The sequence below is a fragment of the Rhamphochromis sp. 'chilingali' genome (assembly GCF_963969265.1).
Source record: "Rhamphochromis sp. 'chilingali' genome assembly, chromosome: 1".
NCBI lineage: Eukaryota > Metazoa > Chordata > Actinopteri > Cichliformes > Cichlidae > Rhamphochromis > Rhamphochromis sp. 'chilingali'.
Window position 1 is genome coordinate 70,490,083 of NC_137929.1, and position 71,366 is coordinate 70,561,448.

Below are 71,366 nucleotides of genomic sequence, written 5' to 3' on the forward strand. Positions count from 1 at the left end.
CTTTTTTTTTTTAATAATTAATTTCACACATTGGATAATACTACTAATAAATTATGGATCATGCCGCCACTGGAGCTACCAGCAACTCTTTCACCAATCAGACGTAGCCATGCAGTCACATGACCAGATATAAAATGGCGGGCCGAGTAGCCCAAGCCTTTGCTGGGAGAAAGAAAGGAGGGAAACGAAGAGCTTTGGATGGATTGTGGGAAGACAACCAGCATAATTTAAATCAGTTAAACATTAGTCACAGAGTGCCGTTACCAGCAACACCTCCATGGATACTTCCTGATGCTAAAGTAGACTTAACATTGTTGGACAAGAAGAATAAGGATGAGGCATTTATTTGAAACTCTCATACAGTTCAGGCTTACATTGTCCAATATTATAGTTATGTTCAAATATATACAGACGCCTCAAAGAACACAGCCGGTCAAACCGGTGTAGCAGTTGTGGTCCCAGTTTTCGGGGGAAATAGGTAAAAGGATTAGTGATGGACTTTCTGTATACACTGGGGAAATGCTCGCAATATTATTAGCTGTTCAGTGGGTAGAAGACATGAGGCCGTTACATGCAGTCATTTGTTCAGATTCAAGTTCATCATCGGTCAGTCTACAGCACAGTCATTCAGAAGGTAGAGCAGATGTTTTAGCAGAAATTCAGCAGACACTTTTCCAAATACACCTGATGGGACTTGAGATTGACAGACCACGTGACTTTCGCGCATTGCTTTGTGGGTACCCGTGGCAACAAAATCAAAACACTGCATCAAGCGCTAGCATTTCCAGCACCAGTAATCATTAATTCTGTGGTTTTAATCCCTACTTACATTTTATTTGCCCCAAAAACAGTTCTGTACAAAACGACGGAGAACACGGCAGCTCCGTACAAAGACAGACGTGACAAAAAGGCAAAAAAAAAGTAGGAGGAAAAACTCAAAGGAGTGAAAGTGTCAGAGCACACAGAGTGGAGTAAGGACGTTAGCCTGCTGCACAACTTTCATCACGTACATATTTATTATTATATGGTCCTAAGTGTGAGTTCATACACTCACAAGATGTTTTGTAACTTCAGATCCTGCAACAAGCCCAGGTCCAGTTTACTTTGGTGATTTGGACTATTCCATCTCACAGCTGTTGCTAATTTTTTTTCCTTTATCTCCTGTACAGGCCAACGCATCTATTTGTTGTTAGGTTGTAGTGTTACACATTTTCAGATCTAATAGAAATAAAATGAGTGTTTTTCATTCAATTATTGTCTTTATTTATAACTGGCATCATTGTTTCATTCTATTATAGAATCTTACAAGAAAGAGGCAAAATTGTATTCCATCAGCTTTATTAGCTGCTTCGTGAAAAACAAATCAACAATGCAACAAAAAAAAGAAAAAGGTTGCAAAACAACATACTGGAAAACAGTTATTCATGACTTGATTGCTTCAGTACAACCCTTGGGCACATATATGCAAACGTTTAGTGGCTGTTTTGGTCTCGCTCTCTCTCTTAACCGATCAAATCTCTCTGTGGTAGCAGCTTTGAACTCGGTATGACCCAGGCTGATAGAGGGGCCCAGTCTGGATCACATTCCTGCATTTTGTTTCTGGTTTTCCTACAAAACACAACAAACATTAGCCCGCAAAGCCACAGTGAACAAAGCAGCATAGCAACGAATTCAATTCAAATCAATATAAGACTTATTTGTAACCTACATCAACAATTATGTTGTGATAAATTACGTAACAACTACAACAGAAGACGTACGTTTGTGGAAATGCTTGGAGCAGACTAACATGTGAGCTGGAGTGTTCTGGGACGTTATATTTGGTCTTCCAATGGCTGCAATCCAGGCCATCCGTCGGCTTGAGACTGCCATGAACACTCAGAATAAGACCTCTGAGTGGAAATCAGATCACATCATGGCGAAGCTCACGGCTCTCCAACGGGAGATTGAAAGACCAGTGTCAGACTGTAGAACTGCTTTGAAATTCATATGAGCTGTTCGCACTAAAGTAAAAAGCACCATCACTTCATGCGGATACCCCTTTGGCACCAGCTGCGGTCGCAAGGCTGGAGCCGAACAAAAACACCCTGATAACGACTGTGTTGAGTCTCTTCCTTCCCATTCCATGCAAGGCCACCTGGGTTGGCTGGAAGACTGTTTACTTAGCCTGGCAGGGCGAAGGACACTGTCTCAGCTGAACTCTGGACACACACACACACACAGAGACATATATACACATGCAGATATACACTCATCCCCCCTCCAAACGCCTTCGACGTTTATTCCCCTCCGATGCTGACGGTGGATCAAGGAGACCAGCGCACAGGCTGCAGGCCTAGATGTACTGTCTAATTCGGCTGTCTCTCACCCTTTACCCACCCCTGTTACTTGTCATGTGTTTCTTTCGTGTATTAAGATTTTTTCATGTGCAGAGGTGTTTTTTTCTGTTCTCAAACTGATCTCCCTGTTGGAGCTCAGTCTGGGGGGAGTTGTTTTTTTCTCCTAATCTTTCCTCATGTGGTGCATTTTACATTGTTATACCTCTCTGACCTGTCTTCCCCATGTGATGTTTGTGTCATGTATGTATGGTCGGAGGGTAAGATGGCGCCGCCATTGCGTGCAATAGGTCGGCAGCCTTATGAAATTTCCCACTCGTGGGACTAATAAAGGTATCTTATCTTATCTTCAGCATCGTCTTCATGCTGTGACTGCAGCCGTTCAACTCTGTTTGTCTTTAACCCAAATCATCACAACATGCAAATATAATCATCAAAATGATGTGACTGGAAGGATGCAGCAGTCTGTGCTCCACCTTTCTCCTCCACACCTGCAGGTGGAGAACATGGATGCATGAATCTCTACAGAGTTCTTTGAATATTATCCGTCTCATCAGTTTTCAGTGAACAAAACTCCTCACAGAGCCAAAATAAGCAGTTTGTATCCAACATAACTCAGCTGGACTCTGATGCTCCGTATAACAGCCACACATGAGTCTGGATTCACTCAAAGCATTGAACAAACTTTATTGGAAATGAAGCTTTTGGACATTTGTTCTCTGATATTTGCTCTTCAGCTCGAGTCTCCATCAGTGGGAACATTTCCTGATTCAACTTTTCTTCTGTTCAAATCAAACTCCATGAGAATCAAAGTGTGAATCAGAGTCCTGATGATCAGATTCTATAGAAACATGGAGACTGTAGAGGATTTACACTCAATATGTTCATTTGTTCCCTTCAAGAAAAATCAATCATTCATCCAATAAAATCAGTCGTTGATCAGTTTGACAGGACAGATGATCAGAGGTGCAGAGTTTTTACCTCCATCATTAGGACAGGGACTGAAGTATGGGTGGAGTTTGTGAGTGAAGGAGCAGCCAGTAAAGGAGTAGATCAGAGCTGCAGCACCTACATCATAAAAGGAGACCAGACCCTCCTCATAATCCACAAACACCCCCACCTTCTCAGGACCAGGATGAAGACAGAGGGGGACTGAAGGACCAGCAAGAGCTTGGTACTCATTTCCATTTCTCAGCCACACAGTCCAGAAACCATTTTGAGGACTCGCTGTGATTCGTCCCTTCCTGTTGATCGACTCTGTGGCCACTCCTAAATCCCAGTCAGTCTTTCCTTTAACCTGAACCTCAAAGTAAAATCTGCCTGAAGAGAAACTCTGCTCTCCTAAAACATTAGCACACAGAGAAAATCTCTCTGGGTTGTCTGGAAGTTTCTTCCTCACATCACTATGATAAACTTGTTTTCCATCATCAGACAGGATGAGTTTAGGATGAGCTGTATCAGGATCCAGAGTCACATCCACCTCATGCTGCTGCACCCTCTGCAGCTCAGCCTCTAACAGCTTCTTCTTCATGGGTTTCCAGACTGTCTCCTCCAGCTGAGCCACAGCTCTCCCCACAGTCCCCTCATATGATGGTGGATGAACTCTGACCTCTGTCCAGTCCTTGCTGGGTGGAGCAGCTTTCAGGGAGGAGAAGCTTTGGAGGAGGTGGAGGTGGTCTTCAGAGCGTGAGAGCTGCTCCACCTCAGAGCTTCTCTCCATCAGCTCAGAGATTTCCTGTTCCAGATCTTTGATGAGACCTTCAGCCTGTTTCTCTGTAGCTTCCTGTTTGTCTTCGATCTCCTTCATGAGCTCCTTCAGGCGTCTCTCAACAGACTCCATCAGAGCCGTGAGGACCTGAACACCTTCTGCTTTCTGTCTGTCTGCAGCATCTTTACTCATCTTCACCGACTCTGTGATCTCCTGAATCTTCAGTCGTCTCTTCTGGATCATCTGCTGAATCTCAGCCTCTGTCTTCTCCAGCTCTGCCTTCTTTCCTTCATATTCTTCTCTCAGAGGAACAAACTCGTGGTTCTTGTGGTCTAAAACAGGGCAGAGCACGCAGACACATGTCTGGTCGGTCTTACAGAACAGCTCCAGGAGTTTATCGTGCTTCGTGCACATCCTGCCTTCCAGGTTCTCCACAGCATCAACCAGCTGATGTCTATTCAGACGTTTCACTGTCAGATGAGGCTCCAGGTGAGTCTGACAGTAGGAGGTCTGACACACCAGGCAGGACTTCAGGGCCTTCAGTCTGGTTCCAGTGCAGACGTCACAGGGAACTTCTCCTGGTTTGGCAGCTTGTTGCTCTGAGCTGCTGCTGCTGGCTTTCTGCTGAGCTTCACGTCTGAACTGAGCAACCATCTCAGAGATGAAGGTGTTGACCCTCAGCTGAGGTCGAGTGTAGAAAGTCTCTTTACACATGGGACACTGACAGCTCTGATTCATGTCCCAGTGCTGACTGATGCAGGTTTTGCAGAAGTTGTGTCCACATGGTGTAGAGACTGGATCAGTGAACACATCCAGACAGATGGAGCACAGAAACTGATCTTCAGATCGCAGATTGCTGGCAGCAGACATGTCTGCACTCTGAGGGAGAAAGAAGAGAAACATTTGATTCAAAATTCACTTTAAATTTCATTTTACAAAGAGAGAAACAAGCGTCAGTAGTCTGAGGAGCTTGGAGAGAAAAGTGTCTGGACTTCTTTGAGTTTCTTGAAGACGTTTCATCAGAGAAGCTTCTTCAGTTCTCAGAGTAACTGGTGGAGACCCAGCAACACACTCAGACACAAACTGGTTCATCCAAACACAAACCTAACATCGTAGTGTCTGCTGTACAGTGCAGCGTCCAGATGGACAGGATCAACGTTTGGGGATGAAGATAAATACAGTCGTTACAAAGATGTGAAATTGTTTCTCTGTTTTACAGAAGGTCCAAGATTCATCCAGATCATTTGTATACTTGAATAAATCAGTTTGTTGGATATTTTCCATCAATCACTGTGAAGTAAACTTCGACCTTGTTGGTGACTGAATACTTCTTATTGTACGTCCAGATCAACGAGCCATTAATATTAAACAGTGACTGTTCCAGTAGAGCTGACAGTGAGGAGGACGATGAATCACAAACCTCAGAAATGTGTTATTAACTGTTGATCCAGTATTTTAATGGCATTGATGAGAACATGTTTATTCAGAGGTGTCTGTATATTTGGTCCATTTGTGCGTCAGTAAAAACTGTCCTGTTTTCTCTCACAGATACTGGAACATCCTCACAAACTCAGGATGTGGAAGAAGATGAACTTTTCCAGTCACTCGCTGGGATACATCATTCATGTTATTCTGGATCCTCAGAAAACATTGATTTATTTTTGTGTTTCACATATTTGTTTGTCCAAATCAAAGACTGATGTTAGTAGAGAAGAAGCCACCATGATAAAGCCTGTGTGTGAAAACGAGATCAGTGGATTTGATCAAAATCCCATTTAAGGAGGAATTCTGTCCTCCAGTTTGTTTAAATAAGCTTTGGGATTAAACAGCATCATCTATGTTTGTGTCTGATGACATGTTTGATCCAGGTCAGCTTGAATATCACAGCTGATGTGTGGAACTCTGACATGTTTAAAGCCTGATTATCAGGATGATTCAAACACATCTGTCTAAATAATGAGATTCATGTTTCCACACAAAGTTATAAAGTGCAGCATCGACTGTTTTCTGAATGATTGAGGATCATCTGTGACTCTTACAGGATACACTAAGTCAGATAATCTTTGTAAAATGTGTGAATGACTTTTTGAAGTACTGACCAAAATCTACTGGTTTACAGTATCAAAGGCTTTATATCAATAAAGAATAAATAGGTGTTTTCACGTCTGTAATCCTTATGATCAATCAGATCCAGAATCAATCTAAGAGGAACAGGAAGTGATGAATAACCAGGAAGTGTGGAGTCAGTCTGAAGTCCAGAGCACAGCCTGAGTCCACAGTCCTGAGCAGAACCACAGTGAGACTGAAGCAGCAGCTCGATGCTCCTACAGTGGATCTGTGGTTACATGAGCAGATTTCTATGGATCCAGTGTGACTGTGATGAGTCCTGATGAAGTGAACAGAGTGAAGATTTGTGTAGAAGCAGGAAGTGTGATCAGCTGCACTCACCACTGTTGCTGAGAGGAACCTGATGGACTCCAGTGAATCTTCTTTTAGAGACAAACAGGACTCGACTGCAGCTCTGCTGCTGCTCTCTCACACTTTCACTTCTGCAAAATGACGTTGGGCTTCTTGTTTTTCAGCTGTTGCTCCGCCTCTTCCTGCCTCTCCCTTTACAGGAATCAGCCGGTCTGTACTCAGTGACTGTGTGCAGCGGGTGGGAGGAGTGAGGAGTGGTGTGTGGGTTCACACAGTAATGACGGCCTCAGGTGATCAGGAGAAACTCACCTGGATTTCCTTTTTCCACAGCAGACTGAGAGCTTCAGGTGGACCCTGAAGGAGGTCTCAGACACAGGTGGTAAAAGTACACACAGTGTGTACTGAAGTAGAAGTACTACTGTTAAAAATACTCCAAGTACTAATTCAACTTCTTTACTCAAGTAAAAGTAAAAAGTACTGGCTGTGAAATGAGAGTAAAAAGAGCTGATTGAAGAACATTTCTAACACGTGTTTATACAAAGCTAACTGACTAACTGCTGTGGTTTGGAGTAGAGATTCCTGAGTTTACCAGGTGCACCTGAAGGCAGCACAATTTAAACCGTAAATAATGATGTAGGTGCGCAAATCCTTTTCAAGCGTCACAGCATCAGATGAGCAGGCTTACCTTTGTTGCACTTCTACACCAAGTTTTACGCTCGCGTTTCTTCGTTGCTGATTTTTGTTCCACAAACCAAAAGAACAAAGATTCAACCTTTAATATATTTTCATGTGTGTTTCAAGCACTGTGACATATCACACACACACATGCTGAGTGTGTCACTGATAAAGCTGTGACACAGCAGCTCACTCAGTCCAGTCCAGGTAACAGACTCACCTGTTAGCAGCAGCTCTGCCCTCACAGAGCTCAGCTGCTTATTTCAGTCAGCAGGAAACATTAATATTATGGACTACAGCCGTCTGTCAGGGCCGTTCAAGGACACAACGTCACACACAGGTTTAAACTGTTAGACTCATGAATACCCACAACGTTCGATGCACATTTCTCTTTAACAGGAGCAAACGGCCTGATCAGATAATATAAGAACTCATAAAAGCTCATTTATGTAAATCTCTGCTTGGACCAGTGAAACAGTCTCACACTGATTAAACACCATCACTACTTCAGTAATGACAGAGGGGCGTAGGCGTGCTCGTGGGACAGCTTCCTCCAGCTGTGGAAACCAGATGTGGAAGCAGACTCCCTGATGTTGCAGTCCAACACCAGCAGAGAGGACTCAGCTGCTGGGCGGAGCTTATCTTCCTGTCCTGTTCAGCATGAAACTCTTCTTATGTTCCCTCTTCAGTCTGATCCTGTCTAACAAACATCACTGTTCAGCTTTTACTTGCTAGCAAGGGAGGACCGCTCGGTGTGTCAGGAAAGCACTGAATCCACCCACAGACGACCTTTTACTGAACACAGTTACAGTACACACAAGCACCACCCATTGTAACCCCCCTATGGTCAACAAACATAAGGCCCTATGTGTGTGTGTGTGTTTGGGGTGCGTTTGTGTGACCTCCTGCCCACAAAGGATGATGAAGCAGGAAGCTTACTAAGCAGCAAACAGAGCCCTCACATAGATGTGCCTATAACAAAACACTGCAGCCTCCCCACCAACAAACTGGCTGGAGAGGTGGTCAGAGACAAAGGAACGTCTTTGATCAGGCTGCTTGAACCAAGACTTACAAACTTAAGTAACACAATGACAACATTTAACAATTTGACTCCCACACAGAGCACTATCCCCACATGCTTCAAGACCACAACCATCATGCCCCTCCCCAAGAAAAGCCCAGCCACTAAACGCCTGCAGACCAGTCGCACTGACTCCCATCATTGCAAAGTGCTTTGAGAGAGCGGTGCTGGCCTACATCCAGAGCAACATCCCAGACACTCTGGACCCCCTGCAGTCTGCCTACCGGCCCAATAGGTCCACGTCAGACGCCATCGCTGCTGCCCCTCACTACTCCCTCTCCCACCTGGAAAACAAAGACCTCAGGGTGCTTTTTGTTGATTATAGCTCCGCCTTCAATACAGTCATCCCTCACAAACTCATTCCCAAGATCCTCAGCAGCTTCTACAGCTGCACTGTGGAGAGCACACTGACCAGCTGCATCACTGCATGGTACGGCAGCACTACTGCTATGGACCAAACGCCTGCAGAGAAGATGATCAGGACCCCGCTGCCCTCTGCATCCACCATCGCAGAGTCCAGAGGAGAGCTGCCTCCATCCTCAAAGACCCCACATCCCCCCAACACGGCTGTTCACACTTCTACCCTCAGAACGAAGGTTCAGAAGTTCAAAATCCAGAACATCCAGACTCAACAACTCCTTCTTCCCACTGCTGTCAGACTCTTGGACAGCTGACCTGTTTTAACAGTAATGTTTGCACATCAGGTCATCTTTCATATCAAGCTCACAGCTCCTTTGCACATACATCTACCTCACACTTACATTTAGTCTCCACTCATTTATTCATAGTATTTGTATCTTATCTTGTTCTATTTGTATTTATTAGCCTGCATCTGTGTGTGGACAGCACAGAGATCCACATCTGAAACCATCAACAGTCACATGTAGATCTGCTTCATCTTCAGCTCTGTGTTTCGTTTTTGTCTGATCTTCTCTGAAGCTTCCTGACAGTCAGCAGCTTTGACCTTTGACCCACATGAAGCTAACATGTGACACAGAGTCAGGACGCTCCGTGGAGATCCATCAGCACAGCAGAAACACGCTCGGGGTCATCATCTTTAGAAACTTCCTGTGGATCCTACAGTCTAAGATCCAGAGCTGTCACTAGGATGGTTCAGTCATTTCACATCAGCTACAATTAGAACTCAGAGCTGAGCAAATATAATCAATCACATGCTGTAGAAACATAGAAGTTTCTATCCTTCAGAAAACATCTGACAAAAAGATCTAAAAGTGTGTGAAGAGCAACACTTGTTGTTCTCTAAATGTTTGGCCACAGCTGTAGAAAACACTGTGAGTGTTGGTCAGTAATGACATTTAATTTAATTCCTCTTTGTGCAGTTACAGGTGAACACTGTCCAATCTTCTATCTAAATGACTGCTTTGTCTTTAAAAAGGTGAAGAGCCTGAGGCCGGTGACCTTTCCCCGAGTACATCCTCACAGCGGCTCACAGGACCAGGCCTCACTCCTGTCCTGCCAGAGGAGACGCTTCAGAGTGTCTGTGCAGTTCAACCACAGCTGTCATATTCAGTACGGTGTTCATGCAGTTTGCTACCCAACAGTTACAGCATGTAGTAATACAGTCCCACTGCCTGTTCAGCATATGCAAACATATTCATGTTCAAGCATGTGATGACAAAGGCCTCCCACTGTGGGCATTTCATCATGTTTAGGAGCCTCATCCAGCCACACATCTGATCAGTGGAGTATTAGTAACACAGAAAACTAAAGAGGACGTGTTACTTTTATCTTTATTTATTTTATACATCTGTCATTGTTAGACATGAGGTTCACTGAAATCATTAGTTTTGTCAGATTTCTCTCCCTCTTCCATGTGACTGTGTCAGCTCATCAGCATCTGTTTGGGACGAGAATGCACCAGGAAGTAATGAAAAGTACCATTAAAAGCAGGAGAGGTTCTTATATTACAGAAGAAGAGATTATTTAAAAAACTATCTCAGTGCCATCAATGATTTAGGAACCTGAGATAGTCCCGTTCTACCTTTAAATACTCGAGAAACAACAAGTAGGCCTGCAGTGCGAGAGCGAAGAGACCTGAACACTGAACAGAATCAGAATACTTTATTAATCCCTTGACTACGTCATGATCCACCTGATCGCTCCGTACAGACAGAGGCTGAAGCTCTCCAAACCTGTCATGAGGACTAAAAAGCTGTGGAGCAACAAGTTGCTGGAGGACCTTGGCACATGTTTACAGATGAGGATGAGTTCATGGACGCTGTCACCTCCTATATCCACTTCTGCGAGGACAGCATCGTGCCATCACGCACCAGGGTGAGTTATAACAGTGACAAACCCTGGTTTACTCTTAAACTCAAACAGCTGTGACTGGAAAAGAGACAGGGACAGAGAGGCCAAGTACAGGTTCAGTAAAGAAGTGGACATTGCTAAACACCAGCACTCTGACAAGATGCAGCAGCAGATCTCAGAGAACGACTCTGCCGACAACTTCTTCTTGGCCAACACCGTCAACGACTTTTACTGCCCTTTTTATGAGCCATCAAGCAGCCTTCATACCTCCACCAGCCCCAACAATAGAGACACCTCTGACACTAATTTTTGATTAAAGTGTTGTCTTGCAGTATGTTTCGCACTAAGTACCACAGCAATTCCCTAATGTTGTAAATCTGCTCAATGTTTGGCAATAAAACCCTTTTCTGATTCTGATCTCGAAGGAAATTATGTAACAGCTGTTGACAGAGGAAGATCAAAGCTTCTTTAAACTGTGTGAACCTCAAAAAGCTAGCAGAGGGTCTGCTCTTCATCCACCAGCTCCTCTTCACCATGTTTTACCACCAGAGGAATTTGGGTTTTTATTTTTTCCTTTCTGTGGAACTCGTCAGACGTCCTGTAGGAGCAGACAGAGGAGCATCAGATGTATCCAGTCTGGTCTCATATTGACACACATGTAACATCACATGGTCCAGTTTCACAAAGAGAAGTGAAAAATCAGCTGCATGGGAGATGTTTGGTAAATTTCATGTTTTTTAGGGTGCTGAATCCAAAAGTTATGTCAATTTCTCTCCATCATGTACAGTGTTTTTGCAAAACATGAGGAGTTTCCATCAAAAACAGCAACGATAAAATAAAGGACGCATATTTTATTACAATTAACTATGTATCATTGTTCTGCGATTCCTCAACTCCTGCTATGAACAAAATAAACCTGTTGAGACATGATCATTGCTCATCTGATCATCCTTACACTTTCTATTTTTATGTCTCTTGAGTCTCTATCTTAGAAATACTTGAATTAATGTAAGAAATCATTATTGGATATGGTTTTCTGACTCAAATATAGAACAGCAGATTTCAGCTTGAAAAAACTTTATTACACTAAAAACATGAGTTTTGCCAGACAACCTGATGAGATGGCATTTTTAAATACTTTTTCCCAGTTTCAGTGAGAAAAAATCTATAAGAAACAGTAAATCAGTCCAGCAGTACTGGAGGAGGTCCAGAGGTGCACAAGGAGGCCACCTTAAAGATCTGACACATTTAAATCAGGTCTGGTTTTATTTCCATCATCCTTTAAGGAAGGTTTGGATTTGTTATGTCACTGTGATATTCACATCATGTCAGTCACCTCCACACTGAACACTTCACACCAGCTTTAACAACAGACAAAGAACAAGAGGAACAGAGAGAAGGAGGGAGGAAGAGGACATGATTCAGAGGAAGGACAAAGGAGAAGGGAAGGGACGAAATGCATAGAATTAAGGCCGCAGTTAGCCTGCGACTTTTGCATCCCCCAATTTTGGGGCAGGAATTGGCCGGGGTTTAGTAGTCTGTTGGGGCATTACGTGGGGATGCGTGTACTGCCCCAGGGGTGGAGAGTGGGTCATGCCATTCAAGGCAGCATTTTTGCAGAAGAAAGCTCTCTGTGGGGAGCCATTGCTCCCCACTCCTAACTTTTCACTCCCATTTGTCCTGCAGACTTCGAGGGCTAGGGGCCGTTTCGTCCCAGCCAGTGCTCTATATTAGCCTTTCTCTCACATATGTAGCATGAGAGAAGGTATAACACTGTAGAAAAGGAGTGCCTGGCTATTCAGTGGGTGGTGCCGGGGAGACAGGTAAGGCCACAGGTGGAGGCATTTAGACTTCTCACAGTCTCTTCTTTTTATAGTGAAGCAAGAGAATATACAGTGGGGCAAAAAAGGTTCTGTGTTATTGTTTGCCATCAGTCTGACTGTGGCATATTCAGTGTTGTGTTATCAGAGGTTCTTCCAAAAGTGCAGTATTCATTCCTTGGTTCTGTCCGTGTTGAGGATGAGGTGAAGAAGCTTCTGTGATGAAAAGAAACTCAAAGAAGTCCAGACGCTTTTCTCTCCAAGCTCCTCAGACTACTGACGCTTGTTTCTCTCTTTGTAAAATGAAATTTAAAGTGAATTTTGAATCAAATGTTTCTCTTCTTTCTCCCTCAGAGTGCAGACATGTCTGCTGCCAGCAATCTGCGATCTGAAGATCAGTTTCTGTGCTCCATCTGTCTGGATGTGTTCACTGATCCAGTCTCTATACCATGTGGACACAACTTCTGCAAAACCTGCATCAGTCAGCACTGGGACATGAGTCAGAGCTGTCAGTGTCCCATGTGTAAAGAGACTTTCTACACTCGACCTCAGCTGAGGGTCAACACCTTCATCTCTGAGATGGTTGCTCAGTTCAGACGTGAAGCTCAGCAGAAAGCCAGCAGCAGCAGCTCAGAGCAACAAGCTGCCAAACCAGGAGAAGTTCCCTGTGGACTTTTTGGTCGACTCCTTTGCTGTCTTTTACTTACTTACTTAATTAATTAAGAACTAATTTGTGCTGTATGTGTGTGTGTGTGTGTGTGTGTGTGTGTGTGTGTGTGTGTGTGTGTGTGTGTGTGTGTGTGTGTGTGTGTGTGTGTGTGTGCGTGCTGTCATTCACTTGCAGGTGTTTGTACCATTAAGCTGTAATAACAAGAACAATAAATAAGAGATTAGGAACAATATTGAATCTATATATATATAATATAATAAATAATATATATAATTATATATATTATATATAACAATAAAAAATGCTATGATTCACATAAATAAAAATAAAATGTATGATGGATGAAACCTTATCAAGGCTCTCAGCGCCTCCTTTGTTCTTGTTGTAGTCCTGGATCATCAGAGGCTTCCTGTCCTCTGTGGTGCTGACAGCGGCGTCTTTGTGTAGGACGACAAGATGTCAGGATGACATTTCTATTCTTCTTGGGAACTTATGACACAAGAGTGTGTGTGTCAGTGAAAGCACATTTGGATGAGAGTCCTTCCTCTGGTTGATACCAGCTGAGGGGGAAGTTCAGGCTTGTTCTTCCTTACTGTCCCTACCATGGTGAGCTTTCTTTTCAGCAGCTCCTGACCACCTGTCTCCTGAAGCACCGTGCACTTGTGGATTACCAGCTTCTGCAGTCTTTTCCTCAACACTAACCCTCATATAGTGTGAATGATGTTGTGAAGCTGGTTAGGGTTTAGAATGTACGTGGTTAATGATGTGCTTTTGAACACACCATGTGTGAAATAGTCCCATGTGACCCCGTGGGGAGCTGTTTATCTTGTGCCTTGTTTCTCTCCTGTTCCCACCTGTGTTTTTCCCTCTGAAGAACTGGTAACCAGTGTGAAACGTCAGGGATGCTCGATCAGACCAGTGAGAGCAAACAAACCCAGCCCTCCCAGCTTATGGTTTAATCTTTATTGGGGGAGAAAACTTTTTAAGCCCTAATTTTGACAGGGAGTAGTCTTTGAAGCCTTTTCTGGATCCTCAGAGGGGATGAAGGAGGCAGAGGAGGAAGCAGAGATCGGTCTGTGTTTCATTGTAAGATAGAGACCTGGACCATTCTGGGAATGACAGCCGACTTTGGCCCATCGGTGGAGGATCTCATGAAGAGAGAGGGCAGGGAGAAGGACAGTGTTTCATCGATAACAGCTCCAACACCTACAGTGTATATAATATATACATCAAAGTATATTTGCTATACTTAATGTATATAACATCATGTTCTTCTGTCCCCTTCACAGTGCAGGAGCGTGTCAGGATAGATTTCACTGCGTGTTGTATTTGTATAACTGTGCATGTGACAAATAAAGAAACTTGACTCTAATCAGCACAAACGAGGCTCTGACACATGGATTGTTTTTATAGTTTATTTAAAAGGATTAACCCCAAAATGTGAAAACAAGACCATCAACAGGCAAGACAGAGCTGACAATGTTACTGATGTCTGTCTGTAAATAAAGGGTGAGTGGAAACTAAAACTGGGGTTGGGAAACTTGCTGTGATCACTAACAGCTGCACGAGTTCTGGAGTCACCAATAAAACAAAAAGTATAAAAAGGTTTAGCAAGCTCAGCATTACATGGATAAGGGATTAGGTGGGGATACTTTCAATGCAAACCCAGGATGAGAGCACGAGGTGAGGCAGAGGAGGAGCAGGGAAGTGATGAAGGAGGACCAAAAGGATTCTTCTGTATCTTTGGGTTTGCAGCAATAAGCAGGTGGATTTTTAATGTTTCTAACTGTTTGCACAGTTTCCGTGCTGTTATTCTTTAGCTTTGGGGCCGTTTTATAATAGTTTTGTCTGAGGTATTTAAGCTTCTATTTGTTCATCCACAATATTGTTTAGCTGATTCTATACGAGCTCGTTCCAGTTCTTTCAGTCAGTCTGTTGCTTCTCTCCCGATCATTTTCCCTGTTCCTCATAAATCCCAAGGGTGGGGCCCGTGGGTCCATGTTAGAGTCTGGACACATTTCCACCCTGAAAAGAAGAAATGACATTCAGTTACCTTTGTGTGCAGCAGAAATGCCTCCTGGGTGCACTGGAGATAGAAAAGCACATTCCTCACTTATTTTAAAGCTAAGCTCGGGTAATTTTATATGTGACTTTTTCTATCAGGTGAACAAACTGTGCATGCATATTCACGCTAAAGTTAAATGCAGAGAAAGCGCAGAGTCTCTGCTTTCAGAAACAATTGGATTAGTTTCAATTGAGCGAACGGTTCAAAAGTTACAGTGATTTAAAAACACGTTGCAGAAACCTGTTGGATTGTGAGTTTCAGGCATTAAATGCAATTCTACATCCGGACACTAGAGGGCGCAGAGCGCGATGGTGGTACCGAGCAGTGTTTTGGGGCGCAGAAGAAGAATTTCACAGAAAGAACTTCCTGTTGTGAAGCTAACCCCAGCACAGCATGTGTGTCGTTTGTGTTCACGGTTTACAGAAGATTATTGTGTTTTCGTCTACTTGTTACCCAGGCTGACAGCAGCTTCACTGCCTCAGGTTAGTAAACATTACAATGAATGTGCACGGCGCACCTCACAGTACAGGCTGTTGTTCGGTCATTCGCACATCTCGGTAAAGGATGCGGGTCATTGTGTATACACTGTGGCTTTAGGCTGCAGGTTGATGGATGCTAATGCTAGCGACTTGGCTAATGCAGAATACAGTGGAGCCCCGACTTACGAAAAGTTCAAGTTACGAAGGCACTGAACGGCAATACTTCTGCCCGTGTTACGGCAAAATGCCCGCGTAACGAAATCCGCTGGCTCTGATTGGCTGAGCCTTCAATGCCCACAATGCCTTCCGAATCATGTGACAACCCCTTGGCTTCCGTACTTGCGCTTCGCTGTTCCACTTGAACCACGCAGCTAGCAAAATGAAGCGTAAAGTAGGGCTGGGTATCGTCACTGATTTCTAGAATCGATTCAATTCCGATTCACAAGGTCCCGAATCGATTCGATCCACGATTCGATTTAATTCGATTTGATTTAAATCTGGGAAATTTTGACAGTCAGAAATATTATAATTCAGATCAGTACATTTACATATTTTTGTATCAATAAAAAGGAAGCTGACACACGCAAGACTTTATCACAGGTGTGAGCGTCACAGCAGATGCCTTTGTGTCAAAGTAGCTGAGGATAAAACACAGAAAAACATGAAGGTGATTTTCCTGGCCTGGGATTTTATAAAAATATTCTGCAGTACATCAAAAACGAAAGAAAACCATTAATCAACATATGAACATTACCTCTGACGTTACAGCGGTTTTATTAGAGACATGGCTAAGCATTTTGCATTTTGAATAATTTTAAAAAGTTTAAATTTGTTCAGTATTGAACGGCAGAAATGAGGTTTTCATTTCGGAAGAATGTAAAAGAGAAAAAAACAGCGGCCGACAGCGCTGTAAGCAACAGTAGACTTGTGCGTAACAAGCAAGCGAATAATGAAGAAAGGGAAACTGTTCTTGAAGTACAGAGAGAGAGAGAGAGAGAGCTGCGCATCGCGATGGAAGCAAAACAGTAAAAGTGAATTCATGACGATGTTTATGTGAAGCGTTTGGATCTTCTTTTGCTGCTGGTTCGGTCAATATTGTTTGGAGAGAGATCAAACTAACAGCTTTAGAATCAGCGCATAAAGGGCGTGAACACAAAGCGCCGACCCGCCGACAGATCAGAATCAGCGAGCTGTCGGCTTTCATCCCCGACCGTGAGAAAGGCGCCATCTAACTGATTCTGATCCGCGGGTCGCGCTGTGTGTTTAAGTCTATGTGCAGAATCCCTGTACCTGCTCTCATTTACTGTTTGGTGGTTCTTGAAATTTTGTGAGATGTCACCTGAGATTCTGGCATTTCGGGCAAAATAAATTTATATTAAAAAATCGATTCAGGATTTTAATGAATCGATTTTACGTTATCCAAGCCAGAATCGATTTTAATCGATGAATCGATTATAAAAACCCAGCCCTAGCGTAAAGTACTGTCGATGAAAACAAAGAGAGAAATTATTGATAAATATGAGCGAGGTGTGAAACTTTGTGCTATTGCACGCGAGTATGGCCAAAATCCTTCGACCATAGGAACAATTCTAAAACAAAAAGAAGTCATCAAAGCAGGTAAACCTTCAAAGGGCACCACCATCATGTCCAAAAGGAGGACCCCCATACACGACGAGATGGAAAGGCTTCTCCTTGTTTGGATTAAAGACAAGGGAGAGACTGGCAATACCCCCACAGAGACTGTCATTTGCGAGAAGACGTCCTCAATTTATAATGATTTAGTAAGTAAGGCAGCTTCCGATGAGCAGCCAACGGCATCGACGTCCTCGCAGGAGGCACCCCTAACCTCCCCAGAGTTCAGGGCATCGCATGGGTGGTTTTATCGGTTCAAGAAGAGGACTGGCAACCACTCCGTTGTGCGTCACGGCGAGGCAGCAAGTTCCAATCACAAGGCTGCCGAAGAATTTGTTAAAAAATTTGAGGAACTTATAAATCAAGAAGGCTACATCCCCCAGCAGGTATTCAACTGTGACGAGACTGGCCTCTTCTGAAAAAAGATGCCGCGGCGTACGTACATCACCGCGGAGGAAATAAAGATGCCAGGCCACAAGCCCATGAAGGACCGTCTCACCCTCGCCCTGTGTGCTAATGCCAGTGGGACTGTAAGGTCAAGCCACTCCTAGTGTACCACTCAGAAAATCTGCGTGCCTTCAAGAAACACAAAATTTTAAAGGAGAGGCTCGAGGTTATGTGGAGGTCCAACCCCAAGGCCTGGGTGACCCGACAGTTCTTTGTCGAATGGGTCAACTTGGTCTTTGGCCCTGCTGTCAAGAAGTTCCTTGAGGAGAACGAGCTCCCCATGAAGTGCCTGCTGATCATCGATAATGCCCCCGCCCACCCCTCTGGCCTCGAGGACGATATCCTGGAGGAGTTCTCGTTCATCAAGGTTCTCTTCCTCCCTCCCAACACGACCCCTCTCCTCCAGCCCATGGACCAGCAAGTGACCTCTAATTTAAAGAGACTGTACACGAAACACATGTTCAAACGGTGTTCGGACATAACAGAGAGTACGCAGCTCAGCCTCAGGGAGTTTTGGAAATATCATTTCGACATCGTTGCATGCCTCAAGTTGATTTCTTTGGCATGGCGGGAGGTGAGTCGTCGAACGCTAAATTCTGCTTGGAGGAAGCTGTGGCCTGATGCTGTTGCCCCTCGAGATTTTGAAGGCTTTGAGGGGGAACCTCAACCTGAAGTCAAGGTTGAGGAGATCGTAAATCTCGGCACCGCCCTGGGACTGCAGGTTGACGAGGAGGATATAAACGACCTTGTGCATGAACATCGAGAGGAGCTGTCAACGGCAGAGCTGCAAGAGTTGGAGGCGATGCTGCACTCATCAGTACAGCAACAATTCAGCGAGGAGGAGGCCGTCATACCATCGGCCGATATCAAGGACAATCACCCTGAAAAGAACTTTACCGCTCATGCTATAGAGCATTTTGGTGACATCTCCCACTTCAGATCCATTTTGAAAAGTAGACAGAGACAGACGTCGTTGGATAGATTTTTCACAAAGAGGCCAGCAACAAGTCAACCTTCAGGTGAAAGTGTGCCTTAGAGGGCGAAAAGCGATGAAAGTAGCAGTAGTGATTAGTTCAAAAACATAAAAATGCACAAAAAATGTAAAAATAAATGATAAAATAGATTTTTTTTTTAATTATCTAAGTTTAAAAAAGTTTTAGTTTTAATGTTTAGAACGTCATGTACATGCAGCATATGTATGCATGCATACAGCTGACACATATATACACTTATTCCTCTAATTTTTGTTATTGGTAATGTTTTTACCCAAATGCGATACTTCTTAAAATACAAGCAGACATTACAAAGAAAGCTGAAGTGTTACTAATTGTGTAAAAATGTCTGAATTGTTTTTTGTTGCCTTTCTTTTTTACTTGTAGTGTTTTAGATGTCAGGGCTGTTGGTGGATTAAAACTTTTTGTTAATAAAAATAATGTTCTCTCTGGTCTTTAATGTGCACTTCAGTGTCTGTTGCACTACCTCCTGATGTTTAAAGCCTGATTAATCTTTGAATTAAAAAATCAACAACTTTACACCTTAATGTTATGCCAGTTTCCCCCGTGGTGGTGCTGTATGTATGTATGTATGCATGCATACGTATGCTTTCTTCAGCCTCCACCACCTCCGCCACCAAGAACTCCGTCTCCAGCCAGCATCTAAGCACTCAAAAGGCGCGATGGCTGCTTCGATTTACAAAAAACCGTCGGGAACAGATTAATTTCGTAAGTCGGGGTTCCACTGCAGTGTGTTGCTGTGACATTTGTGAGGTTCCCTCCGACACACTCCGCCAGTCTTGTTGCTGTTAACAACAAAATATAAAAAAATCCACCATCTGTTCCACCGTCACCAGTTAATCTGGAACACCGGGTGATTTAACGCTACTCTGTGTTCATACTTGGAAGTATTAGCATGTTATTGACTTGGATACTATATTGTTTTAAGCCTTTGTGAATGTTTGTTCATTTTAAAGTGAAAACGCCATCTGCTTTTGGCACAAAACTATCGAATTTGCAGCTTCGGTTAAGTGGGATGGTTTGTCAGACATCACTGTAACATCATCCTACAGTAGGACCGTTTGTCAAACAGTGGTTACATGATGTCTGGAGACTTTCTGGTTCAGTTTTGTTTGTTTAGCAACTTTTGCTCATTTACGTAACTGCTGTTTTAGTCATGGCTTGTTTTCTTTGCGTTTGCTGGTTGTAGAAATGGTTTCTATGAAGCGTTTCTTTTAGCTGAACGAACTGCTCGTGTGCGTGCATGTTTTATACATGTGCTAAATGTCTTTGTGCAGAACATTGTGTGCTTTGGAGAAACAGCAGAGGATCAACAAAGGTTCAGTTTTAAAGTAGGTACTGCTCTGTGTCCAGTGTAGCGACATAGCTAGCTTTGCATCATACCGAGACACGCTACTGGTGCTATAAAGTGATGTGCAGAGTTTGTCTCTCTCTTTGTATTTGCAGTCCAAACAACATGGAGAAAAACATTGTGTACTGCCTGCTGTGCAACAAGCCCCAGCTGTTCATTTGGAATCACCTGAGCGGAGTGTGCCTGAAACACGGCACAGCACAGGAGAGGGAGCAAGAAGCTTCCAGAGCTAAAGCCTCCCAGAAGCTGTTTTCCAGGGAAGGTCGACTCTGGAGCTTCTCGGAGCTGCAGGAGTTTTGCAAGGACGCAACATCTTGCACCAAACTCTGCAGTCGTCTTCAGAGTCGTGGCTTTATCATCACAGACACTCCCCAAACCTGCCCAACACAGAGGTCTGATGAGCTTGTTGCCACTCTGGCCAGTCCAGCTGTGGCTCCGGTTGACTCGATCCATCCCTGATGGAGTCTCCCATAAATCCTTTGGCTGGACATTTGACTTGTCTTTATTTTTCCTTTGTTTGATGCTTTGCTTGGCTTTTGTTGTGTCTGACCTTTTCTGATTAAAAACAAATTGAGCTCACAGGACATCATGTTGCCTCAGCTGATGCAGTCGTCTTTGCAATAATGTTTATTTCCAAAGGAATTTCTAGAAATTCAGAACAGTAAAATTCACAGAATGAATTAGAAGATAACTCTGATGTAGTTAAACTAAAATCCTCTGTGGGGGTTAGTATATAAACTCTTAACACCTAGTTAGCATGAATAAGTGTTGAATGATCAACTCCAGACAGATTTGGTATTCAACACTAAGTCAGAGTTAACGTTCCAACTCTCCAATAAGAGTTAAATTAACTTATAAAGACACTTTAAAAGAGCTGAAATCAAATCTGACAGTCTTCATTTGGACATGTTGGATTTGCTGTGTGGTAAGGCACCTGGGCCAGATGGCTTTCTGACTTTACAAAACCTTCCCAGAAGAAAGAATAATTCCACTTTTTAACATGTATGTAGAGGCATATCACACGGAGGCTCTCCACCCACTGTGAGACAGGCAGTGAGTACTGAGAAACCTGCTAAACCTGCAGAACACTCATCATTTAGAGTCTGACGGGGGTTGACACTAAAATACTTTAAATGTTTAGCATGAAGATCAGAGCCTTGGATCCCACATTTGATTCACTTTGTACCAAAGCATCAAGGGTTTCACAATATAAGAAGGGTTCTCATATAATTCATGAGAGATGTGATGCTAACGATGCAGCTTTATTATCACTGGACGCTCGTCAGGCCTCGGACAGAATAGACTGGTCAGATTTATTTAACCTTCTCCCAAGATATGGATTTGGAAATCATTTTCTCAGATGGGTTCAACTTTTGTAACAAACAATAGTTTCTAAACCCGTCACATTGGAGCGTTCCACTCATCAGGGGTGCCCGTTATCTCCAATGCTATTCATTCTGACTATGGAACCTCTGGTGATGACACTTACAATGAGAGCTGTACTATTTGGTTTCCAGTTAGGAGATCGAGAGCAGAGATTGGCCCTAGGCCCTAGACTGGCTGTCTGTTAGCCAAGTTGCAAAATTAATGCTACAAATGGAGCTATTTAGACGATTTTCTGGCTATAAATGATTCAAAATCCTCCTCCGTCCTATTCCTGAACAAGGATGAAAGGTTATGCAAAGTTTTTATATTGAGTCACGTCCTCTGCCTCCTCCAAAAGAATCCTTTCAGAAGTTAAACGATATCTGTAATTGGTTAATTTGGAATAACAAAGGTCCTAGATGAAGACTTGGCTTGTTGTACCTGCCATATGAAAGAGGGGGTTACAATTCTCTGATCTTAAACTGTATCACTGGTCTGCACAGGTGCGCTCAGCCACGCTCTATTTTTCCACTGAGACACCTGCAGCCTGGATAAAAAGTGAACAAAAAACGGTGACAAACCTTCAGTTTGATCTGCATCTATGCTCTGCAAGCTCAAAAAAATAAAATTATATATATATATATATATATATATATATATATATATATATATATATATATATATATATATATATATATATATTATTTTATTTTATTTTAAAGTTTCCACTTGACAGAAATGTGTTTTTGTTTGAGATTCCCGAGGTTCGCACGGTGTCATCCTCCTGAAAAGGAAACACCTTGTGGCGTCAGGTGAGCTGCAAAAGGTGCTGTCAGTCACATGACCCTGAGCCTCAGCAGGAAGTCTGACCCCTTCATAATAAAAGCATGTTCTTCACCTGCACTAATCAGGCTGAGAACACGCTGGGCTGGAGTCACGTGATCGACTTGTAGTTCAAACACAGCTGTTTCCTTTCCTGAGTTCTTATCACATCTCCTAAACACATTTCCTCCACCTCACAACGTTTCTATCAAGGAAAAGTGCTTAGGAAAGGAGGTAGGAGACCACTGAGTGTATGTGAACGTGAAGGGCTTTTATTGTGAAATGCAGGGTAGGGAAAAGTTGTTCCGCACATGCGCGGTAGAGATCCTGCGTGAGCAGAGACTAGTCAGTTTAATAAGTTTGATGATTTGTTTAAAATACAGAACAAAAGTAAACAAAGTAGGACGGTAGGGCATCATGGCGGCTTTATGAACGGTAAGAGGCGGGAACACGGGGGCGACGGTCAGAGGGAGGACATCAACAGGAGGAGGACCGGAAGCTGTTTGAAAGCCGTGAGCGGGAGTTTGTCAGCAGGGGGAGAAACCGGCACCCGGAGCGAAGACATGGACCCCCTGCAGGAGCTCCTGGACCGGGTCAAGCCCAGCACCGAGGCGGTGAGTCCCAGTCTGACCCTGTTTGCCCGAACTGAGCGATAAATAACAGTCTACGTACACGCACAGCCCTGCGTACGTAGACTGTCTGCGTCATGACGTAGGCAGAGTTCAGTTCAGTTCATTTTTATTTCAAACATTTCAAACATGTGCCTTCACAATCATTACAAAATATCATTCCAGTATTTGTTTGAAAAGGAGTAGGCTGAAGTATTTACTTATTTGTCCCTACCCCTTCAAGTTTTACCTCTCATTCATTTAATTTTTTTTTGTCTTAAATTAAACAAACAACATATGAAACATATGAAGTAAAACAAAACATAACATACATAAATCAAAAACAAGAAATTAGCAAGCCCCACCACAGTATAGTTTCTTTCATATGAAAAATACAGAATGTGTATATTTGCAGATACACAAGTTATGGAAAAACAACAAACCAAAACAAAACAAAAAAACAAAAAAACAACCACAACACCATTACCAGCTACATTACCGTCCTGGGTTAACCCCGTTTTCTTCATTCTTATACTTATTTAAAATTAGGTTTTTATATTTTACTTTAAACTGTTTTATGTTTTGACTGTCTTTCATTTCTTCTGTTAGACTGTTCCATAATTTAACTCCTGCAATTGACATAGTTCTTAAAGTTGTTCTAGCACTTTGTATTTTTAAATTCCATTTCCCTCTTAAGTTATACCCACCTTCTCTTTCTATGAACAATTTACAGATTTCTTTGGGAAGCAATTTATTTCTGACTTTATACATTATTTGCGCTGTTTTAAGCTTCACCAAGTCTTGGAATTTAATAGCTTGCATTTTGACAAAGAGTGCATTTGTATGGTCCCTGTACCCCACATTATTTATTAATCTAATGGCCCTTTTCTGTATTATAGTTATTGTTTGTGTGTTACTTTTGTATGTGTTTCCCCAGACCTCTACACAGTAGCTCATATATGGCAGTAGTAAAGCACAGTATAAAATGTGCAGTGCTTTCTGATCCAACATATGCTTTGCTTTTCCCAGGACGGCAATGCCCCGTGCCAATTTCCCCCAAACATAAGTAATGTGTGGCTTCCAACAGAGCTTGTGGTCAATGATCACCCCAAGAAATTTTATTTCATTTACTCTTTCTAAATATACATTGTCAACACATATTTCTACTTCGATGTTTTTCTTTTGGTTTCCAAACAACATGAATTTGGTTTTATCTAGATTCAATGATAATTTATTTATATCAAACCACTTCTTTAATATCGTTAATTCCTGTGTGATCATCTCCAAAACCTGTGGCAATTCCTCTCCTGAACACAGTATGTTTGTGTCATCTGCAAATATTACAAACTTTAAAATCTCCGATACTCTGCAGATATCATTTAAGTACATAATAAACATTTTTGGACCCAGTACTGAACCTTGAGGTACTCCACAAGCTATATCCATCAAATTAGATTTATATTCATTTATTTGTACATATTGTTGCCTATTCCCTACATAGCTTTTTAACCAGTCCAAAACCACTCCCCTAAACCCGTACTTTTCCAGTTTTTTTAATAGAATTTCATGATTAACAGTATCAAACGCCTTCTTTAGATCTAAGAAAACTCCGAGCACATACCTCTTATTATCCATACATTCCGTTATCTTTTCCATTAAATCTATCAGTGCCAAAGCTGTTGATCTGTTGCTTCTGAACCCATACTGACTATCTGTCATTAATTCATATTTTTCCACAAAACTGTCAAATCTTTTTATGAAGAGTTTTTCAGTATCTTAGAGAACTGGGAGAGTATTGACACTGGTCTATAGTTTGTAAAATGATGTCTTTCACCGGTTTTGTAAATGGGAATAACTTTAGCAACTTTCATTTTTTGTGGAAAAACTCCTTTTTGAAACGACAAGTTGAATATATATTTTAATGGTTTTACGATACCATCAATAACTGTCTTTACCGTTACCATATCAATATCATTCCAGTCTGTACTGGTTTTGTTCTTAAGTCCTCTAACTATGTCATAAATCTCTTTCTCTTCCACTGCTCTTAAAAACATTGAGCTACTATTCCTTTCAATATTTTCACCAGTGTCCCTTTCTATTCCATCAACCTTTATTTCTTCTGCCAGTTTTGGCCCTATGTTTACGAAGAATTCATTAAAGCCATTTACTATCTCCTCCATGTTATTAATACTTCTTGTCCCTTCTATAAAGTACCCAGGGTAATCATTATTCCTTGATTCATTTTTGATTATTCTGTTTAATACATTCCATATATCTCTTGTGTTATCTTTATTGTGTTCTAACCTTTTAATGTAATACTCTCTTTTACAGGATCTCATTATATTAGTTAAATTATTTTTGTAAGTTTTATACTTCATTTCAGTTTCTATTGTTCTCTTTTTTATGAATTCTCGATATAGGGTATTCTTTTTTTTGCTGGCATTTTGTAGTCCTTTTGTCATCCATGGTCTTCCTGCATAGTTGTGTTTCCTATTGATTTCAATTACTGGGCAGTTTTTATCAAGTAATGTGTTAAATGTTCTTAAAAATCCTTCGTAAGCTTTATTAACTTCTGTTTGTTCATACACAATATTCCAATCTTGCTTTAAAAGTTCATTTCTAAGACAATTTAAGGTCTTCTCTGTTCTTATTCTTTTGTAAATAATCTTATGTCCATCGTTGTTCACTTTATAATGGCATTTATAAGATGCAAAGACTGGTAAATGGTCACTTATATCATTGATTAACAGCCCACTTTTTATCTTTCCTTCTATTATATTTGTAAATATATTATCTAATAGAGTTGCACAATGAGATGTTATTCTGGTCGGTCTTGTTATCAGTGGAAATAAACCGATGCTGTACATGGAATCAATAAATTCTTCTGTACTCTTATTATGATTTGGATTCAATAAGTCAATATTAAAGTCCCCACAAATAAACATTCTCTTCTGATTTATATTTGTAAATAAGTCCTCCATATTATCCTTAAATATCTCAATCTTAGATCCTGGTGTTCTATATATACAACTGACAATTAGGTTTTTCCTTTTTTCCATACTTATTTCCACTGATAAACATTCCATCACTCCATCAATAACAGTTGTCATTCTTCCCATTCTTTTGTACTTTAGGTTTTTATCAATGTAAAGTGCCACCCCACCTCCTTTCTTGTTGATCCTGTCTACATGAAGGAATTCATATCCATTTATTTTAAAGTCTTCTTCTTTTCCAGGAGTTATCCAGGTCTCCGATATGGCTATCACATTGAATGGCTGTTCAAACTGTGTTATGTAGTCTTTGATGGATTGAAAGTTTGCATATAAGCTTCGACTATTAAAGTGAACCATTGTTATACCCTGTTCTACCTTGAATTCCTTTTTAAGTTGCTCATTTGTATAATAATTGCATTCATTTGTCTTATTGTTAAAGAAATTACAATCAGGATCTATGTTGCTGTCATACATCAATGTCTTATTTTCAATATCTATATGAGTTGTTAGTTGAAAATTGTCAGACATCTGCGTTGGTTGTGCACTTGGACGGTCCCATCATATTTAGCACTGCTTTGCATTTATCAGTTATATTTTTCTAGTTCCGTCATCTCTTTGATGACTAGAACCTTAGCCTGCTCTGGTGTTCCATTTAACTTAATGAATATTTTACAGTCTGACGTCCAAGTTGACTGTATTTTCTTCTGTTTTCTTAATATTCTTGCTTGTCTTGCAATGTCTGCATTTTTCTTGATTAGGTGTTCATTTAAATAAACATTTGTACCTTTTAGCTTTCTTCCTTGCTTGAGCAGTTCTTTTTTCTGTTTTCTATTAACAAAATGAATGATAATGGCAGGAAGAGGATGGCATCCCTCAATATTTTTACTGTCCATTTTGATACCTTTGCTTTTAAAGAAGGCCATTACCTGCTCTTCCAAAGAGCGTAGCTCTTGCTCGGGTGGCTCCCCTCTCTCTGATGCTGCTACCCGTGCGTATGTCTGATGCTTGGTTTCCAGTCCTGTCACTATCACATCATTTACTCTTGAATATTGTTCCAGATCTGACACCCGTCCTTCCAGCATAGCAATCTTCTTGTCCTTTTCCTCGCTCTGCCTTCTTAGTTCTTTAATATCATCCATTAAATTGAGTATCAGATTTTGTTGTTTTGAAATTGTTGTTATTTCTTCAGACATAAAGTTTAGGGATTTCTTTATGTCCTCCAGTTCCTCCTCATTAACGTTGCTCCTCTTAGGCGGCATCTTAACGGCGTTAAGGCCCGCTGGTTGCGAAGCACCCTTGAGGGTTGCCGAAACCCGGCCTGTCCTGGCAATTAAGAGCAGCAGCCGATCGCTGTTTCGAGCTAATTCTATAGCAGAAATCCACACAGAAAAGAGAATATAAGGATGTGAGCCTGTTTTACATTTATTATTGTGACCTCCGACCTGCTGCTTTGTTTCTTTAGGAGTCCCTGTGGTTAAAGAACATCTTCACCTCCATCTCTGAACACCTGAGTCCTGTGGTGTGTAGCTCCGCCCCCTCGCAGACAGGTGAGTTCCTGTTTGTTTGAAACAGCTGGCTGATAAATCAGCTGTACTTTAAATCCTTAATGACGATGTCCATGTCTTTTATGAAACCAAATACTATTTAAACCATTATTTAAACAGTGAAAGCAGGGCTCACCTGCCCTCACAGGTGTCATCAGAGCAGTCCAGTGTGTAGATGTGAGTGTGGTTCAAAGGTCAGAGCCATGAAGGTGACCGACTGTCAGTGAGGAACAGGGAGGACTAAGAGTCTGAGGATGAAGAGCAGCTGCTTCCTCAGGTGGTCCCACCTGTTGACACACCAGCTCTGGTGTCCACTTCAGGTGTTCTCAGTGGGCGGGGCTTCAGTTGTTTATGTTTGTGTTTACCCTTTAAACTTTGTTTTCCCAGGTAACCACGGTGACCTCAGCCTCTTCAATCTGAGCATGTGTGCGGTGCAGGCGATCCAGCAGCAGATGTGTGTGGCCCACAGCTTACCTGTCAGCTACAGGTAACGCCCGCTGACATCATCGCTGTAGCAGGTCACGTGACCTGGCCTTACCGCTGTCCTCCCGTCTGTCCGCAGGCTGCTGTCCGTCTCCCAGCTCGTCTCCCAGCAGCACCTGGCCTGCGTCAGCAACCTGTCCTGGAGCACCAATCAGCAGAGAGCCTGGGCCAGGGAGGCGGAGCTCGCCGTGCCGGGTCAGAGGGCGCTGCCGAGGGTCAACCTGCTGCTGATTGGCTGTCTGAGAGAAGGCCCTGACGGAGAGTACAGGCTGACGGACGCCAGCGGCAGCGTCATGTGTGAGGTGAGTCAGAGGGGGAGGAGCCTAACCTTAACCCATGGTCCATCAGCTGGTTAGTTCTCAGGAGCTTCTTCACAGCAGCGTCACTAAACCGGATCTGGTCAGAACTGATGGTAACGAGGTCACAACAAACTGCAGGTGTTCATGTGCAACGTGAATGAAATCGAATTCCTCTTTAATTCAGCTCATTCTCTGTGCAGGGACACAAGTGCTGATAGAGTCTGGTCATCACACGCTTCTCTGCTGATGTTTACATCAGCATGAAACAAGCAAACAAGCTCAACAGCTGACTTTCATTTCTGTAACTCAGAAACATCAGGACTTGTTAAATGTGAGCTGTGTTTATATGGATTCACTTAGCTGATCGATAAGTAAGGATGTAAAGACAGAGTCTGTCAGCAAGTGAGTAACTGTGCTGGCACAGACGTGATGACAGCAGAGCTTTATAAAGATGTGGAGCCTCCTCCTCACATAAAGTATACAGATAGCATCACCTGCAGTAACCTGACAGATTACAGTCAGACAGCTGCAGCAGGCTCAGTGTGGTCCTAGCATCACCGCACGGATTAATGACTCACAGTACTTGAAATGTGCAATTCCCTTGTGTCCTTATTGCTATTTCTATTCATCCCTTTTCTATACTCTGTATTTGTATATGTGTATATTTCTGCTCACCTTCTGTAACTTCTGTCGGTGCTGGGCTGTTGGAAACCGAATTTCCTGGAGGAACGCAGCCGAGGGATCAATAAAGTTTCATCTAATCAGATCAGATTAGATTAGATTAGATCTGATCTAATCCAATCTAATCTAATCTAATCTGATCTGATCTAATCTAATCTGATCTACTGCAGCTATAAAACAAACGGCATCACTGCAGATCAGAGCTGATGAAGCTGTCATCATCAGTACAGGCTTCCAGCATCCACCCAGGACACACTCCGCCTCTCTCTCACCCGCGTCTCTCTCTCTCCCTCATCCAGTGCCTGTCTCTCTCGCCCCTGTGGCTCGATCGTCCCGTTTTCCTCCCTCACTGGAACTACATCCCCCACAATGCATCGGGCCAGGAAGAGGCCGCAGGCTTCTTGGAGCTGATTGGCTCCCCTGTCCTGTTGTGTCCTGGTGCTGAGCAGGGATTGGCTGCTGCTCCTGGAAGGGTGGAGCTAAGCGGAGCGGTGGGAGTCGGAGAGGCCGGCAGGCTGCTGAGGCACAGGTGGGTCACATGACCTCTGAACTGCAGTGGAGTTTCTGAGCAGTGTGTGTGACAGATGTGTGTGTGTGCTCCAGGGTCAAAGGTCAGCGGCTGAGCGTGTTCGGAGAGGTGGGCTCAGTCTGCCCTCTGCTGGCCGTGGCAGGAACGACCTTCTTTTGCTTCACGCTGACGGATGAGTCGCGCTCGCTGCCCGTGCTCGTACAGGTACCAGCTCTCTGAGGATGATGATGGTGAGGAGGGACGATGAAGCTCAGTGTGTGTGTGTGTGTGTGTGTGCAGGACAGCAGCTGGCTCAGCTGGATCCAGCGTGTGTGTGTCGGGCAGAGCGTGTGTGTGACAGCTCTACGTGTGTGTGCGCTACGAGGCTGGAGAGGAAACAACATCCTGTGTGTGACGAAGCGCTCCGAGCTGCACGCCGACTACACGCACACACAGGAACACACACAGGAACACACACACTCTGAGTCCCTGCTGTCACAGCCTGCTGAGGACGACTGTGAGGAGGCGGAGCATGAGGAGGTGGAGCTGGACCAATCAGCTGTGAGGATAAAGCAATCCAAAGTCATCAGCTACCAGGTGAGAGTGCTGTGAGCTCTGATTGGCTACCACAGGTTTGTACCTGTGTGCTGATTACTAAGCCTCCTCTGCTGTGATAGGGCACGGTGACTGAGGTTGTGAGTGAGGGGGCGGGGCTCTACGTGCTGGATGGGAAGGTGGGTCTGTGCGTGGCCTATCAGCCGGCGGCGAAGAGGAAGCTGAGGGCGGGAGACAGAGTGGAGGTGAGTCACATGATGTGACATCATCATGCCCGTTTGTGTTCGTGGCAGCCACGACTAATAAAGTTTGATGGTTCCTCCTCCTGCAGTTGCATCACGCCCACTTCCTGTACCGGCCCTGCCCGGACTTCCCTCCCAGCATGCTTTGCACCTGCCTGCGCTCCAGCCTGAGGGTGACGACCTTCAGCAGGGCGGGAGGCTCGCCACCCGACAACCGCTGCCCGGGAGATGGGGCGTTACCACGGTTACTGCTGCAGAGAAACACAGATGTGTCCGATTACCTGTGGACCTGTCACCTAAGCTCGCAGCTGGCACACAGGTGAGGCTCCACCCACCACCACCTGTCCACAGTCAGAGACAGCAGAGCCTAACCTTTGTCCTCCTGTCCTCTGCTGGCTCTGGCTTGTTTCCTGGTCCTGGTTCTGGTCTTGGTCCTCAGTCTGGTCCAAGGTGTGTGGAGGCAGCAGTGTGTGTGCTTGCTGTCCTGGAGGCTGATGGAGACTCTGAGCAGAGCTGGAGGACGAGGACGCAGAGACATCTACGCTGAGATGCTGGACGAGCCTCACACCTGTCCTGTGACGCAGGTAGGTCCCACTCTCACCTGTCTTCCTTACAGGTGAGTGTGGAGCATGCTCAGTGTGCTCTGTGTCCCTGCAGTACAGCGTGTCCTCGGCGGTCCGGCAGTACCTCGGTGTGTCGGAGCTCCTGGAGTCCCTGCAGACTGGCTGCTGGTCTTCGGCCCCTCTGAGCTCTCTGCTGCCCCCTGATGGCTCCAACCTGACCTCCGCCCAGATCAACGGGTTCCTGTCCTGGTCTTGCAGGACTCTGTCCTCCGAGCCTCGGGGTGGAGACCCTGTCAGGTAAGGTGACAGCAGCTCCCACATGAAGTCGTGTGATTACGTACCAATGGTTTTTGCCGGTTTGTGTGTCAGGCAGCGCCCCCTGCTGCTGGTCGGCGTGCTGGAGCTGCCGTCACAGACGTCTGAGTTCAAACACTCGATGCAGCTCAGAGACGCCGCGGGAGCTGCAGCCTGCGTGCTGACGGAGAGCAGCGAGGAGGAGGAGGGAGCGCAGAGGGCGGTCTTTAACAGCGCCTGGATCGGTACAATGCACGCACACAGACACACACACAGGGACACACAGCTTTATTCTTTAATGTGTGTGTGTGTGTGTGCTGCAGGTTGTCTGGTGGGTGTGGTGCAGTTCACCATGGTGACAGAGAGATTCCTCCAATCAGATTTCCCCTCCTACCAACACCTGGACCAGGACAGGTTCATCACACACAAACACTGCAGGTACACACACACACAACCTGCAGCATGCTGACTGCTCATTGGTCCACTCTCTGTGATGTAAGAGGGCGTCTGATTGGTTCAGGGTGTGAGCTTCCTTCCTGTTTGTAAACATTATGAGTTAAATAAAGCTGGGTTCAATTCACAGGGTTTACCTGCAGTTCTCTCTGGACCACCTGCACATCCTGAGTCCATCTGTTGCCATGGAGACACACCTGAGACACAAGGGGGAGGAGCCAGGAGGGGATGTCACTGCCAGGAAGCAGACAGTAGAAGAAGAAGAAGAGACTGCTGGGAGTAAGAGGAGGAGAAGAGAAGAAGAAGAAGCCAACTCCGGCAACCCCTGGCCCTGTGTCTCCATGGTGATCAGGGTGGAGCAGAAGGAGGGTGTGTCCTGGAGGAATACAGGGGCGGAGGCAGAGGATCAGGAGGCAGGGCTGAGACTGTGCTTCTCAGTGAAAGCTGCTGTGATTGGTCCAGTGGTCAGCTGGAGGCAGGACCCAAAGAATGAGCCAATGACAGAGAAAGAAAGTGAACAAAAGCAGGAGAGAATGGTGAGAGACGCACCTGTGTGTGTTTACCTGAGCTCACCTGGATACACAGTTACGTGTGTGTGTGTGCGTGCAGGTGGTGCTGGTGTTCTCAGGTGTGTGTACGCGGTGGTTTCCTGTCCTCCAGCCTGGATGTTTCTACAGACTCATCGCCGCTAACACTCAGGTATCAACCCAGCTTTGATGATGTCACTAAGGGGCGTGGTCAGAGGTTGGCCTCATCGGTCTCTGCTCTCTGATATTAGTACACATGAACACGTTTTTCAGCTTTAACTGTAGTTGTTCACACACTGAGGTTAATTATGGAGTTCCACAGGGTTCAGTGCTTGGACCAGTTCTGTTTACATTATACATGCTTCCCTTAGGCAGCATCATCAAAACACAGCTTACATTTTTACTGCTATGCAGATGACTCCCACCATTCCTGTTTGTGGGGAGTTGATCTGACCTGAATCCTTGCAGCTGATTGGCCCATGTGTCTGTCAATCAGGATCCCAGTGTTCTGATTGGCTGTGGAGTTTCTGAGCGCAGTGGGGTGGATCTCCACGCTGAGTCGACCCTACAAGTCAGACGTGGTTGGAGATTCCACACTCTGACACGCCCACTGCTGCTGCCCACCTGCAGACAGGTAACACTCGGTTTGCTCCCCGTCTTCCTCCAGGACCCTTAAACTTTTTTTTTAGAGATTGACAGACCATGTGACTTTCACGCACTGCATTGTGGGTACAAGTGGCAACAAAATCAAAACACTGCATTAAGCGCTAGCATTTCCAGCACTTTGGGGTCCTTCGGGACTAAGTAAAGAATACAAATACAGGCCATTTACCGTTTATTTAGCTGTTGTTAAATATTTTATCTCCTGTACAGGCCAACACAATCTGTTTGTTGTTTCAGGTTGTAGTGTTACACAACATTTTCAGATCTAATATAAATAAAATGAGTGTTTCGTAATTCATTCAATTTATTGTCTTTATTTATAACTGGCATCATTGTTTCATTCTATTATAGAATCTTACAAGAAAGAGGCAACATTGTAAAAATCCATCATTATTAGCTGCTTCCTGAAAAACAAATCAACAATGCAAAGAAAAAAAACTTTGCTAACAACAAACTGGAAAACAGTTATTCATCACTTGCTTGCTTCAATAGAACCCTTGGGCACATATATGCGGACGTTTCGTGGCTGTTTCGATCTCGCTCTCTCTCTTAACCAATCAGATCTGGCTGTGGTAGCAGCTTTAAACTTGGTATGACCCAGGCTGATAGAGGGGCCAGTCTGGATCACATTCCTGCATTTTGTTTCTGGTTTTCCTACAAAACACAACAAACATTAGCCCGCAAAGCCACAGTGAACAAAGCAGCATAGCAACGAATTCAATTCAAATCAATATAAGACTTATTTGTAACCTACATCATCAATCATGTTGTGATAAATTACGTAATAACTACAACAGAAGACTTAATAATACAACACAGTTAATAATACAGCAGCTTCTTGCCATTTTTGTGTTTCTTTTTATTACTGTGTGACTGTTTTCGTGTGAAAGCCTGCGTGCGCTAGTACCGCTTGCCACTCGTTCCCACAATCCTTTGCGGTTTTACCCCTGAATGACGTCACATTTTCCATCTCTCTTCTCTGTGTTTTCAGGCCGTCCCACCCACAGTCTTGTCCGTCTCAGAGGTCTTAGACTGCAGGTAAACTGCTCGTCCCTCACTGAGTCGCCCCCTGTGGCCATCTGAGGAACTGCAGCTGCACACACACTCTCTTACTGGTGTGTGTGTGTGTGTGTGTGTGTGTGTGTGTGTGTGTGTGTGTGTGTGTGTGTGTGTGTGTGTGTGTTTCAGCTCAGAGCTGGTGTGTTTTCAGGGTGTGGTGTCTGAAAGGATCAGTGTGAACAACAGGACCGCCCACTCTGGACACACACACTCAGGTACAAACACACAGGTGGTTTGTGTATCAGGCTTTTTCTGCTGTGAAGTTGTAACATGGGGGTCTATGGAGGCGACTCACTGCTGCCTCTGCTGGACACTAGAGGAACTGCAGGCATCAGTGCTTCAGGTCTGAGTCTCAGGTCTGACTGTTAGCTGAATGTGTGTGTGCAGGTGTGCGTCTCACTCTTTGTGACCAAGCTGGGAGGAGTCTGCAGGTGTACCTGGACTTAAGCCACACCCCCTACCCACCTGGCCTGTTGCCGGGTAACACTCTGCTGTTGTCTGGTTTCCAGAGGAGGCTGTCCAGGTGAGACACACATAGACAGGCTTATAAAAGTTTGGACTCTTTATTTGGACTCATTTCCAACAATGTCAGCCCCAATAAAGTTATGGATCATCTTGCATCAATAGGCTGCTGGTTTTCTTTACTGGTTTCAGGTGTTACCAGCAAAATAGTTGTTTAATCATCTGGGATGTACCCAGATTTATTTATTTAGACAGAGATCTTGACCCCCCAATGTTCAATACAAAGTCACGCCCATGGTTACGTACCTGTGCGGTTTACCTGTGTGTGTGTTTCAGGACAGGAAGTGTGTACTGCACGTACTTACCTGTCAGCTCCATAACTGTGGTCTCCCTGGGAGACACCAGGTAAGTTTACAGGTAAAGTCTGGTTCACGTGTTTGTCGTGCTGTTGTTTATTTGTTTGTTTGGTTTCTATCAGCTCGGCTCAGCCTCCTCCTCCTGCTCCCATCATGCACCTGGGTGAGTGGGCTCTGAGCAGCAAGCAGAGGTGCGCTGTGGGACAGGTCAAAGGTCACGTGGTGTGTTTCCTGTTCCTGCAACTGCAGTGGAGCTGCTCGCTGTGTGGCAGCGTGTACACACAGGTACTGCATAAAATACACACAGTGTGTACAGGATGTGTTTAGTGTCAGTTTCTCGGGTGCAGTGAAAGTACTCAGAGTGCTTCATGTGTTGTTAGCGTGTTGGTGGCGTGTTAGTGTTGGTGCAGTAAGTAAAGTGTCGTTTTGGAGGAAACTGCTCACGATTTCAGGTGTGTGTGTTTACCTGTTGCTCTCTCTCTCTCAGGGCTGCAGCAGCTCTCAGTGTCACTCGACCTCGTCAGTGTTTCAGTCCAAAGCAAAGTAAGAGCAGCTTCCTGTTGAGCTCACCTGCTGATACGTGTTAATCACCTGGATGAGTCAGGTGACAGTCACATGATCAAACCATGTGGCTCTGCTCTTCGATCAGGCTGGTGATCGATGACGGGACAGGTGAGGCTCACGTCTGCTTCTCAGCTGCTCTGGTTCGTGCTCTGCTGGGATTGGCTGATGCTCAGTGGGAGGGGCTTCAGAGAGCACTCAGGGTTAGAGGTCACATCAGAGTCTTCCCTCGTGGGCAGAGCCAGGTCAGTAGCACCTGTCAGGTGTATATATTTACCTGTCACAGGTGAGTCACGTGCTCATCGTCGTCTTTAAACTTTATTTTGTCTTTAAAATTTAAGATGAGGCTTTAACTTTGAAAGGACACATCCTGTTTGCATCCTGGTAACAGCTCCGTCTGCTCACACCTTACTGCTGAACTGGTTTGGGGGCACACCTTTTTTTTTTTTTTTTTTTTTTTTTTTTTTTTTTTTTTTTTTTTTGCCTGTCCCATTTGGTTCTTTAGCCATCAGAATTGTTGTCTGAAGACCAACAAGGATACCCAATGGATTTACTTTGCCAAATGGATCTTCGTGGCATTGCCGTATTGGTCCATTTGGTCGATCTTTGTTTTTATTATTTATTATATTTTATTTTCAGATGTTACAGATGGGACAGACATGAGTGAGGGATAGGAAAGGGAGAAAGAAAGAGGAAGGAAAGGAAAATCAGAAGGGGAGAGGGACAGTGAGAAAGGGGGGGAGAAAAAAAATAAGAATCTCCTGGATCACCTGTTGAGAGAAGAATAGAAAACAAGCAAAAAAACAAAAAAAAACAAAGCAACATACTAAACACAACACCATTGCATTAATCTAGCTAAGTGTAAACAGCAGTAAATACTAAATATTCAATGTTGTTGTGCAGTACGCAGGACAGATGTGCTTCGAAGTAGCAGCCAAGAAAGGTGTAATTTAAGTCTACGAGCAGTGAACACCTGTGTGCATACCTGTGTGGATCAGCGTGCTTGTATTCCAAAGGTTTCTCCATGTAACGATCTGCTAGGGAGTGTGGGGGGGCCACAGCCCCGTCCTCCAGGGTATGAAGCAGGTATGGAGGAGATCAAAACTCCAGACATCCAGAGGCCCCCAGAACACAAGAGACCATGGAAGACCAACAGAGGGGCAGCCGCGCCACTGTCCCAGCAAGAGCTGAGGAGAGTCCCAGATGAGGGCTCACTCAGCCACTTTTAAAGGCCACTTCCACCTTTAAAAGTCTGTAGGTGTGACGGACCCACGCTGGGCTCACGTGAACAGGAGGGAGGGGCCTTACAGCCGTGTGTTTCAGCGAGACTCAGGTCGTGCCCCTGACTCCACCCACTCGACCTGATGAAGCAGCAGGTGGTGTAGTTCTGAGGGTAATCAGGGCTGACTGTGAATGCCACACCTCCCACATGGAGGGTGGAGACCACAGGGGAGGGGCAGGACAGCGAGAGGCATTTAGGACTCGGGTCACACCAGGAGAACCCACAGGGCCCCTCCACCCACAGGTGGAGCTGTGTTAAAAGACCCTGCAGACTGAAACGTCCTGTGGTCAGAGGAGGTGAAACGAGAAGAAGATGCAGCTACAACCCAAAGAACAGCGTCCACACAGTGAAGCACGGTGGGGACGCTGTGGGGGGGCCACCACAGAGAGAAACAGGCGTCCTGCAGGACGTTTCCACAGGGCCGAGCCGTGAGTCTGCAGAGACATAACCTCTGTGTCTGTCTCAGGTGTGTGACGGGGACGCTGACGACTTCCTCCTCCACTTCCTGTTGTGTCTGTGCAGCAGCGATGTCATGATTCGGCCGCTCAGCCTCACCTGCAGGAAACACACCAACCAGAGACCAGAAGGTAACCCCACCCTCACACACCACCCTCACCACCCTGACTGCAACCTTCAGAGTCGTGTGTGTGTGTTTCAGAGGTGAGGAGGTTCACTCGAGGAGACAGAGAGTTCCTGACCAGACTGGCTCCTCCCCTTCAGCTCACCTGTCTGCACCTCCACCCTGACTGAGCTCCACCTGCTTCGTTCTGACTTCATCTGTTCTACGTGTTCGTACAAATAAAACTTTATAGTTCCTCCTCCTGTCACACGGTATCTCACCTTCACTGACCCTGACGCTGGTGATCAGGGTCAGAGGTCACACGAAGCTCTCTGGGTTTAACAGGTCATGTGACCCTTCTACAGGAAGTGATCCCTGTGAGTGGCGCCCACATCGGAGACGTTCTCAGATGGTGATTCATGAAACCTAATTGGTAAAACTAAACACTGAACGTGTTTCGGTTTGTTTACAGAGGTCAGACGGTGAAAGCTTCAGCCTGACCAGGAAAGAATCAGTCCTCTTTAAATCACACTTACTTTAAATGAATTCCTCCTCACCTTCATGTGTTTTGTATTATTGCATCTTATACTGAAAGAGTTCATCCATCGACACATTTGAATCCTGCAACATTTCACCGTGTCAGTTTGTCATGAATTGGACTATTTTAGGATTTCAGTTCATCTTTCCAATAAAGCTGGCAGCTCTGAAACAGCTGTTCTCTCTGAGGCTGTTTTGCATGTAAATAAAAGTGAAATAATTAAATGTTCTGTGAACAGACCGTCCAGTGGAGCTCCTCAGGGCTCTGTGCTTTCACCACTTTGTTTTCTATGCTAATGAGTGTCAGAGCACGTCAGCATCAGTCCTTCAACATGGTCACAGCCTCTGATGAAGGTGTTCAAATGTGGCTTTTAATCCAGGTTTACACTTAAACAGTCTCCATGAAACGGGCCTCTGCCCTCATTCATCCTGGAGATCACTCGTCTAAACCAACCAACATAAAGAACGTGATGTTTTCAAAGCGAACACGTACACACAGTTGTTATGGAGACGATTAAATGTAGGAGCGATGATTCGTGAAATCCTACATGTGTGTTCTAACATGCTTTAATGATGGCACGAGCTGACAATGAATAACATAAAGTTAATAGTTAATCTGCAACAAAACTTTTTCACCGCTTCAGTTTTTGGTCTTTTCCACATACGGTTGTTGTTGTCATGGAAACAGAAACCAATCGGGCCTTGGATGGACGTCGGGAGTTCTTAACAGCAGCTCGTTGTTCATTCTGATGTTGTTTTTTAATTATATTTTATATTTAATATCATATATTGGCCTTTTTCAGCTTTATCTGAAGGGCCACGGGTCAGACTCCAGCTGGGCCTGCTGCTCTCAGCCTCACTCTGAGGAAGCCCACAGTCTCTCACAGTGGAAACTACACCGGGGGACCCCATCCTTGGGGTGGACCCATTTTTGTTGTAGCGTGTTTTGGGGTTTAAAAGCCACAGAGACGCGGTGCGTAGAAAAAATGCATTTCAGCTGTGCTGATGCTCCTGACACGTTGGAACGTTGGGTTGTGTTGCGTGGTTGAGAGGAGGCGGCAAAACACCTAGCAGGCTAGTCGGAAGAACACACACCCACGCTGGTATCGGTAATCCACGGTGGTTCTTTAATACGCCTTCTTCAACAACCATATAAAAGCCCGGCTGAACGGCTGCGGCTCAACAACATAACGCCCAGCGTTCATACAACCAAAGCGTTGCAAACAAAACAAGAAGAAAACGTAAATCCGTCCCTCGTTAAGCAGAAGCGTGCAGGCACGTGTCCTCATAATCCCAGAGAGAGAGAGCAGCGGCACAAACTGATGACACCATCAACCCTCGACTTGGGTGTCTTAAAGGGACACCACACCATAGTGGCTGTCACAACGTATAAGACTGGGGAAACCTGCATTCAGCTGGACCTGAAAAACACTATGTCCAGATAAACACAATCAACTTTTGGAGAAAAATAAAAGATTCTTCATCAGACTAACAACTAAAAACATGACACTTACCTTAACAGTATGGGCTACATCAAATATATTCGAGACCGACAACAACACTTCTCACTGCTGCTAATTTTAACAAAACTAAACAAAAAGTAGAAAAAGGCAATTCACCAAGTCTTGAAAAGTAAAACTGAAAAATAGAAACACAGAATAAAGTAAAACATCCATCCAGATCTTTACCACCAACAACATAAAATCTATCTTGATTAAATGGCCAAATTCTCCAATAAATTAGCAATAATAAAGTAAGAAAAAATAAGACATTCAATTTATGGACGCTCAAATTAACAGAGCGACATTAAACGCACCTCATTGCCTGCCGTAGCGTTCTTCGCAGCTGCACTTCACCTCAAAGGTCGGTTAATACATCGGATTGAACTTAACCAAAGTCCAATTAAAGGAAAATAAATGTTTCTAACAAATACAATGAAGAAGATTAAAATAATTCACTGTCAGTTACTGTCGCTGTGAGTTTGACGAGGTCAGCTGCTTCATTTGGTTCTGCCTAAAGTTCTCTCAGTGATCCAGTGTTTATATGATAAGATACGTGTTTAATGCAGAGAGTTGGAATTACAAGTTGGTAAGAAGCTTTTTAACAAAGGTTTGATTTAAGCTTTAAGTTCAAAGGTGAAAGAAATTTCACGTTTGATGAAGGAAGATCAAGGCTAACAAGGACATAGGTCAAAGGTCAAAATAAGGTAAGGTGAGAAAATATGATAGATATATATAATCAATCAATAAGGTGAAAATATCAGATAAAAGGGTTTTTTGGTTATAAGGAATAAAGAGGTCAAAGGTCAAAACAAGAGACACTGGTAGAGACCTCAAATCATTGTTACTGAAGAAGGAGGAGTTCTTTAACAGTACGACATTGATAGAGTTTGTTTGTGTGTTTGAGAGTTCAGACTGAAAGGGAGCGCACAATCGTGTGTGTGTCTGCAGCTGTTGTGTTGTTGCTGCATCGTTGCCTCAGGGGGAAAGTTGTGTGTGTGTTATGCAGACTAGCAGAGACTGCAGCTGTCAGCAGCCACACACACTTTCTATTCTTCAAATCAAATCACAGTGAAACATGTTCACTGACAGCTCAGCTTCAGCATCGTCTTCATGCTGTGACTGCAGCCGTTCAACTCTGTTTGTCTTTAACCCAAATCATCACAACATGCAAATATAATCATCAAAATGATGTGACTGGAAGGATGCAGCAGTCTGTGCTCCACCTTTCTCCTCCACACCTGCAGGTGGAGAACATGGATGCATGAATCTCTACAGAGTTCTTTGAATATTATCCGTCTCATCAGTTTTCAGTGAACAAAACTCCTCACAGAGCCAAAATAAGCAGTTTGTATCCAACATAACTCAGCTGGACTCTGATGCTCCGTATAACAGCCACACATGAGTCTGGATTCACTCAAAGCATTGAACAAACTTTATTGGAAATGAAGCTTTTGGACATTTGTTCTCTGATATTTGCTCTTCAGCTCGAGTCTCCATCAGTGGGAACATTTCCTGATTCAACTTTTCTTCTGTTCAAATCAAACTCCATGAGAATCAAAGTGTGAATCAGAGTCCTGATGATCAGATTCTATAGAAACATGGAGACTGTAGAGGATTTACACTCAATATGTTCATTTGTTCCCTTCAAGAAAAATCAATCATTCATCCAATAAAATCAGTCGTTGATCAGTTTGACAGGACAGATGATCAGAGGTGCAGAGTTTTTACCTCCATCATTAGGACAGGGACTGAAGTATGGGTGGAGTTTGTGAGTGAAGGAGCAGCCAGTAAAGGAGTAGATCAGAGCTGCAGCACCTACATCATAAAAGGAGACCAGACCCTCCTCATAATCCACAAACACCCCCACCTTCTCAGGACCAGGATGGAGACATAGGGGGACGAGAGGGGAAGCAGCAGCTTTGTACTCATTTCCATTTCTCAGCCTCACAGTCCAGAAACCATCCTGAGGACTCCGTCTGATTATTCCCTTCCTGTTGATCGACTCTGTGGCCACTCCTAAAGTCCACTCAGTCTTTCCTTTAACCTGAACCTCAAAGTAAAATCTGCCTGAAGAGAAACTCTGCTCTCCTAAAACATTAGCACACAGAGAAAATCTCTCTGGGTTGTCTGGAAGATTCTTCTTCACATCACCACAGTACACTTGTTTTCCATCATCAGACAGGATGAGATAAGGATGAGCTGTATCAGGATCCAGAGTCACATCCACCTCATGCTGCTGCACCCTCTGCAGCTCAGCCTCTAACAGCTTCTTCTTCATGAGTTTCCAGACTGTCTCCTCCAGCTGAGCCACAGCTCTCCCCACAGTCCCCTCATATGATGGTGGATGAACTCTGACCTCTGTCCAGTCCTTGCTGGGTGGAGCAGCTTTCAGGGAGGAGAAGCTTTGGAGGAGGTGGAGGTGGTCTTCAGAGCGTGAGAGCTGCTCCACCTCAGAGCTTCTCTCCATCAGCTCAGAGATTTCCTGTTCCAGATCTTTGATGAGACCTTCAGCCTGTTTCTCTGTAGCTTCCTGTTTGTCTTCGATCTCCTTCATGAGCTCCTTCAGGCGTCTCTCAACAGACTCCATCAGAGCCGTGAGGACCTGAACACCTTCTGCTTTCTGTCTGTCTGCAGCATCTTTACTCATCTTCACCGACTCTGTGATCTCCTGAATCTTCAGTCGTCTCTTCTGGATCATCTGCTGAATCTCAGCCTCTGTCTTCTCCAGCTCTGCCTTCTTTCCTTCATATTCTTCTCTCAGAGGAACAAACTCGTGGTTCTTGTGGTCTAAAACAGGGCAGAGCACGCAGACACATGTCTGGTCGGTCTTACAGAACAGCTCCAGGAGTTTATCGTGCTTCGTGCACATCCTGCCTTCCAGGTTCTCCACAGCATCAACCAGCTGATGTCTTTTCAGACCTTTCAGTGTCAGATGAGGCTCCAGGTGAGTCTGACAGTAGGAGGTCTGACACACCAGGCAGGACTTCAGGGCCTTCAGTCTGGTTCCAGTGCAGACGTCACAGGGAACTTCTCCTGGTTTGGCAGCTTGTTGCTCTGAGCTGCTGCTGCTGGCTTTCTGCTGAGCTTCACGTCTGAACTGAGCAACCATCTCAGAGATGAAGGTGTTGACCCTCAGCTGAGGTCTAATGTTGAAAGTCTCTTTACACATGGGACACTGACAGCTCTGATTCATGTCCCAGTGCTGACTGATGCAGGTTTTGCAGAAGTTGTGTCCACATGGTGTAGAGACTGGATCAGTGAACACATCCAGACAGATGGAGCACAGAAACTGATCTTCAGATCGCAGATTGCTGGCAGCAGACATGTCTGCACTCTGAGGGAGAAAGAAGAGAAACATTTGATTCAAAATTCACTTTAAATTTCATTTTACAAAGAGAGAAACAAGCGTCAGTAGTCTGAGGAGCTTGGAGAGAAAAGCGTCTGGACTTCTTTGAGTTTCTTGAAGACGTTTCATCAGAGAAGCTTCTTCAGTTCTCAGAGTAACTGGTGGAGACCCAGCAACACACTCAGACACAAACTGGTTCATCCAAACACAAACCTAACATCGTAGTGTCTGCTGTACAGTGCAGCGTCCAGATGGACAGGATCAACGTTTGGGGATGAAGATAAATACAGTCGTTACAAAGATGTGAAATTGTTTCTCTGTTTTACAGAAGGTCCAAGATTCATCCAGATCATTTGTATACTTGAATAAATCAGTTTGTTGGATATTTTCCATCAATCACTGTGAAGTAAACTTCGACCTTGTTGGTGACTGAATACTTCTTATTGTACGTCCAGATCAACGAGCCATTAATATTAAACAGTGACTGTTCCAGTAGAGCTGACAGTGAGGAGGACGATGAATCACAAACCTCAGAAATGTGTTATTAACTGTTGATCCAGTATTTTAATGGCATTGATGAGAACATGTTTATTCAGAGGTGTCTGTATATTTGGTCCATTTGTGCGTCAGTAAAAACTGTCCTGTTTTCTCTCACAGATACTGGAACATCCTCACAAACTCAGGATGTGGAAGAAGATGAACTTTTCCAGTCACTCGCTGGGATACATCATTCATGTTATTCTGGATCCTCAGAAAACATTGATTTATTTTTGTGTTTCACATATTTGTTTGTCCAAATCAAAGATTGATGTTAGTAGAGAAGAAGCCACCATGATAAAGCCTGTGTGTGAAAACGAGATCAGTGGATTTGATCAAAATCCCATTTAAGGAGGAATTCTGTCCTCCAGTTTGTTTAAATAAGCTTTGGGATTAAACAGCATCATCTATGTTTGTGTCTGATGACATGTTTGATCCAGGTCAGCTTGAATATCACAGCTGATGTGTGGAACTCTGACATGTTTAAAGCCTGATTATCAGGATGATTCAAACACATCTGTCTAAATAATGAGATTCATGTTTCCACACAAAGTTATAAAGTGCAGCATCGACTGTTTTCTGAATGATTGAGGATCATCTGTGACTCTTACAGGATACACTAAGTCAGATAATCTTTGTAAAATGTGTGAATGACTTTTTGAAGTACTGACCAAAATCTGCTGGTTTACAGTATCAAAGGCTTTATATCAATAAAGAATAAATAGGTGTTTTCACGTCTGTAATCCTTATGATCAATCAGATCCAGAATCAATCTAAGAGGAACAGGAAGTGATGAATAACCAGGAAGTGTGGAGTCAGTCTGAAGTCCAGAGCACAGCCTGAGTCCACAGTCCTGAGCAGAGCCACAGTGAGACTGAAGCAGCAGCTCGATGCTCCTACAGTGGATCTGTGGTTACATGAGCAGCTTTCTATGGATCCAGTGTGACTGTGATGAGTCCTGATGAAGTGAACAGAGTGAAGATTTGTTTAGAAGCAGGAAGTGTGATCAGCTGCACTCACCACTGTTGCTGAGAGGAACCTGATGGACTCCAGTGAATCTTCTTTTAGAGACAAACAGGACTCGACTGCAGCTCTGCTGCTGCTCTCTCACACTTTCACTTCTGCAAAATGACGTTGGGCTTCTTGTTTTTCAGCTGTTGCTCCGCCTCTTCCTGCCTCTCCCTTTACAGGAATCAGCCGGTCTGTACTCAGTGACTGTGTGCAGCGGGTGGGAGGAGTGAGGAGTGGTGTGTGGGTTCACACAGTAATGACGGCCTCAGGTGATCAGGAGAAACTCACCTGGATTTCCTTTTTCCACAGCAGACTGAGAGCTTCAGCTGGACCCTGAAGGAGGTCTCAGACACAGGTGGTAAAAGTACACACAGTGTGTACTGAAGTAGAAGTACTACTGTTAAAAATACTCCAAGTACTAATTCAACTTCTTTACTGAAGTAAAAGTAAAAAGTACTGGCTGTGAAATGAGAGTAAAAAGAGCTGATTGAAGAACATTTCTAACACGTGTTTATACAAAGCTAACTGACTAACTGCTGTGGTTTGGAGTAGAGATTCCTGAATTTACCAGGTGCACCTGAAGGCAGCACAATTTAAACCGTAAATAATGATGTAGGTGCGCAAATCCTTTTCAAGCATCACAGCATCAAATGAGCCGGCTTACCTTTGTTGCACTTCTACACCAAGTTTTACGCTCGCGTTTCTTCGTTGCTGATTTTTGTTCCACAAACCAAAAGAACAAAGATTCAACCTTTAATATATTTTCATGTGTGTTTCAAGCACTATGACATATCACACACACACATGCTGAGTGTGTCACTGATAAAGCTGTGACACAGCAGCTCACTCAGTCCAGTCCAGGTAACAGACTCACCTGTTAGCAGCAGCTCTGCCCTCACAGAGCTCAGCTGCTTATTTTAGTCAGCAGGAAACATTAATATTATGGACTACAGCCGTCTGTCAGGGCCGTTCAAGGACACAACGTCACACACAGGTTTAAACTGTTAGACTCATGAATACCCACAACGTTCGATGCACATTTATCTTTAACAGGAGCAAACGGCCTGATCAGATAATATAAGAACTCATAAAAGAAGATCTAGTTCCTGCATTTATTACTTCCAGGCTGGACGACCATAATTCATTATTATCAGGACGTCCTAAAAACTCGCTGAAAAGCCTTCAGCTGATCCAGAGAGAGTTTGTTTCACACTGGTTCCTGTTCTACCCGCTCTACTGTGGCGTCAGCTCCCAGTCTGCAGTCAGGAGACCTTCTAGCTTTGACATCATGCTTTAAACTCTGAAAGATTTCATTCTGTTTCCTCCAGAGAACTCCCCAAACCAGCAGAACAAGAAGAACCACCGAAACCAGACCTGCTACAACCAGCACGAGGGTGGAGGAGGAGGGAGGAGCGGAGGAGTCTGTTACAGGCCAAACAAGAGCAGGAGAGTTCACAGGATTAGAGGAGGTGCAGGTGTGGAGATGAGGAGGAGGATCTGCAGGAGACATGGTGAAGATGGTTCAGTCAGCTTATTTTTACTTCAGGTGAGTTCAGGTCTTTATACAGGATGTGATGTCATTGTCTGACCTCTGACCCTCAGAAAGCCCTGAGGAGATTCTCCAAACACATCAGTAGCACAGGAGTAGAGACCTTCATCAGACTGCTGGACGTTTGTGATGATGAACTCTGATTTATTTCCAACATGACTTCCATTAAAGAAGAAATGAGCTGTGATGATGTCACCATTGCTCTGTCTGCAGCGCAGTGACATCACTTCCTGCTGGCACAGGATCTGGAGGGATCTCCAGGATCAGAGCTTTATTGGATCAGCAGACACAAACAGAGTGATGCATAAATCTGTGACTGGCATCAAATGTGTTTGTGTTCTTGTTGGAGCCTCACTGATGGTTTGACTTCATCAACTCACCTGCAGACAGCAGCAGCACACACACACCTGCAACAGGAGGTCAGAGGTCACTGAGGGTCAGAGGTCAGTAAGGGTCAGAGGTCAGTGAGGGACACAGCCTGAGTGTATCATCACCATCATAGTTTATTTATATAGCACTTTAAAAACACACAAGGCTGACCAAAGTGCTGAACAATAGAAACATAATAGATACAATAAGAATAATAAATAGGATAAAATTACAAACATAGCAAAAACAATAAAATGTAAGTAAATACAAGTCAGTTAACCACTGAGTCAAAAACAAGCAAATAAAAATGTGTTTCTCTGGATTTAAAAGCAGCACTGATGTCGACTGCCTCGTGTGAAGAGGAAGATTATTCCAGAGGAGCCACGATGGAGAACGCTCCGTCTCCTCAGTTTCAGCCCTGATTTGGGGACTGAGAGCAACGGCCGCTCAGCTGACCGGAGTGAACGAAGAACACGGTGAAGAACAGTTCCTGTTCTGTCAGTGACATACAGGAAAGACAGACGATGTCAGAGGAAACATGGACTGGTTTAGGAGGAAGTAGCACCAGTTTAGTGTGATGGTTTAGTCAGAGTGGGAGCTAAAAGTGAACCTATAGACAGAGCTCAGAGAAGTGTGATGGTCCCCAGTTCCAGAAACGGTGGCAGAGCCGAGATTAATAACAACTAAGAGGATATTTGCACAAATGGAAGAACGCAGTCTTACATATTTGTTTAATATGTGTGTTGAAGGACATGTCCTGGTCAAAAATGACTCCAAGGTTCCTCACAGCGTTACTGGAGGCCAAGGTAATGCCATCCAGAGTAAGAATCTGGTTAGATACCATATTTCTAAGCTTTTCAGGGCCGAGTACAATAACCTCAGTTTGATCTGAGTTAAGAAGCAGAAAGTTAGCGGCCATCCAGGTCTTTATGTCTTTAAGACGTTCCTGCAGTTTAACTCATTGATTGTATGAAATCTCCCAGAATAGATGGTTGGAGTGTTTTCTAATCATATTGTGTTGGGGAAACATGCACATGTAAAAAGTTCCAGCACATCGAGCTCTGTGACCAACACTTGTGCGTTAAGAAGAACACTTGTATAACAATATGGTGTGAAATGAAAACTCTGACGTTCAACACAGCATTGTTTCAGTCATCAACACATTCCTGCACTTTAGCTGATGTGTATCATGTGGCTTGATGGAAACCTTTTGAACACAAGCTCACACACACAGGTGTACACAGACACACACTGTGTCGTCCTGTGCTGCTGACACTAAACACATCGTGCATTATCAGTCCAGTGTGCTGCTCAGTAGGATTCAGTGTTTATTAGTTACTGTTACTGGTGCACATGATGCTGCTGCTGTGGTTTGCTGTGGTTTACCAACAACACGGCACCGAGCTACCCTAAGGAACTGCTTAAATCGTACGTTCCTGCCTGATCATCTACTCAGTTACTCTTGGTGCAGCCTGGATCTCGGCTGAAGTCTAGAGGTGACCGGGCGTTTGCCCTGGCTGCACCAGAGTTGTGGAATGACCTTCTGATCGTGATCCGTCCGATTCTTTTAAATCACAGTTAAAAACCTGTTTGTTTAATCTCGCCTTTCCTGCTTGTTCATGCTTCTTTTTGTTTCTTTTTGCTTCTTTTTGTTTCTTTTTGCTTCTTTTTGTTTCTTTTTGTTTCTTTTTGCTTCTTGTTGTTTCTTTTTGCTTCTTTTTGTTTCTTTTTGTTTCTTTTTGCTTCTTTTTGTTTCTTTTTGCTTCTTTTTGTTTCTTTTTGTTTCTTTTTGTTTCTTTTTGCTTCTTTTTGCTTCTTTTTGTTTCTTTTTGTTTCTTTTTGCTTCTTTTTGTTTCTTTTTGCTTCTTTTTGTTTCTTTTTGTTTCTTTTTGCTTCTTTTTGTTTCTTTTTGCTTCTTTTTGTTTCTTTTTGTTTCTTTTTGCTTCTTTTTGTTTCTTTTTGCTTCTTTTTGTTTCTTTTTGGTTCTTGTTGTTTCTTTTTGTTTCTTTTTGCTTCTTTTTGTTTCTTTTTGTTTCTTTTTGCTTCTTTTTGTTTCTTTTTGTTTCTTTTTGCTTCTTTTTCTGCAAGATGGGATCAAATCCCATCTGCCGGTGGATCACTGACTTCCTGACGGACAGGAAGCAGAATGTCTCGGACTCCCGGACCATCAGCACCGGCTCCCCTCAGGGCTGTGTTCTTTCTCCTCTGCTCTTCTCCCTGTACACCAACTGCTGCACCTCCACCCACCAGTCTGTCAAGCTAATCAAGTTTGCAGATGACACCACCGTTATTGGACTCATCTCGGACGGGGATGAGTCTGCCTACAGGAGGGAGGTTGAACGTCTGGTGTCCTGGTGCAGCCACAACAACCTGCTGCTGAATGCCCAGAAGACAGTGGAGATTATTGTGGACTTCAGGAAGCACACAGCCCCACTCCCCCCCATCATCCTGTCTGACACCCCCATCACCTCTGTGGACTCATTCCGCTTCCTGGGTACCACCATCACCCAGGACCTGAAGTGGGAGCCCACCATCACCTCCGTCATTAAGAAAGCCCAGCAGAGGATGTACTTCCTGAGGCAGCTGAAGAAATTCAACCTGCCAACACGGACGATGATGCAGTTCTACACTGCAATCATCGAGTCCATCCTCACCTCCTCCATCACCGTGTGGTACGCTGGAGCCACTATCAGGGACAAACAGAGACTGCAGCGTGTTGTGCGCTCTGCTGAGAAGGTGATTGGCTGCAGACTCCCATCTCTGCAGGACCTGTACACCTCCAGGACACTGGGGCGTGCAGCTCGGATCTCAGCTGACCCTTCTCACCCTGGACACAGTCTGTTTGACCTGCTCCCCTCAGGCAGGAGGCTCCGGTCCATTCTCACCAGAACCTCTCGCCATAAGAACAGTTTCTTCCCCTCTGCTGTCGGACACATGAACAATAACCGTATGACTGTTCCCGCCACTAACACATGACCCTACGCTGTGTTCACTGCATCATTCCATGTTTGGCACTGATCACCACCTGCACTCATGTATATATCATGTATATATCATGTATATATCTATCCACTTAGCACTTTTAATTCTTATTCTTATTTTTATATTTTTATGACACTATGTTTGCACTGAAGCACCGCAGCAATTTCCTAATGTTGTAAACCTGCTCAACATTTGGCAATAAAACCCTTTCTGATTCTGATTCTGAAACAGATTTTAGTCTTTTCTCTCTGTCCCTCTTCACCTCTATGTTTCTCTCCTTATCTTTACTTTGTCTTTCTTCTGTCTCGGCCCAGTCCTGTCTGTTCTGAGTGTAATAACTCAAAAGTAAAACAAATCTAATAAACTATTACATTTAGCATAGCAAAGCCATAATGATCCCTTTGGGAAATAACTGTGGGGCGTTTTTCTTGGCTTTCAGATTGTTCTGATTATTCTGATGGTTACAGGTCAGTGTTGGAGCCAAGTCCAGGCCAATAATTTCACTCAGTTACATCATGCCATATTTAAGTATTTGTCATGATCTTTAAGTTTCCATTATAATCTTGATCATTTTATGTTATAATGTAATATGCTGTGCTCCATAAATTAATCCTGCTTTATTAGTCTGTTGTTGTTGTAAAGTGTTGGTAGATGTCGTAAAGGGGTGTGTATTTGGCCCGCATGCGGAGGGGTGTGGGTAAAAAAGGTTAGGTAAGCAAGCAGGACGTGGAGCAACAGTTTTTCTGACCGTCGCCGTTCTGACCGTCGCCGTTTTAATGTTATTTTTTGGTTGTAACATAAAGGAAATATAAACGGAGCGCCCACCAGAGGCATTTGTTTTGTACCTTTCGATTTGTTTGGAAAATAAATGTTTTGCCCCTTTTCTCCTTCGCCTCGTTTTTTTTGCTACCGGAAGGCATCCAAGCGACTGAACAAGAGCACGAGTCAGAAACTTTACGTTCTGCAGAAGCGGCAAAGAAGGACCGAAGGCTGCCGCTACAGTCAGGACAGGCAAAAGAAAAATGGTGTCAGCTGCATGTCAGTGAAACTGTACACTTACCTCCTACTGATGACATCAATGAGATATGATACCAACCACTGCACCTGCGACACCTACAGCCTGCTCTAATGGCTCTAACAGCACATCGTGATCACAGCATTGAACACATCATACATTTGGGCAGGTTTGTAGAAATGAGAGCTGCTCAGTCCAAACTGGCTGAAAGCCTCCTGTCCTGTTGGAGTCTGTGCTGTGATTGGTTCTCATGTAGTGCTCTTCTACACCACCTGAACTCTCACTTTACTCAATATTTACTGGCTGTATGAAACTCGCCTCACACAAACACTTCTTTCTGTGCTTTTTCTATCAAAGTGCTTTCTGTCTAACGCACACACATCCACAGTCCAATGCATCTAACTTTGTGTTCGCGTCCCGCCCGAGGATATTTAGCATGCAGCCTGGAGCCGCCAGGAGTCAAACTACCAACCTCCAGGGTCTTAACAGGTGCCCGCTCGACCTCCTGAGCTGTGAGAGTGAAAGGATGAAGGTGGGACTCAGGAGCAGGAGCAGGGAGGCAGCTGCAGCCTTCATGCTGTCTGCACTGACTGAGAGACGCCTCCAGCTTCCCTTTGATCTCATCGGGTGTGTGCTCTCTGTGTGAGTATGCTGCTGTGTTACTCTGATGAGTTGCTGAGGCTGTGATGATTAAACAAGCTGTTATCATCATGAAGAATCCCCTCCACCCTCTGCACCACCTACTGGACAGTCTAACAGGTAACTTTGCTGCCTGACACTCTGCACGCATCGCCTGCATCCACCAGTGAGACAAACGTCTAAATCTAAACTCTCGTACAGAACTTAAACCCTTTGCTTTACTATTGAATTGTTCTTGTCACGTTCAGATTGTGGTGCAGTTTTAAAGTGGCACAAAAATCTGTTGGTGACTTTAAATCTTGTCAAAGCACAGAGACGCTACGAGCCCCTCACTGCTCCTCACAGAGACCAGAGGAGGGTGGATGAACTGTTGGTGTCTTTGCTGATGGGTTAGATGAGATGTCACACAGAGGGTCTGTTACAGGGATGTCAGGGGGTCCTGGTGTCCCACAGCAACCACACATGGCAGCAGGTCATGTTATTGATGGCATCATTGTGTAACTGTGTGTGAATCAGGACGTATTAAAGAGTCTCCTTTACTGTCTGAAACTGTCCAAAGCTTCCTGATCAACACTTCCTGCTGCACTTTCAGATCCTCTCTCTGCTCACAGGAGAATCAAACCACTGACCTTTGACCTCTGACTCCTCAGCGTGTTTGCTCTGCAGCTTGTAAACGATGACATAATGAAACATGTCGTTACAATAATGTCAGATGTTGGTGTCGCTGACGTTAAAGTCACAGTTGTAGATCACGAGAGCAGAAGTGTCGTGTTCAGGTGTGACGCAGCTGCTGTCATTAGATTTAAATAGAAGCGAGCGTCCAGCCAATGAGATCCGTCCTGCTCTGTGTGCTCTCTCCTGGTTGGTCTGTGGATGTTGTCATTACAGGTTATTTCAGTGTGGTTGGGGGTGTGGCGTCCTGATGGTGTTCCTCCTTCAGCTCGGCTCTGTCGGGGTCGTAGGTCCAGTGTTTGAGTTTCTGTAACTTCTTCATGTTTTTGGTGAAATGTTCCTGGTTCCTGTTACCATGACGTCTCAGTGTTGTGTCTCTGGGCTTCTTGTAGGTGACGTCTGGTTCTTTTGTCCTCCTGGTCCTCTGTGAGTTTTGTCCTTTGGTGTCCCTGTTATGAAGTCAGTCAGGTGTCTCTGTTTGGGCACCTGTGTGAGGTTAGTCTCTGTGTTATTGTGAGTCTCTGGTCTCGTGCACTTTGTGTTGTCCTGATTCTCTCCTGCTGTGTGTTTATTGTCTCCTGTTGTTCATTTCATGCTTCACACTCGTGCTGTGTGATCTCTCACACAGCATGAGTGTGCTCTGTGTTTCTGTTACACTTCCCTAGTTTCTTCATTTAGTGCATGTTGTTGTATTGAGACTAGTTTGAGTTTATCAGGCAGTCGGATTCATGTTTCCACACTTTCATTCATTCATTCACCTCAAAAATGAATTGGAGATTACTGATGGATGAGTGAACAGATCAGAGACTCTGTAGACTTTAATGTTTTTAAGCTTTCGAGTCATCGAGAGGCTCCATCAGCTCAGTGGTGAGGTTGTTGTCAAAGCCCTCAAAGCCCTTTTAACCAATAGAGCTCATCCAGGTCTTTAACAGAAGCTGCAGGTTAACTCTACAGATCCAACAGCAGCATGATAAAGAACGATACATTCGTTCAGACTACAATAAACACATTCAGTTACAGAGTCACAGGTAAGGGTCTCATACTGTGATGTAGTGCAGGAACGTTAATATTTACAGTAAAGTAGAAATGAAGCTGGTTAAAGACAAAGTCAGGCTGACATTGTGTGAGAGAGGAGTGCAGACTGCATTAATAACTAACATGTACACTATAAACACAACTGCATGAAGGTGAAATACAAACCATGTTTGGGCTCTTGTGGCTCACAGGTGAGTTCAGGCTGAAGACTCGTCATCCAGACTGATGGAGAGCAGCAGGAAGCACTTCCTGAAGTAGCACTAAAGCTTGTGAATGAATTGTTTCACAGCACGTGCAGTCCCATTAAGAGATTAAAGACAAATAAAAGACTTTAAATGAGCCTCACATGTACAGGTAGGGAGTGGAGTGAAATTAAAATGGGCTAATGTGCTCAGACTTGTTGCAGTTAAAGACGTGCTGCAGCACAAGCTGCAGACTCATAATGGATGCATCAGTAACCCCACAATAAAGTGCGTTACAACAATCCAGCCTAGATGCAACAAAGGCGGGTTACTGTCTCAAAAAGCTGTTTGGATCAAACAGGAAGTCGCCCCGTGTCTTTTATTGCTAGGAAGGAAGCTTTTTATGCAAGAAGGGAGCAAGAAGGTGAGATGTTGAGGGGATCCTCACATGCATTATTCTCTCTCATGGACAAAATGATTCAAAGCTGTCCAGAGAGACGAATCCCCGATGCTGCTAGAATGCTTGGTGATCAATTAGCTGAAGGTGCTGATGGACACTTTCGTCTTCTTCCCGTGCTAAACCACCATGCTTAAAAGTGTTTGAGTTCACTGAAGGCTCAGCGTGAGCAACATGTTGTGAGGAAGTCTGTTGTTGCGTGTTGTCTTCACTGATCTCTGATGTATGTAAGGCTCTGGTCTCCTTCTCTGTGGTCCTCTGATGCTGTGTTGAAGCTCTCTGTGGACCAGGGTTGCAACAGCTTTCCTTTGGTTTGCTGGTGGTGTGCGTGCTGATCCAACATCAATGTGCTGTGACTGGTGAACAAATGCACATGTGTGTAACCATGTTATTGTAGTTTTACTTTGTCTGCACTAAATGAGTCAGTTTGGCCTCATTTTCACCAAACAGAAACTTGTTTCTGTGACTGAGTGTGATCTCATCTCCTCTGCACATGTTAATGTGACTCATCAGGTCCAGCTGCCCATCAGGAAGCTTCTGTGTAGAACAAAGGAGGTGAAACGGACTAACTCGGTGGGGGAGGGGCTTCCTGCTTCCAGGAAAAGGTGTATCCTTGCTGATGGTCATCATCAGTGTGTGTGGAGTAAACAGCTATAACACAGTGGTCAGCACAGACTCCTGACACCATCACCTTCATCCTGAGCTGATGGAGTCCTGACACCTGCTCAGTGTGTTTAACATTTTTCTCTGTGTGTGGATTTAAATGTTTGTCCGTTTGTCCTGCAGCGTCAGCTTTTGGTCCTGCACAGTGCTGCGACTCTCAGCTTGTGTTTTTATCCTGCACGTCTCTACATGATGCTCCTGAAACTGTTTCCTTTCCTGCTTCATCTTTTTCCTTAAAAGGAGTTTAGACCGCGAGCCGTTGCTGATAAAGGGAAGTGATGGACTTTCAGTCTGTGCTGGTGATGATGAGCAGCTCTCAGGCAGGACCAGTATCATGGGCATGAACAGAGTCAGGATCAGCTTTACCATAAACACAGACAGCTGACAGATGTTGATGTGAGGAGCTGTTGATGCTACATGTCTGCTGTGTGCTGCTGTGATTGGGCAGCTCTGCATCATAGGTCCACCCAGCAGCGTACACAGGCCTTGAAGGGTGGAGAAGGAGGAGCTTATCAGAGCGCACTGGGATGTGATGGAGCTGTTGTGCAGTTGCCATGGTGATGCTAGCATAGTATAGTGTGTATATGTGAGGACTCAGGAGAGGCCCTCTCTCTCTCGCTGTCTTATTTCTTGTGCTCGGCCTCGTTGTGTTGAAGCTCTGACAGCCTGAGGTTACTTTGCACAGACTGTTCATGTCTTTATCACAGAGCAAACTCCAGCAGAGTCAGCAGATCCTCATCTCCCCACCACACGTTTCTGTGGTGATGCTTGAGTCAGAGTTGGTACATTTTCAGTCAGCGAGGAGGAAAATCCTCTCAGTGGTTCCTACTGAATAATGTTCAAGAGAAAACGTTTCATTAAAGTCAGAGTTGTGATTTTCCGTGTGTAATGTTGCTGCTACGGCGATTTCCTCCACCCAAACTGAAAGCAGCTGAGTGCAGAGGCAGGAAGATGAAAGCATCACTGATGAACTTTAGTTACACGCAGTAAGAACATGACTGTGACTGTAATGTGATTACTGAATGGATTAGAGTATCAAGGACAAGCCTGAATTCTGTCTTTGTGCTCATTGTTGCCCTCAAACTGTGAAACACCGTCAGCTGACAGAAGAAAAACTACACCTGCCAGTGTAAACATTCATTTACTGTAATGATCATCCCTGACTGTCGTCCATCACCGTGTGTTGGTGATAAAGTTTATTTATAAATCTCCTAACTCACACGAGTGTTTACTGCATGTTTCAACAGCTTTAACTTTATTCATATATATTATTAATATCAGCCTCCTTTCATGTCTCGTGGACCGAACTGTTCAAACAACGTGGGACAAAAAGGCTTCAACTTTTTTCACAAGTCATGATTTTGGGTTATTCTGGAAGCATTTTGACTGAATTTACAGGTAATATATTGATTAGAGTTCATTTATTCTTTCGGTGTTGTCTCTGTTTCCTGGGGGAGGACGTGCTGGATTACATCTCTCGGGTGGACTGGTGGTGTTGGGAAGACGGAGGTCTGGGCTTCTCTACTTAGAGCACACGAGCAGATAATTGGAAGAAGAAGAATCAGGAAGTTGAAATTCTGACTTTGTGTTTTCAATGGTAGAAAAGATGTTTCAGTCTTCTTTTGTCCTTTCCCCTCACACACTTAGATTGCTCCTCAGAGGCAGGGCCGTGCAGAGACGTTTGAAGGGGCTCAAAGTTAAAAAACCAGGCTGGAGAACAACAACACGTTCATCAAGAACCTCATATGGAAGCACATCATGTTACATCACTGTGATCATGTGGGGACGATGCAGAGCAAACGTAGCCTGTGTTTTACCTGATGGGTACAATGTTGCTGTCGGTCTGAGACATTACAGAGTCCACAGGAGAGATGGGAGCTGATTAAACACGTGTTATGAGATAATAATAAAATGACAGTGCTTGGAAACACAAGGCAACAAAACTGTGAGAAATCAACTCTGCCTGTGAATCACTGTCTGACTCTCTTCCTCCTTCCATCTTCTCTCCACGTGCTGCCCATCTGAGAACACTTTGCTATTGTATTGATCTGTTACTTAAGTATCCACACATGACACCTTTACACCTGATCCATAATAAAGTGATGATAGAAAAACATTATAGAAACAGAGCCCTGCAGCTTACTGTGAAACTAAAGATGTTCCCTAAAATGGTGCACAGACAACAACAACAACAACAATCTTTATTTATAGAGCACGTTTAAAAGCCTTGGGCATACCAAAGTGCTTTACATAAAACAATAAAAGGTTAAAAAAAGGAGCTTATCAGAGCACACTGGGATGTGATGGAGCTGTTGTGCAGTTGCTCCTCAGAGGCAGGGCCGTGCAGAGACGTTTGAAGGGGCTCAAACCTACAGACCCCTGCCTGCTGTACCCAGGGAGCTGGCAGCTGACGAGCATCACACAGGTGATGTTTGTCGTGCTGTTGCACACACACCACGCTCGTCTGTTTCAATTCATCAGTTGCCACAAAACAGCTGAACGTGTCCATAATAAGCTGACACTGCTGTGTGTTACAGGCTACAGTGTGCGCTGTTCACCTGCTTACTGGTTTCCTTTGCATCAGTCTGTCTCCCAGTTTGTCCTACAGCTCTGCACCACCCATGTGGCTCTTTGTGAGCTCGTTCCCACCTCGTAACCAGTGCGCTCTGCTGTTAAGAGCGATCATTGGTTAATGGTAGTCATGTGACTGCTGCGAGCCAGCTCATTTTATTTAACAAATTGTGATTAATAGTTAAATATTATTGTTGAGGGGCACAGACAGGACTCCACACACACATGAAAAGAAAAAACCCTCAAGAAAAGGCCACTGGTGGGACCCATAAAGAAGCGCTCAAGCCCCTCCCACCCCCACATGCCTGCTTAGATATGCCAGATGTTCTGATGTGCTGATGAATTTGAAGTGATTTAGTTTGAGGAACTGATCTGGAATTGCTCTAAAGATTTTCAGTGTTTGTTTGCAGCCTGGTGAGCCTCTGTTTTTATACCCGTCATGTTGCTGACGCGATGCCAGATGATGTTTCTGCAGCTCTTTATTTTTATTCATATAAAACATGGAGTTTGTTGTCATGTTTGCCTTTTGCTGCCAGCAGGTTCAAATCAGCCTTTTTTAATATTTTCTCAGTTTAAACATTTGATGTTTTTTCTCAGTCGTCTTGAGATTTTGTTTCATTTCTGAGATCATCACATTCTTTCAGTGCCATGATCCACAGACAGGACAGACTCAAAGACATCAAACTCATGTTTGGATCTGTGTTCGTTCATTATCTGATGCTCGTCAGCTGCAGAAATCCTCTCAGGAAAAGAGTTTCAGCTTTTCTTCAGGGTCACAGTGATGCGTTCAGGAACACCTGTGAAACACAGCAAACTGAGTTCTGCTTCTCTCAGTGGGACGCTCGAGTGTTTGGGTCCCTCTGTGGTTCACTTTGCTGGCCTTTAATGGGCACGAGGTGAACTCATCATGTTGGTGTCAGCTGTATTTGACAGCAGCCACCAGTCTGCAGTTCTGTATTTGAACCTTTGAATCTCCACAAGTGCAGATATGAAACACAGCTGGGAATGATTCTTTTTGTGTATGTGGACGTAGTCTGTGGGTGGCAGTAATGGGGGTGCCCCACCTTTTCCCCTATGACAGCCTCCCCCACTTAACCCTGAGCTGGACAAAGAGAAAACGACGTCTTGTATTTGGCAGCTGTTACATCAGACACTGTGACACAAACACCTGATGACTGAACAGGTTTCCTGACAAACTCATTTTTATTTTGCTCTGAGACATTTTCACTCACACAGCCAAGGGCGCAGATTTGGCACGGACGGAAGGGACGTGTCCCCACCAATAATTTGATCTATTCGAGTAAAGAAAAACAACCCGATAGAAAGAAAGAAAACGATCTCCCAGCGGTGCAGAAAGAGTTAAATTACATTCTTTACTGGAGTGCTACGTCATGTGACAAATATGGCCAATGTGATTGGCTGAGCCTTTCAGGGAGCTCTGTTTAGTTTTAGCAGCGGCAAGCCTGCGCTGTGAGGAGGAGAGGAGGATGGCAGCAAAGAGAAAGAACCTGGATATAAGAAAGTATTTTTGAAAGAAACCTGTAAGTCACAAACTCAAGCTCACTCATAAAATGTGTCCGTCATAGTAACGTTACAGGCTATGCTAGGCTTTGGCCCACATCAGTCTAAAACTGTATGTAACCATGAATAACGTGTTTGGGAAGCTAACTGCACAACAGGCAGCACTGTTAGTTCTCTCAGTCTCAGAGCAGCATTTCTAATTTTGATTGAAACTGTCAGAGGAAACGGAGCCTCGAGCAGCCCGGATATTAGTTTACAGAGGCTGTTAGAATTATATGTCTAACATTAAAATGTTGGTGACACAATAATTTCATCCTAATGGCACTGATATATTCATAGGGTTAATTTTTGAGACAAAATATCATGAGGTAGTCACGATTTTGCAAATATTCCACCTTGTAGTGCAGTTTGCACAAATTGTTGTAAAAACGCACTCAGCCTACAAACATTACTGATCAGTCAAGATCTGCACAAAGTGACAGAAACACTGAAGCAGCTCCACATTTTATTCTTATTGTCATGTATGTCCTATTTGTCAGGTGACAGAACCAACACAAAGCTCAGAGAGCAATGGTGACACAAGGTCACAGGTGGAATTGGATGATGACTTGTTGGTTCATTGTTGTATTTGAAGCACATGTGTGACTGCATGTATGTGGAGTGCCTCACTGTTATTGATCAGGTGACAGAGGCAGCTCTGCCATGTTGTAGCTCGGAGGTGAAGAGGCGAGCTCACAGGTGACTGACTGATGATGTGGTGCTGTAGATTAACTAGTATTTATTATCATGACAATTATCAGGCTGCTTTTAGTCATCCCAGTATCCTCAGTTGAGGCTGAAAGAAGCTTCAGTGCTCTCAGAAGACTAAAAACATGGCTAAGGTCAACAATGACTCGAATGAGATTAAACAATGCTGCTGTGCGTCCACCAGGAGAGACTGGACAGTATAGATGGAAAACCAATATGCCAGCAGTTTATCTCAGTTAACGAGAAGAGCAGGCCTGTGTTTGGCTCCTTCACATAGTGGACATTGAGTTGTTGTGTGGGACACCAGTAGTATTAATGTCTGTTGCTGTAACAGTAGCTCATGCTTAGAATAGAAAATCCCAACTCATTGATCTGATCGGGGCAATAGTGTGGCTAAAATATTGCATAATTTTGCTGACAGATCTTTTACTTTGTGGTAATCTTAGATGGACATAAACCACCAGGTCATTCAGTGCTAATGTATCAGAGATGTTCAAATCAAATCAAAATTTATTTATATAGCACATATTAAAACAACAGTGTTGACCATAGTGCTTCACAGTCAGTAAAAGCATGAGACAGTTAAAAAAAACAATAAAAGAGGACAACAAACAATAGGTAACAACACAACAAGCTAAAACAGCCAACTAGACAGAATCAAAAGCCAAAGTAAAAAAATAAGTTTTAAGACGTGATTTAAAAGACTGGATAGACTCGGCTGTACGAATATAAACAGGGAGGTTATTCCAGAGTCTGGGTGCCACGGATGCAAAGGCCCGGTCACCTCTCGACTTCATTCGAGACCTAGGTTGTGCTAGGAGCCTGTGATTGGACGATCTAAGTGCTCTGTTGGGATTGTATAAGTGGAGTAGTTCAGAGAGATAGCTGGGCGCTAAATTATTCAGAATATTAAAAGTGAACAACAGAATATTAAAATCTATACGATATTTAACAGGGAGCCAATGTAGTTTGGCTAAAATTGGAGTTATGTGTTCATGGATTCTCGTACCTGTTAAAAGGAGAAGGGTCTGGCTGCAGCCACTGTGGAGCTCCACAGTAACCGGATACACGTGACCTCCACAGTAGCCGTAAACACGCATGGATACCGTGGAAGTCTTGCAAGTTGATCGCAAAGGTTGGGACAGAGTCTTTCTTAAATAAATTTGCCGTTAGTGATTCCATAATTCTAGGAATCGTCTAGTTTTCGTACAATGATCATGTTGCCACTTTTTTTGCGTTACAACAACATTCCTTCTTATTTTAATGTTTTTTCATCGTGCTCCATGGCAGAGAAACACACAGATCAATATCTCATTGTCGGCACTGGGTCAAGCTGTCGTAGGTAAGTACATGCATTGTCTCATGACCAGAACGCTACCATTGTTTACATGTTAGGTTTGTTCCTATCTGTGTGTGTATATTCTTTTCTTTGTGTACCTAGCCCCACAGGTGTGCAATAAACCCAGAGAAATCACTGAAACGGTGTTGAACCCAGCACCTTCAATGTCTGGTGACACTGGTAAAATTTCTTATTTTGAATAGTGATTGTCATATATAGGTGAAATAATAATCTTGCATTCATTATCTTGTTGTAGTTGATGGCTCATAAACGAATTTGTTACATGCTGTTTCAAATGAATTTCCTTCTATAGATAGTGCTTATTTTTCTTGCATTTGTATGTATTTAATGTGCATTCTATGTAGTGTTTTGTCTGAAACCTGTTAAAATCCCTATAGAACCTCAGGAAAGAGTTGACAACAAGAAAGCCAATAGAAGGTCTCAACAGATGCAACTTTTCCTGACCTGTGTGGACCACCGTGCGAAGCTCTGACAAAGCCTGAGAACATTTTGGCCAGCCGTTCATCATGGTGTTTTGTACCGCACCCTGGCCAACAACAGCTTGTATGTTAAAGTTTTCAGGTGTTGCAAAGTGCAACTTTTAGTGCTTATCTGATTTGGTCATCCACAGTCTATGACACCTCTCTGTTTTTTTAGCTCAACTATGTTCTGGACATCAGCAGACCCAAAGATGAGCTGATTGTTGAAACGTCTTCTGGATGCCTCACGCGGGCAGACTTTTGGACACTGGGTTTAAACAAACAAATGGAATCGACTGTAAGTATTATTTTTTCTATGAATATGAAATAATAAAGTGTACATTCATTTCTTTCATGATTTTTTCTGTTTCAGATTGGAAATGGCTGTTTTGAGCTTATCACTAAAATTGTCCAGTCAAAGGTACTGTATGTTGTATATGATGATTGTCAAGCTTTAATTTAGAGAGTTGCTGTTTTAAATATTTTTTGTTTACATTCTAGGGGATAAGCATTTACATAGAAAATCTGTATGTCACCCGGACTTGGCTTGCACCCTATGGCTGTGATCCATTGCAGTCCTTTCCTGTAAGTGTACCGTTCTTTAAAGAAACAAGCAAGTAATCCAAATGATTTTTTTTTTATAACTTTGGTGAGAGTTCATATACAGGATACTTAAAAAACAATTCTGTTTCAGACTGATGCTCAGAGGATGCACATCATAGTTCTCCCTCTCTGGACCCCTGGTCATTTCCAGTTGTAAGTCTTGTTTTTTGACACGTACAAACTGTTAGAATTTTGCTATGTGTCTGAGATGTATTCAAGCTTTTATGACGCAGTTTCAAAAGTCTTTGATTGTGATCGCTTGCAATGACATTGTTTTCAGGTTTGAAGTCATGGCTAACTGTCTTTTAGGTACTGAAGCCACCTAAAAGAGAAATCCTCTTTCTTGACCCAATAAACACCAAGGCAGGATTTGGTGGCCAACAATATGTTTCACTTTTGAGGTCACATCTTTATAAGCATTTTTGGTTTGTTCCGGAGTTTTCAGGAACCTGTTCAGTGTTCCAGGTTAAGTGCATCCCAGATCATGTTCTGCTGATCTTGAGTGTTCACACATACAGTACACTCACATGCTTTTTTTATAAACTATATCAGCAAGTTTCTGTGTGGAGTTTGCATGTTCTCCCCGTGTTTGCGTGGGTTCTCTCCGGGTACTCCGGCTTCCTCCCACCGTCCAAAGACATGCAGCTTGTGGGGATAGGTTAATTGGATAATCCAAATTGCCACTAGGTGTGAATGTGCGAGTGAGTGTGAATGGTTGTCTGTCCCTGTGTGTTGGCCCTGCGACAGACTGGCGACCTGTCCAGTCTGTCGCCCTATGACAGCTGGGATACGCTCCAGCGACCCTGAAAAGGATAAGCGGAAGCGAATGGATGGATGGATGGATATATCAGCATGATGCTTCAACATTTTATTCTATTTCTCATCTTCACATTATGATCAAGTCAGTGATGCTGTCTTTAGATGAGTTTCAGACATAAATAGGGTCTTCCAATGTTCTAGTTTAACATAAAAGACCATTAAAAATGAGTTTATAAAATATGCCAACCTTAACTTAAAGCTGTAAATGCTTTATTTTGACCAACTGTGAGCATGTGACTGTACTTTTTCATTTTGTTATGCTGTTTTGTTGAGGTCGTGTTCCTAAGGCCAGTAGTTACAGTTGGTGCTATTAGCAATAAACATTTCACACCCATCATGATGACATCTGTTAACTTGTGAATGTAACTGTCTTTAAAAAAAGGTATCTTGCAGTGAAGATCATTCCCGGGCAGTGGTCAGAAAAAAAGAGCTTTGACTTGAAGGTATGTGCTAGTTTAAGTGTATGGTGAATGATATGAATTACACTAGTCTTCTTCTAAGGGATTTTATTAACGAGCCTTTATTTTCAATGTAATACAGGGTTTTCCAAGCCAAGACTATGGAGTTGACTGTGGGATCTTCATGCTGATGGTAATTTTTCTCTTCTCTTCTTGAGATTCATACAGAAGCTAATTTAAGCTTCTAAAAAAAGGACATTTTTATTTTTTCTTCCAAATAGTCTGCTCTGTACGTGGCACTGGATGCTTGATTTGACTATACTGTAGTAAGTATTCTATTTACTTTCACAGCAATGGAGTCTTGAATCTTTTGAAAGTTGTTAAATATGTTTCATATTAATATTTTACAGTCAGACATGCCCTACTTGTGTAAATGGTGGTGCTTGCTGTTGATGGAGAACTTTGATCTCAGGAGGTATTTATATTTTGACTTCTGTTTTATGTTGTGTCAAAGTTTACACACCTTAACAATATCAACAATTTCTGTTAAGCTCTGGCAAGCTATTTGCACACTGGAGAGAGGAAGCCAAAGCTGTGCTTGAAGGACAACACGTGCCCATTGTCAGACTGAAAAAGTTCCAGGAAGTCAGTCATGTCAGTATTCACTTTAAACAGTAATTACATGGTTAGTGACATTTGAATAACTGTTAAAAAACTGTTGTGCAACAGAGAAATAACTATGTTTTCATCCCCGTTTGCCTGACACAGGAGCCAGCAGTTGTTGAAGATCTGCGTCCTGCTGTGCAGTGGGCTGTCCAAAATAAGGCACTTTTCCGTGGACACGTAACAATGCCCAAATATCTGTCCTTAAATCAAGGGGACCAGCAGAGGGTCTTAAGAGACATGTCAGAGGAAGAAGACACTGGAGCAAGGGACTTGTTCCTCTTTGTTTTTCAGTTTGCAAAGGACATGGAGCTCTTTTTGAAAGCATGTGCTGATGAGCAGGGACTAAGGGTCAGTGCTATGTTTGACATGTAATGGACAAATGAAGGCACTGGCTGTGTTTGTTTGTTTAATATGTCGTTGTTGTTGTTTTTTTTTGTTTTTTGCGTAGTACAAAATTCCAATTAAACTTATTTCAAAATGTTGTTCACTTGATTCTGTGTCCATACTTATAATAAAGGATTACAGTGAAACAGCATTAAATGTAAATGTAACAGCATTTTTTTTAAACTTGTAATTTCAAAATAAAAAGCTTATTGTTGATATTAACAGTAAAGAATTGCAATCAATAATATTTTTATACATTTTAAACATTAACACTCTGGGCTCTATCCTGGCCATTTGTGGACACTTCACTTATTCTTTTTTTTGACTACTGCACTGGAGTGGACCAAAACAATGACACGGGTTTGATCTTAAGGATCTAATAGTTGTGTGTTGTGCATGACATTGCCACACAAATATGTATTTGCAAGATAGAGTAGAATAAATATTACACAGGCTGCAGTGAATCTCTGTTGATACAGACTATTGAGCTTTGAGTTTCCCAGTCAAACTTAGCTTTGAAGCACATGCTAAAAACACTTTTACTCTTGTACATTTCATAACAAGACACCATAGCTGAAATATTAACAAAATATATATTATTAAAAAATTCAAAGCTGCACATACAGCAACAAACACCGTTAGTAAATGTGTCCTGGAGTTTCTGCAGGTGCAGAAAGTGCTGCTGCTGTAAGTAAGCCTAACAGCTTCCAGATCACTTTTCTGGAAAGATGGTAGGAAGGGCATCACTGCTCATTTCTACAGTCTCCCAGATCTTGGAATACAATCCCTTTGTACCATGAAACCACTTCGCAGTACTAGGAGTCCACTAAAACCTATAAAGAGAGTGATCCTGGAAGAAATGGGGCACACACTAGTGACCTCAACAATTGCAAGACAGCCTTTTTCCCGATGCTCAGATGGGGAAAAAAAGGAAGTTTCATGAAAACATTAGGACTTTATCACCGTTTTATCTGAAAAGTTAATGGTAATATATAACCTAACTGGCTATAAAGAGTAAAAAATTTAGATACAATTTTGATTTTGATGAAAAGGACTGGTGCTATTTTAAAGAGTCACGTCGGTAAAAGTAGAAAAATGTTTTAAGAAATCTACATTTTATAGCATTTTGTGAACATACACAAAAAGTGGCCATTTTTGGCAACAAACAAGCTGAGAGAGTTTTATATTTTTTGCTCTCCTTGAACAAAAATAATAGTGCATAATAATCAATGTTGATGTTAATCAATTAGATGTCCCAGACTCTACTATTAATAATACAGCAGTCCCTCGTTTATCGCTGGTGTTACGTTCTAAAAATAACCCGCGGTAGGTGAAATCCATGAAGTAGCCAACTTTATTTTTTACAATTATTATAGATGTTAAGACTGTAAAACCCCTCACTACATGCTTTATACACTTTTCTCAGACAGACATGAACATTTTCACACTTTTCTCTTTTGTTTAAACACTCTTAGAGTTCAAACCTTCGTAGAAACATGAGTCCAGTATTATGGAACGAAACCTAAAGGTGCATTTGAGGGTGCAAAACGTTTCGTCGGCATTGTTGTGTTTGTTTGGGAGAAAACTTACAAACATACAGTACAGCACTTCAGAGTTACACTGCTAGCGAAGATATATGTAAATTCGACAAGCTAAACGCATTCTGTACTGTACAGCAGGAGTCCCGAACCTTTTTGCACCACAGACCACTTTAATGTCAGACAATATTTTCAGGGAACGACCTTTAAGGTGTCGCGGATAAATACAACAAAAGAATTAAAAAAAGAAACTGTGGTATTTTGTAAATATAATAATAAACGTGACTTGAGCTGTGTGCCAACAACAATGACAGTGACATCCTCCTCTCTGCTTCTTAATGCTCTCTGGTCGCTATGGTAACGCGTAAATAGTTCTTTCAAAATAAGACACACAACTACAACCATACATTTCACATCGGAGGATCAACTATCGCAGAACGGTACCAAAGGACTCACGGACCGGGACCCGTCCGTGGGCCTATTAGGGACCGCTCCTGTACAGGAGACACTGGACTAGATTGATTGACAATGGTCTACAGCAATCAGAACGCACAACACGATGTACTGTAAAACAAATAAATAAATCAGCGAAACAGCAAGTGTCGCGGAAGGTGCGCCGCGTTATAGCGAGGGACCACTGTACACTTTTGGCCACGAACAATTTAGGGGATGGTGAATTTTTTTGAACAAACCCAGAGTGTTAAAAACCCCCCACTTAAAACCATTTTTATTTCTCAGCAGCATCAATAGTAACAAAAACGCAATTTAGTTTTCGCTGTCAAAGTCGATTTAACTGAAGTTACGTGTTTCCAGTTACTGTGGAGGTCACGTGTTTCCGGTTACTGTGGAGCTCCACAGTGGCTGCAGCCAGGTGCTCTTGGTTAAAAGACGCGCAGCTGCATTTTGAATTAACTGGAGCCGGCAAAGAGAAGAGTGTTGGAGGCCCGAGTAGAGGGAGTTACAGTCGTCCAATCTGGATATTCTGCCCTCACTAGGGTGTGAAGCTGGTTTCTAGCTTGGCAGATAGCTAACAGGTCCACAATAAACATCCAGGAGTCAGCGGATACGTTTTAGATGTTACTGTTGAAGCACTGTAAAACTGGTACAGAAACAAAAATAAAATATTACATTTCTGCTGTAATTGCATTTTCTTTACAACATCAAACATTAAGCCATGCACTACAATGTATATAACACATAAACACAAACTTATCCAAACCCTTTCACTGGTTATTAGGCCCACGCATTTAGCGATTAGCTTAATGCTAACATTACATGGGAAATCCCATAGACGGGCTAACGTGTTAGCATCGCGGCCGTTTTACCTCACAAAAGAAAGTTTTCCACACAAACCTCTAAACTGCTACACAAAACTATCGCGGGAAAGCTTACAAAACAGATAGCAACTACTTACAGGCATGTGCTCTCTCAGGCTCAGCAAGAAAAAGTGAACAAAAAGTGGAACAGACAACAGTTTGGCTATAGGACTGTTTTTCACTGGTGAGGTACTACGGCAAGTCTGCTGGTACAAAAAACACACACCCAAATGATCATGCCTGCCTTAAAGGGGCAGCACACTGGATGTAATAAATGCGTGGATAAGCTTTTCAAGGTCCTTTAAAGGAAGGAACGGCTTTGCTTTAGATATCTGACGCAACTGGTAAAAGCTGTTTTTTTATGTTGGTGTAATGCAACTGAAGTAATGTTGTTAAGTCTTTGAACTCATATTCGTTTATTGTCATGACTGTATTTCAGGGCTGGACTGGCCATCGGGCATACCGGGCATTTGCCCAGTGGGCTGCTCGTGATTTTTCGTTTTTATTGGCCGATGGGGTTTTCTTCCTTTTCTTTTTTTAACGGTATAAATGAGTGGTGGTGGATTGGCCAGTTGGTCATGATCGACTCTGGGCTGGACCAATTACAGCCGAGGAGGTCAAACTTTAAAGTTAAGGTGAAAAGGAACGGGATTTGTGCCGTACTACTTCAGCTAGAAAGTTGCTAATTCAATCATGAAACTGATCAATGATCAGCTGATCGGCTTTTCTCTCTGCGCCAGAAAGAGGAAACCAGCGGAGGTCGAATTAAACAACAGCAGCACGTTTAAGCTTGATCAGCTGTTGTTAGAATTTATTTAATATTAATTTCTAGTATCAGCTGATGTTTGCTGGAGCCACAGCTGTAAAGCTGCTGGTCATGATGTCGGTTTGGATATGTGGTGAGAGGGAAACATGAAGATGAAACCAGGAGATGTCCTTACTGAATCATCAGAGCTGTGATGGAGAAACAGGTTTACCTTTCAGGTGACAGGAATGAGTTGAAGGGAAGTTCTGAACTGTTTCTGTGTGCTACTGTTTAGAATACCAGAATAGGGAAGGTGGTGTAGGTTTAAGTTTAATTATAAAGGCTTTAAAGGATTTTTGACTTTTCCTGTAATACCATGGTGGGCCGGTCACTAGTCAAAATGCCCATATTTTGTGCCAGTCCAGCCCTGCTGAATTTGAAGTTATTTTTATTTTTGTATGATACCTGATTTATATTGAATATGACTGAAGTAAACTAAAGTCTAAACTACTTAGTCATTTGTTTAATTGTAATTTAGCATTATATAACTCACATATAAAACTATCAATTGTAATTTTAAATGGTTTAAAAGCATGTAGAATAGCATATGTAGGCAAGTACATTTCTCCTTTTTATCAAGAAGCAAAGACAAAAAGGAAAAAAAACTGAATCATTCGTCCCCACCAATGCCAAAACGAAATCTACGCCCTTGCACACAGCTGTGTCCAGCAAGCTCCACCCACTGCTCCTAAAAAGGTGTGGTCAGTGATGGATCTCAGCTTCCCGTGCCCCTCCCCTCCCCTGCAGCCGAGCCACAAACATCCACAGATACACACAGTGTTGTTAACGGTTACTCCACATGCACATGACACTGACACACCTTATATTTGGTCAGACTTACAGAAACAGCCAACAGTGCACTTTCCAAGAACACAGGTTTGTCGGAGTTTATACATTAGCTGTGTGATCATACTGAGAACACACAGGACTCAACAGGCCTCAGTATCAGCTGACAGCATCTTCAGCACCATCTGTTCACTGATGTCCTTCACTGATCAATAATCAAATAAACACATCAAACTGATTGATCAGTGATCAGAGCAGACGGATCAGTGGAGCTGATCCTGATGGCCTCTGCTTATTTCTCGGCCTGATTTTTCCCTGCAGAGGAAACAGAAGAGTCACTCCTCACACACACACACACACAAACATGAATGAACTAACTAACCTTTGACTGTGAGCCACACCCTCTTGTATCTCCAGGCCTCCTTGCTGTTGACCTCACATCCGTATCTCCCAGCATCTCCCACTTTGAGGTGTCTCAGGGTCAGACTGAGGTCTCCAGACTTCAGAGCGTCTTCATTCATCTCAGTGCGACCTTTGTAATGGTCGTCCTGTTTGTCGGGCCGGTCAGAGCCGTTCTCATACACGTGGACCTTCATGTATTCTGGTTCATAACATTTCCACACCACTTCACTGTCGTCAGGCAGGTTTTCTGTGGTTTGAAAGGGAAGACAGATGGACTCCGCCCCCTCCTCCTCCTCCACCTGACACTCTGAGAGGACAACAAACAACGTGAGCATGTCAACATTTTACTTGTTATTGATGACACACCAGTCGTGGACTTTATGTTTTTACTTAATCCCCCAGTTTTTATGTTGATTCATAAAAGCTGAATCAACATAAAGCGTCTACAGCCTGTTCATAGCCCAGCATCATCCTTAAACCATTGGCTGTCTGAGCGGTGTGTAGACTCATGTGGGTCTCTGAGATTCTGATGAGGAGAGACAGCATCTATCCAGCTTTGGAAGAAGCATTTAGGGAAATCTGTATGCAACACTGAGACCAGGATGTTTCCGGCTCACACACCTGCTGCTGTTGTAAAGGTTTCCATCACTCGTCTCATTTTAGGACATTGGGAACGAGCTCAGGGTTTGTTTTTGCAACACTATAGCCGGGCTGATAGAGTCAGAGCTCTGAAGTCTTATGTCTGATTCTCTTACACTCATCTCATCTCATGAACGTCCTCACAATATCTGAACCACTACAAAAATGAATCAAATTTACAGTTTCCCACAAACTTATCTTTGAGCCTGGTTGATGCTTTAACTGCTGACATTTACCAGTTTCTCTCCCACAAACTACTTCAGTCATTACAAACCACTGACTTATCAAACACAAACTGTGAATAAGGATCATCTGCATACTGACCTTCGACTTTCAGCTCCACTTTTTTCTCCATCAGGACTTTTCCCTCCCTGCTGTAGGCGGTGCAGGTGTAGGTGTCCCTGTCTGTGTGTGTGGGGTATGTCAGGGTCAGACTGAGGTCTCCAGTCTTCAGCGGGTCTTCAATCATTTCTGTTCGGCTCCTGTAACGTCTGTGCTGTTTTTCAGAGTCTTCCTGATACACGTGGACTATCCTGCCATCTCTGTCCTTCCACACGACTTTATTTACCTGAGACAGGTGAACTGTGGCTTTGCAGGGCAGCTTGGCAGACGTCACACCTGAACCCACCTCCACCTCACGAACTGAAAGAACAACCAAGCACAACATGAGCTGCACAGCATCAGCAGCAAACTTCCTTTGACAGGATGAAGTGAAATGTTTGCAGTAAAACATGTTGGACTGGTTCCAGTCTGAAACGTGTTCCTTTGCTCCATGAAGAGACTGTGCTGTGTTTGGTGTCCAATCAGCAGCAGAGCTGAACTGAACGTGTCTGCCAGATACCACAGAGTCAAAGCTTTCTGCGTCTCATGGTTTCACTCCAGTCAAAGCTGTGAAGAGTGTAAAAGCTCGAGGGAGAGGTGGACACAGTGTTTCTGTAACACTCATCACACATCTGACTGCACTTACAGTAAACCATGGACAGGGTAACACATGGACCTGCTGTCCTGATGTTACTCTGTGTTTTCTGAAGTCCTGCTTCCAGCCTGGAGATGAGCTTCTTCAATGGTTGTCACAGCTTTTTCTATCCATGGGGCCTTTTTTCTTTAACTATTATAAGACTAATCCATCTGACCAAGAGAAGGATCATCAGAGGAGAGCTGAAACTAACAGGTGTGGTTATTGATTGCACCTAACTGTTATGTTATCAGTCAGTTGCATCATCAGTGGATAGCAGGATGGACACTCCTGCAGGCACTTAGAGCTCAGCGCGTCTCCTCACTACCAGCTTTAGTTACTTTCTGTTAGCCTATTGTTGAAATCTCCCAATCCTTTGAATCTTTGGGCTGAAGGAAGGACAATACTCGGTGTATAAATGCTCAATCAACAATCATTTATTTCCATACAATTCAACACTTATGAGCATTAGAACCATCATGATGGGGAGACCTGCATGAAGAGGGTCACAGCATGTCTCAAAATGGTGACGGGTTGCTCAGCTTCTTATAGCCTCTAGCGGCCCCCACCTAGTCGTAAAAGCCTAAACATTCACATTCTTTCTCTCTTACTAAGTTATGACCTCGGCTCCTTGTTTCTCTGCTCTCTGTAAGGTGGGGGTCTGTCTCTTCTATTATCGGCACAAGGTCCTCTGCACACAACATTCTCTTCATGACTCAGCAGTATGAAATGTCAAGAAACAGTGTAACACATTCAACAGTGTCGAGTAATACAGGTCAATCCAATAGATCTAATGATTTTCACACTCTTTTAAGTCAGAAGTATAATGCAAACTAAAACTACATACTGATCACACCATCTAAACTAAAGGATAATATCTGTCCTACAGCTGTTATCATAATTCAACTACTTTGATTACATATATAAGGTAACATATGGTAACAGAATAATATCACACTATAATGATAATACCAGAAACTTTGGCCCTTCAAACAAAGAGTCGGTCCAGACGTCTTGTACAGGATAACTGGGATCTAACAGTTCGTGGTAACCATCAGTGATGTAAAGATCACTAACAACTCATTCAGGACAGAGACGTCAGCTATGGTGCTGTCAAATCACCAAATCAAACTTTGCTGATTACCTTCAAGGTTCTGATATTTCATCAGATGGTCCAATAAAACACTCACCTTCTTTGTTCTTTAACGTTTTGTATCTACAAGACAGCCATGCAGCAAACATAACAGCCAGAAGAACCACAGGAACCAGGACACCTGAGAGGACTTTGAACCAGACTGCAGAACGAGGAGGAAGTTCTGTGATCGACACAAAACAAACAACCTGAACATCAACCAACAGATTTTTAGAACTTGCCATTAGCATGCATCTGACCTGACAGCACTGACCTGTGACCTTCAGGTCTACATAGGTCTTGTTCCGATCTTGTCCATGCTTGCGGTATGTGCAGGTGTAGGTTCCACTGTCAGAGACTGTGGGCTTCCTCAGAGTGAGGCTGAGGTCTCCAGTCTGCAGAGCCTCGGCTCTCAGTGATGTTCGACTGAAGTAACGAATGTTCTGATCTTTAAAATCGTCACCACTCGGCAGACGCACGTGGACCGTTGGGTCCTTGAGCTCCTCACGGTCCCACACTGCTGCTGTGGACTCAATGGTAACATCAGCTTGTACCTGACAGGGCAGCAGGACAGACTCCACCCCCTCATACACCTCCACCCCTGAGGCATGCTGGGAACCTGAGGATAAAAATATAAAGCAGGTGAGTGCTGTGATTTTGTAACAGCTGAGAGACACAGGACATCAGGTAAAGTTCCAAAGAGTTTCCTGATGGTTCACAGATGAACTAAACAGGTAAAGAGGAGCCGACTGAGTCAACAACCAGGAAAGTGAGTGACTCAGTAGAAGCAGACGTCCTCATGTGCAAACATGTCAGCCTGTCTGACTCTGAGCCGTCCCTCTGATGGACACAGCTCTGATGCTGGAACATTTTGTGGTGGATTTGTGTGTGACATGTATACCTATATAACTATATAGACTATCTA

At 43.6% G+C, this 71,366-nt stretch overlaps 3 protein-coding genes, 1 long non-coding RNA gene and 1 pseudogene across 6 annotated transcripts in view; 2 read left to right on the forward strand and 3 right to left on the reverse strand.

The window, feature by feature from the left end:
• Window positions 1–2,998: 2,998 nt before the first annotated feature.
• Window positions 2,999–7,031, reverse strand: LOC308396368 (E3 ubiquitin-protein ligase TRIM21-like). Its single transcript, XM_080881610.1, has 2 exons — window positions 6,493–7,031; window positions 2,999–4,923 (listed from the first exon to the last, which is right to left on the reverse strand). The coding sequence occupies exon 2, from the start codon at window positions 4,912–4,914 to the stop codon at window positions 3,265–3,267; it is 1,650 nt and encodes a 549-aa protein (XP_080737736.1). The 5' UTR covers window positions 4,915–4,923; window positions 6,493–7,031; the 3' UTR covers window positions 2,999–3,264.
• An 8,266-nt stretch (window positions 7,032–15,297) lies between these two features.
• Window positions 15,298–20,550, forward strand: LOC308396904. The gene is made up of 3 exons (XR_013971647.1): window positions 15,298–15,526; window positions 19,893–19,946; window positions 20,062–20,550. It is a non-coding gene; the product is annotated as an uncharacterized lncRNA (long non-coding RNA).
• Window positions 20,551–22,416: 1,866 nt separating this feature from the next.
• Window positions 22,417–37,623, forward strand: LOC308396829 (CST complex subunit CTC1-like; annotated as a pseudogene). The gene is made up of 24 exons (XR_013974758.1): window positions 22,417–22,767; window positions 27,217–27,301; window positions 27,686–27,785; window positions 27,861–28,083; window positions 29,061–29,290; window positions 29,365–29,494; window positions 29,570–29,866; window positions 29,947–30,069; window positions 30,156–30,385; window positions 30,506–30,650; window positions 30,724–30,926; window positions 30,999–31,168; window positions 31,247–31,361; window positions 31,507–32,075; window positions 32,400–32,537; window positions 33,558–33,604; window positions 33,755–33,840; window positions 34,013–34,148; window positions 34,424–34,492; window positions 34,566–34,728; window positions 34,931–34,986; window positions 35,093–35,249; window positions 36,753–36,873; window positions 36,945–37,623. The product of XR_013974758.1 is annotated as a CST complex subunit CTC1-like (transcript).
• Window positions 37,624–39,862: 2,239 nt separating this feature from the next.
• Window positions 39,863–44,312, reverse strand: LOC308396308 (E3 ubiquitin-protein ligase TRIM21-like). Its single transcript, XM_080881507.1, has 2 exons — window positions 43,788–44,312; window positions 39,863–42,218 (listed from the first exon to the last, which is right to left on the reverse strand). The coding sequence occupies exon 2, from the start codon at window positions 42,207–42,209 to the stop codon at window positions 40,560–40,562; it is 1,650 nt and encodes a 549-aa protein (XP_080737633.1). The 5' UTR covers window positions 42,210–42,218; window positions 43,788–44,312; the 3' UTR covers window positions 39,863–40,559.
• Window positions 44,313–65,492: 21,180 nt separating this feature from the next.
• Window positions 65,493–71,366, reverse strand: part of LOC308396628 (uncharacterized protein) — a 5,921-nt gene continuing 47 nt past the window's right edge. The window contains exons 1-5 of one of the 2 annotated variants that reach the window (XM_080882079.1): window positions 70,716–71,366; window positions 70,500–70,625; window positions 68,679–68,996; window positions 67,715–68,022; window positions 65,493–67,628 (exon numbers count right to left, since the gene is read on the reverse strand). The exon at window positions 70,716–71,366 is cut by the window's right edge and continues 47 nt beyond it. In XM_080882079.1, the coding sequence (XP_080738205.1) occupies window positions 67,563–67,628; window positions 67,715–68,022; window positions 68,679–68,996; window positions 70,500–70,551 (744 nt within the window). In that variant the 5' untranslated portion in view covers window positions 70,552–70,625; window positions 70,716–71,366 and the 3' untranslated portion in view covers window positions 65,493–67,562. Of the gene's footprint in view, window positions 67,629–67,695; window positions 68,023–68,678; window positions 68,997–70,499; window positions 70,626–70,715 lie in introns of both variants that reach the window. The other variant, XM_080882080.1, reaches the window with a different exon arrangement.

Coding starts and splice junctions, on each gene's coding strand:
- LOC308396308 (XM_080881507.1), bottom strand. CDS start 42,209: ATGTCTGCTGCCAGCAATCTGCGATCTGAAGATCAGTTTCTGTGCTCC.
- LOC308396368 (XM_080881610.1), bottom strand. CDS start 4,914: ATGTCTGCTGCCAGCAATCTGCGATCTGAAGATCAGTTTCTGTGCTCC.